Source organism: Triturus cristatus, chromosome 7 (genome assembly GCF_964204655.1).
Source record: "Triturus cristatus chromosome 7, aTriCri1.1, whole genome shotgun sequence".
Taxonomy (NCBI): Eukaryota; Metazoa; Chordata; class Amphibia; order Caudata; family Salamandridae; genus Triturus; species Triturus cristatus.
In genome coordinates, this window is record NC_140590.1 from 1,817,371,214 (window position 1) to 1,817,443,302 (window position 72,089).

Sequence of the window (72,089 nt, forward strand, 5' to 3'; positions counted from 1 at the left end):
CCAAAAGCAGAAATCGGTATTTAAGGAATCCTTAAATAGCGATTCTTTAAATAGGGATTCCTTAAATACCGATTCCTTAAATAGCTCTTGCATTTAAGGAATCCCAAAGTGAGATTCCTTAAATGCAATGCATCAAAGTTAAAAAATTAGCGATTTCGCTAATAAGGGGAGCAAATTACCATGAAGATGAACTGCATGGTAATTTGCAAAAACTTTGAAAAATGCACTTTTGTGCATTTTTCAAAGTGTCATGTTGCGCACACACATGCCCTTAGAGCATGTGTGTGTGCAACATATGTGCACATATCATTTTCAGGGGTGCAACAGGGTGTCCTTTTGACACCCTGGCACCCTTGAAAGTGCTCCAGCTATTAGCGATTCGGTAATACCGAATCGCTAATACAGAATGGCTTTACATTCATTCCTATGGGCCTCCAAGCCCATAGGAATGAATGGGTAGGTATTCCTTATTACCGATTCGGTATTACCGATTCGGTAATAAGGAATGTTAAGGAATCGCTATTTGAATAGCGATTCCTACATGCATAGCCTTTTGCTATTCCTTATTAGCGATTCCTTATTTTTCGCTAATAAGGAATCGCAAATGCTAATGTTGATGCATATGCCCCTATATCTTCATTTTTATGTGAAATCTTTACAGTTCACTACTAGTGACGTGTCTTAACTTTGCGCATGCTACCATATCTCAGTTTTTAAATTTACTGAAGGATCGCTGAATAAAATGTAATTTAATTTCCTTTAGGTAATTTTAGATCACACTCTCTACTCTACATACTATACACACACCCACATGCACCATAACGGCTGACGAGAAAAGATCTCCAACAAAGAGCCCTCTTGTGGGGCCCATGGGGTATCACAGCACCAGCCCCACAAGAAGCAATATGCCCAATGATGAAGCATGACACCCACATGGGTTTGTGAGGGCAACACTTCCAAATAAGGAAGACTCCTCCTAGAACCATATTTTCCAACCGAGCACTTCTTTACTCTCTTTCATAAACCTCTTGTATAACTTCCCAACTTAGGAACAAGTGTCCATTTTGATTATATGCTCACATTAAGTATCCATTTTAGCTTTGTTTTAACTTAGCATCATTTTCTAATGGTGGTACTACGCCGATTAGAACAAGATCATGTCCCTTGCCCAAACTCTCGATAGAACAATGGATTTTAGAATTAGAAAAAATGAAGCTGTCCCTGACCCAGATGCTATAATTGCTAATGAGAAATTTAACAAGTGGATAGAATGCTCTTTAGACCAGGTTCGCCCTCTAAAACTGACCCAGATGAAAATTGGAATTAACAGAATGGCATGGTACTCTCCAAAGCTTCGGGCATTAAAGCAAACTTGCAAGAAACTTGAAAGAACTTGGAGGAAGGACTTCTCCTCAAATAAGAAACTGAAACATAGGGAGGTTATTAAATAAGCAGAGATTAAATAAGCCCAGGATGCCTACTATGAAGAAAGAATTTCCTCGGCAGGTAATTCTGCGTGTGAGATTTTTCACATTACGAAAACTCTGCTCAGAGTCCCTCCACCCCCAGTGATCTTTGATACCTCAGGTTCACACTGTAATAAACTAGCAGACTTTTTCCTTAATAAAATTCAAGCCAGCTACACACCATTCCCCCTGGCAGATGGCCAAATATTGGATATTAGTCCCCAAAGCATGGAATCTTATCTGGAGGCAATCCCCCTAATGGACCCTGAGGTGCTTGAAAGCATCTCAGCACAGTGAGGAAATATGAATTTTGTGATCAGTTATGTCCCCTATCGTAGACCCCAACGGCTCCATGTGCATGCTATAAGTACATGTATGTTCCCTCCAGTTCCAGTTTCGAAGACGCAAATACATGTGCGTCCACCGTCAACATGTCCTCTTTCAGATCCACCATGAATGGGTCAGATATTCCATTCCTAAGTATGAAAGGCCACCGACTTTATGTGGTTCACTTTCCACATTTTACAGATTCAGGCGAGTAGGCCCTGAATTCTGCCATCAAACCTTTCCTGCTTTCTGTCTCTGGAAGCTCCAGCCCGAGCCTACATCTGTATCCATGAACTTTGTCCTACTCCCTGCGCGGCTAACGGTGCCTGATCCAGCCTGTTGCCTGCCAAAAAAACGGTATTTCACCTTCAAGATTATCTGCTTCGCTCCTCATCCGATGCATTCCTGTCTAGTAGTTTAGGTAAACATTCCTCCAAGCTACCGTGCAAAGAGGCCAGGCCTCACTGTCCTCGTGCAAGTAATTCATAGCCATGTTACCATGGAAGATTCCTGCCCCCTCTCATCGCATGTAGACACTTAGGCGCTTGTACACGCACTAACAGTCAGTATAGAATAGATTCCATCCGAGAGACCTTTCCTTTTGGATAAAACAGTTCTTTAAACATAAGATATTAGATATGATTTGGGATTAGGTTGACATGACCCCTCAGACTTCTGTCTCCACATGTAGAGCTAAATGTCAAGTCCCCTTCACCCTCTAGTTGCACGTCAATCACACGTCATGCGGCTGCGCACGCATCTCTGCCAAATATTTCTGCTGACATTGCAGGATTCTCTTATGGATCCACCCATTTGTGACATCATGTTTAATGACGTATTTTAGTTACACCCATGTTTACGCCTTTTTTTGGTCACGTATGCATATTTTATCTCTCTTATCAACTGTTACGCCTCCTGCATCTGTTACACTATAATGTAATTCTTATAAAAGTGATTACCTGTCAATAATGTATTGCCTTCCTTCCTGAGCCCTCATGGTGATGGAGTGTGAAGCCTGCAATTCGAATTGTATTTCCTTTGTAAAGGAATAAAAGCCTTTTAGAACCTCTAATACCACGGATTCTGCCTCTTATATTTACTGAGTTATTCTTACTAGATTTTACCTCATAAAAAAAATAGTACCGGTAATGAAATATTTACCACAGAAATTGGCGCCCGAACAGGGACACTTTCTCATCTCACGCGCCGGAGGTGCGTTGCAGGCCCGGTCTCCTGCCACAGCTGAACGGACAAAAACGCGTATCTGCAGGATTTCCTGTATCTCCCTCCGGCCAAGCGGGGGTGACTGAGGCTGCGATCAACACCCAGACGAGGCGGTGAGAAGTGCGAAGTATCCCGACCAGAGCCTAGCTGAGAGAGCAAGATCCGAGGTATACAGAGGCCCACCAGGTTCCGAAGTTCCGAGTCCAGTCGAGTCCAGTCCAGTCCGGTCCAGTTTCAGTTCAGTTCCGAGGCCTTCCGTTCCGCGCTACCCGGTGAGTACCATTGCCGGGGAGGCATTTAAACGTGCACATAGTCTGTGCCGGTCAAGACGGGTTTGGGTACACAAATCCGGTCTGCACTGTTTCAGCAGTGTATCTGTACTGTTTAGCAGTATATCTAGTATGTCTTGCATATAATTAAGTATTATTTAGTGTTAGTATTATGTCAGTCACGAGTTTCTTATTAGTTATCATCGTTCGTTAAACAGTCAAGTGTTTATGTTAATACGTTCTACATATTGTGGTGTGAATGATTGTTCATTATTGTGTTTACTGTATTAAGTGTGTTCTAATAATAAGATCTAAAAATGCCGCTCTTTTCGAAATTAAGACAGATCAAAACCAGAAAAGGGGTACTCGAAGAAGCTGTTCCCATCCCACCTAGGGACACTCCAGGGTACTTTATGTATCATAAGCATGGCCTAGATGCCGTGTTATTTCTTGATTTATGGGTGGACTACACCAAAGAGTTACCAGAGAGTCAGAGATGGCCCGCAGCGGGGACCTGGGATGCAGACTGCATCATGAGAGTAGAAGAAGAATTATGGAAAAAGAAAGCCAGACAGTCACAGAAAGATGCCATTGAATTATGGCGTAAAGAATCATATAGACGTACAGAAAAGGCGCTCAGACAGGAAGAGAAAGGTAGGGAGAATTCGAATAAAACCCGAGAAAATTTATTAATAGAGGAAGGTACCCGAGTAAAAACAGAACAAGTAGATAGACAAAGAAATACTCTTATGAATGGTATGTATCCTCTTCTGGCCGAAGGACTACCTAAGGCTACCCCGGAAATACCGAAAGACTTGACTCCTCCATTGCTCCCGATAAAAGCACATCCTAAAACAGCAAAAACAGCAAAGGATGTTTTCCTTTCCTCCTATTTAGATGACGTAGCTCCCGAGTATGCTAATACCATACCACACACACCGCTTGCCGATGGTGTTCAACACCAAGAGCATCCGTCTGTATCCCCGCAATCACAAACTCCTACACCAGTTCCCACAGGTCCGTCCGTTTCTACTGTTTTTCCCGCATCCACAATTTCTATCTTACGTCCAACGAATCCTTTCCTGCCCAGCACCTCAGATGGTGCTACAGGAGGTACGACAGACATGTTTGCCACCCCGCCGCGAAATAAACAGACCCTTAGAGATTTAGCACTCCAACGTACACCCCAACTAGTGACATCCGACATGTTTAAAGAACATCTTGTGGATTGTAGATACGATCCAGTGCCAGGTAAACAGGACAGATTGCTAATATCATCACTACGTATACGACGAGCTACATTATATCTAATGACGATACCAGGAATGGTTGAACACCTAGACAATATATATCATTTTGTCCAAACAGGGCGAGGTCCAGAAAGTATTAACGAAGCTATGGAATACCAGAAAGTGGATGTCCAAAGACAACTACTACGTTTTTTCATAAACTGTGTGAATAGGAACCAAGACAGACCTGGGGCAGATCATGATACCATGCAAAAACTTGCCAAATGGGGTCAGAACATATCAGAAGAGAAACATGATAAACAGGCGTGTATAATCGCCATGTATCGAAAGATCCGCAAGGAAGTAGAACGAATACATAAAGAAAGACGAGAAGCAGACAGAATTGAATCAGAGGAAGAGGAGGAGCAAGAATCAGAACAAATAGAAACGATAGCTTACGTAGGCAGAGGAAGACCCCATAATAATAATACTAGAGGCTTCAACGATCCGATATGTCCGATACGTCCAGAATGTAATAGACATTTTCAAACCCCTATGTTAAATACAAGGTCCCCTGAACACCTATTCCAAGCCGCTGATAAATTACTCCGAGATCGAAGGGGGTACCATATGCTCGATTCCATGGATGAACAAGAATTAGCCAGGTCAGCAGTACAATGGGCCGACTGTCCCGACAAATACAGTGAAGATGCACTAGCGCACACGTTTCTGAATCTTACCCCATACGAACAGCGTTTAGCTAGTATATACATGATTCAACACCTCCTTATATTATATAAAAACCAACACTCCGATCCAGGACCCTTACCTGACATATTGATAGAACTACTCACGAATAAATGGAGAGGGTCAGGTACTGATTTGATTAAAGAAATTCTAGAATTTCGAAACCAGTATACAACTTTCGTGTGCCCAGAACACGTTCCAGTTCCCATTATGGGAAGAAAAATGTATCACATAGATAGACAGAATCCGTTACGCGAAGTACACCCAATCAGAGGTGAAGGTAATAACTTTACACGCGTGTTTGTGTACACGCCTATAACTAAAATCGGATTATTAGAAATGAAGAAAGTAGTACCCAGCCATGATAAGGATCCAGCAGGTTTCCACCGTGAGATAAAAGACATGCTACTCATGGGAGAGTATACCTACCCCGACATTATGAAAATACTGAAAGTGTTAATGCCTGCCGGTGTTTACGAGAAACTCAAAGAAAAGGAATGGGAGGTGGGAGACCAAAAGATAGATTGGACAGCATTAGAAAACGAAGAAAAGGCCCGAGCTGCAGGAGCAGGGCTTGGGGAAAAGACTACAGCATTACCAGGATTATTAGTGCAGGTACTACCACGTTTATTAACTACGAAAAAGGAGGACTGGGGTGCAATCTCAGCCTGTAAACAAAAGCAAGATGAAGACACTAGTGATTTCTATTCCCGATTTGAAAAATGTTTTGGTATAAATAGTGGCATAAAAGCAAGTAGCGAGTCATATCCACATCTGTTTGTGACAAAATTAGTTGAAAATTCTCTGCCGCAAGTCAAGAATAGAGTATTGCAATTTGAGAGTACCTGGCAAGGTAACACCCCGTCACAGATGTTACAGATGTTACAATATCACCACAATAGAATTAGAGAAGAACAAGAACACGAACAAAGACGTATGAAAGATACCAAAATGAAAATGCTTGTTGCTCAGTCAGTTCCCGCTGATGGTCATCAAAAGGGTGATTCAACAGGTCCAGTTAAAGGGACATGTAACTATTGTAAACAACAAGGTCATTATATACACGATTGTCCAGTTCTGAAACATAATATTGCCACAGGCCGAACCCAAGAAAGACCACGTCCCCCTAGACAGGATCAGAATCAACAACAAATTCCTCAGCATGCACAACCTAGGTTAGCTCCGCAACAGGTACCTCCACAACAGACCATAGCACCACCACCAGCGCAGCCTATTGCTGCCACACAAGCGACAACGCAACAGATGTACCAGTATGCACAAGCAGATTATCCCGATTATCAGCGATACACATGAAATAGCCTAGAGAGGGAAGTTGGCTTACCCCTTATTGAGGTTCCTGTAGATCAAGAGGGACCATATGTACATAGTGAACTATTAGGGGAAGACAGAAAGTTTTTACTTGATACAGGGGCAAGCAGAACAACTATACGATGCAGTGAAGTTCCAGGGGCACCCCTCTCAGGCTCACAAAATATTTCCCTTGGATTCTCAGGAAAGCCTATCATTAATGAAGTAACACAGCCTCTTCCACTTACGGTTGGTCCATTGACACGTACTACAGATTTATTGCTTACTAAATCATGCCCAGAAAACCTGTTAGGTATAAAAACATTGAAAGCTCTAGGAGCTATAATATGTTGTTCCCCGGAAGGAGTACGATTATTTTTACGTGGTTTTAAAGGTCACTACGTGTCCAGAGACACGGATCACCGGCTGCAGAGTTTACCTACGCATTTATGGGCACAAGGCCCCACTGATGTTGGTTGCATGAACATTACACCATATCGAGTCACACTAAAAACAGGAGTAGTACTACCACGAATGCGACAATATAGGTTACCACCAGATGCTGTTGCGGCTTTGCTGCAAATCATTGACGAACTCATTGCACAAGGAGTGGTTGTAGAAACCGACTCCAATATATGCAATTCCCCGATAATTCCGAGTCTTAAAAGAACGGATCCAAAAGCACCACCAGTATATCGATTAGTTATTGACCTGCGCGAATTAAATAAATGTATTGTACCACAATACCCTGTGGTCCCAGATATCTCTTCATTACTAACTGCTATTGATTCAGAAGCAACGTTCTTCACTGTAATTGATCTTAAGAATGCTTTCTTTAGCGTCCCAATAGATCCGGAAAGTCAATATCTGTTCGGATTCAGTTTAAATGGACGAAGTTTTAAATTCACACGCGCACCTCAAGGCTTTACAGAAAGCCCCAGCATCTATAGCCAAGCACTCAAACGAGAACTTGACAGTATCCACATGCCAGTTAACACTGCCTTGCTTCAATATGTCGATGATCTGTTGATCACCGCCAGAAGCGAACATGAATGTGAAACAGCGTCACTGACGGTTTTAAAATTTCTGGCCGACAAGGGGCACAAGGTGTCCCCTTCTAAGCTGCAATTCTGTGTCCCGCGAGTTGTCTACCTTGGGCACTCGCTGTCCAAGGAGGGAAGACAGCTTACACCCGACCGCATCCAGTTAATTGCTAACATGCCACCACCCAAGACACAAAAAGGGGTGCGGGCTTTTATAGGCCTCACTTCATACTGTAGGCAGTGGATCCCTCAATATGCATTTCTAGCAAAGCCACTCATCCAGTTGACAACACATGAGGCAGCCACATCGACTGTTCTCCCTTGGACTCAAGAACATACACACGCCTTTGAAAGCTTAAAGAAAGCTTTATGTCAAGCACCTGTTTTAGCAACACCATGTTACAATAAACTGTTTACACTATTTGTTACAGAACGCGAAGGTACTGCCTTGTCAGTACTCACTCAGGAACAAGCAGGATCACACAAACCATGTGCTTATTTCTCTAGTACATTAGATCCAGTAGCTCAGGCTCTTCCTGCGTGCCTGAAATCAGTGGCAGCAACAGCTTTAGCAATCAGACAAAGCGATGCCACAGTGTTAGGACATCAATTGACAGTACAAGTACCACACGCAGTAGAGGTTCTCTTGAACCGCACACAAACACAACACTTGACTATAGCGAGACTCACCGGTTACGAATTGACATTGTTTCAACCACACATAGAAATCAGACGTTGTAATACGTTAAATCCTGCCCCACTGTTGCCAGTAAACGGAACAGATCCATTAGCACATGATTGTATTGAAGTCATTACTATCACGACAAAACCCAGACAAGACTTGACAGATATCCCTTTATCAGATCCAGACTTGACATTGTATGTAGATGGCTCATGTATGAGAACAAGTACAGGAGAGTTAGTGGCCTCTTACGCAGTCACAACAGACACTGAAGTCATTGAAACAAATTGTATTAACATTTTGTCAGCTCAAGCAGCAGAGCTCATCGCTCTGACACAAGCCTGTATTCAAGCTAAAAATAAGAAAGTCAACATATACACAGATTCACGTTATGCATTCGGAGTCGTCCATGACTTCGGCGTGCTATGGCGAGAGAGAGGTTATCTAACTTCTCACGGTGCCCACATCCAACACGGACCCCTCATTCAAGCCCTATTAGACGCGATTCATCTACCTACTGCAATATCGATTATGAAATGCAAAGCTCATACAAAAGTTACCGATATCATTTCTCAGGGTAATGACCTAGCTGACAGAACAGCTAAACAGACTGCTCAGAACCAGACTCATACAACTGACGCGACAAGGACAATAGTTCTGACACCAACACATTGCATGACAGTTAAGGATCCCGCCCTTGATATAATTGACATACAGACACATGCTACACCAGAAGAAATAAAGAAATGGACTGAATTAGGAGGGATCCAAACGGATCAAGGATGGATGACGAAGGAAAAATCTATATGGTTTCTTCCCGATTCCATGGTTCAAGTCATCATTAACACAATACATAGTCCAGCGCACCTAGGAGAAAAAGCTATGCTAGACAGTATTCAACACATTTGGTTCAACAAACACTTGCGAGCAGCAGCCAAACAGAAAGTGCGTACCTGTATGATATGTTGTCAGTTTAATCCAGGTAAAAGCATCCCCGTAGAGCAGGGTGGATTTCAACCTCCCGATCATGCTTTTGAAGTCCTCCAGATGGATTATATCCAGATGGAACGATGTCGAGGATTCAAATATGTTCTCGTAGTTGTCTGTGCTCTTTCCCGTTGGACAGAAGCCTACCCGGTTTCAGATTACACCGCCCCGACTACTGCCAAACAGTTAGTTCGAGAATTCTTCCCACGGTATGGTTTGCCACGTGTTGTCTACTCAGATAACGGCCAGCCATTCTCATCCGAACTAATGAAACACGTTTCACTTTTGTTAGGCTACCAATGGAAATTCCACTGTGTCCGACATCCCGAGGCAGCAGGTCTCGTGGAACGCCATAATCAAACTCTGAAAATTAGATTGTCCAAAATATGTAGAGAAAAAGGTGTCGATTGGATAGTAGCCTTACCAGTTGCACTCTTTTACATGAGAATGGTAGCACATTCTCGAACAGGGCTATCCCCGTACGAGGTGATCTTCGGTAGACCACCAAATATGTGGGGGACGCCTATACCTCGCAAAATCACTGATGTTGACTGTAATATGCTGACAGATTACCTGGCTTCCTTGATGTCTGCACTACAATCTTGTCATTCACAGGTAGCTGCAGCTTTTCCCGATAACACTGAGGTGAAGCCCCATGACGTGGTTCCAGGTGATATGGTCCTAGTGCGGAATTTCGACCGGAAGACCCAACTGGAGCCTAGGTGGAAATCGCCAAAGCTTGTTCTACTGGTAACAAGGACAGCCGTGAAGATCGAGGGACGTAAAGGGTGGTTGCACTCGAGTCATATCAAGAAATTTTATGGACTACCGTCCAGTGTGGACACTAAGCCCTGCATTTCCTCACAGACTGATTCAAAGCTCCCCTTGGTTGAACCCATGAAAACTGAACTTTATAAACTAAAATTAAGGTCTAGTAAGTCAGACAATTTGATTGTTTAAGTCCTCTCCAAGGTGAATCGGTTGAATTTGTCTCTGACATGTATCCTCTAGACCGGAATAGAGAAAGAAATCAACAGATGCAGCTTAAAAAACATGCGTATTGTAAATCACTTCGTAGTCACTGCACAGTAACATTATTAATTTTGTTTTCTCTAAGTCTTCTGATCATCATTTTTAGTATATTGCTGCATATGTATTACCCTATTTCTAAACGTGCTTACAATGTTACTGCTGAACATTCTTTTAGTGAATTACCTCCGCATGAGTTGTCCTATAGATTTGCGCTGCGCAACAACACTTTTATTAGTATGTTACATCATTCCCATCAGACAAGCAATGCTACAAATTGTTGGATATGTGGCCGACTCCCTCCCTATCAGAACTATAAGGGAGTTTTGCCCCTCTTTCCATATCCGTTCACACACAATGGCTCCTGTGGAGCATGGTTTAGTTTGATTAATTCCCTAGATTCAAATTCCGCAGTTTATCAAGACAACTGGGTATGGGGAAACCTGAACCTAGTTTTGCTTAAAGTCTGCTACCCTAACAAGGAGGGACTTCCCAAAAGAACAGGAACTGATCTAGAAAATGAAGTATGTGGATTAGGTAATTTTACACTTAACCTCATGATCCTGAATGTTGAATCCGAAGCCACGCCAATCTTGCCCGCTATGTCAGTGTTCCCAGTTAAAGGGGAATTATGTGTAAGAAAGAATGGTTCCATACACATGGGCCATAGTAAATGCACCACTGTAATAAAATTCAGTGATCAAGGCAAATCCACATTTAGAGCTTCTCGTCATTCCTACTTCATATGTGGCCAGACCGCATACATACGCCTACCTCTAGATTGGGATGGTACCTGTTACATAGCATTCCTTCTGCCACCTGTTTTCCAAGCTCCTCCTGATTATCACAGAAATACCCATTTAGTACACAATAGACAGCAGAGAGATCTCCCGATTGTCGATTACACTGAAACGGCATGGGAACAATACACAGATTTCAATAAAGGTTTCTTTCCCTATATAGGAACAGTCACTAATAGTAAACTGATACGTAGATTAACTAGAACCCTTGAAGCAGTAGTAAACGAGACTACGTCCGCCTTAGGCAATTTAACAGAAGAGCAGTCTGCTATGCGGATTGTTGTGCTTCAAAATCGTCTTGTCCTTGACGTCATTCTGGCCGATAGGGGCGGAGCTTGTAGGGTCATCGGATCAAGTTGCTGCATTTTCATACCAGAAAATTCGCCGTCAGTATATAAAGCCATTACCCGCCTTCATAAGATTATAAGCCAGATACACCAGAGTTCAGGCACCTGGACTTGGTCCGGTTGGTTCTGGGGCGTGTTATCAGCCTGGGGATGGAGGATCCTATCCTTCCTAGGTATTGGCTTTCTCATACTATTCAGTTGCTGCTTATGTCTACAATGTGGGCCAGCGATTTGTGGCCTGTGTGCCACATCGTGTATCCCACCTCCAAGTTTTCGTTCAAAACCTCGGAAGAAGAAAGAAGAACAAATGATGCTATATGAACAGATCGATGGATTGATGAAGATCGATATCTCCTGAGGGTCCGTAGGGGACAAGGAGGGAATGAGGAAATATGAATTTTGTGATCAGTTATGTCCCCTATCGTAGACCCCAACGGCTCCATGTGCATGCTATAAGTACATGTATGTTCCCTCCAGTTCCAGTTTCGAAGACGCAAATACATGTGCGTCCACCGTCAACATGTCCTCTTTCAGATCCACCATGAATGGGTCAGATATTCCATTCCTAAGTATTAAAGGCCACCAACTTTATGTGGTTCACTTTCCACATTTTACAGATTCAGGCGAGTAGGCCCTGAATTCTGCCATCAAACCTTTCCTGCTTTCTGTCTCTGGAAGCTCCAGCCCGAGCCTACATCTGTATCCATGAACTTTGTCCTACTCCCTGCGCGGCTAACGGTGCCTGATCCAGCCTGTTGCCTGCCAAAAAAACTGTATTTCACCTTCAAGATTATCTGCTTCGCTCCTCATCCGATGCATTCCTGTCTAGTAGTTTAGGTAAACATTCCTCCAAGCTACCGTGCAAAGAGGCCAGGCCTCACTGTCCTCGTGCAAGTAATTCATAGCCCTGTTACCTTGGAAGATTCCTGCCCCCTCTCATCGCATGTAGACACTTAGGCGCTTGTACACGCACTAACAGTCAGTATAGAATAGATTCCGTCCGAGAGACCTTTCCTTTTGGATAAAACAGTTCTTTAAACATAAGATATTAGATATGATTTGGGATTAGGTTGACATGACCCCTCAGACTTCTGTCTCCACATGTAGAGCTAAATGTCAAGTCCCCTTCACCCTCTAGTTGCACGTCAATCACACGTCATGCGGCTGCGCACGCATCTCTGCCAAATATTTCTGCTGACATTGCAGGATTCTCTTATGGATCCACCCATTTGTGACATCATGTTTAATGACGTATTTTAGTTACACCCATGTTTACGCCTTTTTTTGGTCACGTATGCATATTTTATCTCTCTTATCAACTGTTACGCCTCCTGCATCTGTTACACTATAATGTAATTCTTATAAAAGTGATTACCTGTCAATAATGTATTGCCTTCCTTCCTGAGCCCTCATGGTGATGGAGTGTGAAGCCTGCAATTCGAATTGTATTTCCTTTGTAAAGGAATAAAAGCCTTTTAGAACCTCTAATACCACGGATTCTGCCTCTTATATTTACTGAGTTATTCTTACTAGATTTTACCTCATAAAAAAAATAGTACCGGTAATGAAATATTTACCACAACAGGTGAACAGTGGGTCACCCAGAGACCCAGCACCTTTCAATATCCTGAAAGAAGTCACTGGAACTGTCTCAGTGCCTCACTTGCCTCCAGCGTGGTACCCCCTCCATGGAAGAAAGTGATGGTGAAGGCACTCCTAAATAAAACATAGCCTTGACCCTGATTCCCTGGGAAACTATCGCCCCCATCTCACTTCTCCCAGGGATCAGTGAAATAGCAGAGAAATATGTCAACCCAGTGCTTTTCTAGAGACTCATAATCTCCTCCACCCGGCACAGATGGGCTTCTGACCACTCCAAGGAACAGAAACGGCCCTGTTATCAGTAGTCGAAGAGACTGAAAAAAATCTTGGACGCCGGAGGTACCACTGTGGTCATCCTCTTGGACCTAAGTGCAGCCTTTGAAATGGTCAACCACCAAATTGTGGTCCATAGACTTATTAGACTGGGTGAGACCGGGGTCGCTTTGGCATGGCTGCAATTCTTTTTTGGATGATAGATTCTTCCAGGTCTTTGACTCCGATGTGGCATCAAAACAGGTGCCTCTCTGCTGCGGAGTTCCCCAGGAATCATCCTTGAGTTCCACCCTTTTTAACATTTATATAAGCCCTTTAGCAGAGATTTTGCTGCCTTTTGGGGTACATATAGTGACCTATGCAGATGACACGGAACTCGTGGTGGCACTCAACCATGCTGATAACTCCTCTCACAGCCTTCGTCCTTGCTTGGAAGAGGTAGCCCAATGGATGAATAATTCCTTTCTGAAATCAAATGGAGAAAAAACTGAGATGATGATTTTAGGGAACTCGTCCCTCTTTGATCACAATATAACGTGGCCGGCCGACCTCGGCCCCATTCTGGCCCCCAAGACCCAGATGAAAAGCCTGGGTATTTGGCTGGATCAAGATCTGACTTTCAAGGTCCAGGCAAGTAATATGGCGGCCTCCTGCTATGACATCTTAAAGATGCTTCGTAAAGTCCTCTTATTCCTCCCCTTCCAGGCAAGGAAGCTCATGGTCCAGGCGCTCATTCCATCACATCTGGACTACAGGAATGCCCTTTATTTAGGGGCCCCATGCACAACCTTCCCAAAACTCCAGACGGTGCTATACTGTGCAGCCAGCATTCTTCTAGAAATCTTGAAATGTCAATCTGCAAAACCAGCCCTGAACGCTCTTCACTGGCTCCCCATCAGGGAGAGAGTCAATTTCAAGGCTATGTGTATTGTTCACAAGACGTTAGCTGGAAAGGGTCCTTCCATTAATCATTTTATTTTTCGGCCCTACCGTGCTAACAGATGCCTCCACTCGGACGACCTGCATCTAGCCGCAGTTTCCAGGATTACAAAGATTAGAAGTGGGGGTCGTCTGTTCTCTTACAATGCCGCTAAGTTCTGGAATACTCTCCAACTTTATTTGCATAGGGAACCAAACTATCTTGCCTTTCTTAAATTGTTAAAACCTGACTCTTCCCCTTGTCCGGTTGGTTCTCCACTACCTGCCGCTGTCAGTGCTGGGATGCCCCCGGGTAGCCATGCACTTAATAAATGTATTTTTTATTTCACATGTTTTCCCTCCTACGAGAATATGCCATGCACACATTTATTTCTGATAGGCTTTGTTCCTCTCTCGTTTGCCCATTTAGTGCACAGGGTTTCACAATCAAGACCAAGATGCATCATTTTATTTTATTTTTGCTTGATGGAGACAAATCTTCTGTTTTAGACTAATTACAAATGCTGTACTGCTCCTCTGGAACAGTGATAAGCTTACTATTTTGGTTTTCAAATGAATTCCATGCTGAAGTCAGTAAGAGGTTCACTTCCCACCAGAATCAACATGGAAACGCTCCTGTGAGCTGTGACTGAGTTGCAGTTCTGCTGTCCCCATCCTTCATCCTGAGAAAGAAGATACCCATGCAGGCTTGCACACAGATGCTAGTTCATTTGTTAATTCATTGAGACCGGCTTCCTGGCATACAGCAGCAAGGTAGGGATTTAAGCCATTCCAATAGGTCTGGCAGACGGTTAATCCTGACATGCTCTCTTTAAAATAGAGAAATTAGTAATAGGTAGGTTGAATTGTTTGTTGTTTTTCGCCATTCTAATAATGCTTATAACAATGACGTGTCTTATCTTTCTGATAATCACATGTTTTTTTTACTCACAAAGATAAGAGCTTTTCAATAAACATTTTAAAATGCATTAACATATCTTCTTCTTTGTGAACACGATGGGTATGCAAAAGTGACAAATGAAAGGGTAGATCTGTTTCTACGATTTCCTTGGGATTCTGAGAATCCCCTTCGAGGGTACAAATAATATCTTTAACTCTGCAAGGTTAGGAGTTTACATATTGTACTGTGAGCAAGCCAAACAAACAAACATTTAATGTTTATTTAGTAAAACTCAGTCTCTGTATTATGAAGTTTTGTTGTTTCAAATACAAAGCCCTACTAGATTCACACGAACCGTATAACAATTTTACCTGTCTGCATGACAGTTCCGCTCTAGTTTTATCACAAGATGCACAATTTAGTGCTCATCCCAGCAACATTACTCAAATCAAGAGGGTATATAGCATTATTTGATGTCTGTAATATTAATTGTTCACAAAGCAACTTTTTGTAGACTATGTCTTAAAGTGAATAGTGTTGCTAGCTAAGAACTAAAGCTCAGATTTATCAAATATTAGCTTTTCCTTGGATTGCACAATGCAACACAAGGACAAGGCAAAAGCTTCAGTAATAGTTAGAAAATCCTTGCAATGGGTGATTTGCGCCACCTTGTGGAGCTTTGTAAATGCAGCGGCTTGTGCTATGTTACATTACATTTTAAGCTGGGGGGGCTCCATGGGTGTATGTTGAACCTGGCCCTCTCTGCAGGGTCACGCCGAAACTTTTTGCCTTCACCCCACCTATTTTTAATCAATTACATTTTGTTGGATTAAGGACTCAGTGTACTTTACCATTGCTAACCAGTGCTAAAGTGCTTTTGCTCTCCCCTTTAAACATGGCAAAATTGACTTACCGTTGATTGTCAAACTTAGTTTACTTATAAGTCCCTTGTAGTGTGGTGTACCATATACCCAAGGACTGTAAATTAAATACTACTAGTGAGCCTGCAGCACTAATCATGCCACCCACTTAAGTAGCCTCTTTAAAATGTCCCTGGTCTGCCATTGTAGTTTGAATGCTGTTTAGAGCTGCCAGTTTGAATTGGCAATATAACCTTGCCAAGCCTTTAGCCTCCCTTTTCTTGCATATACGTCACGGATAAGGTAGGCCATAGGTAGCCCACAGGTTATGATATGTTGTAATTAAAAGATTGAACATGCACTTTTAAGTTGAACATGTCCTGGTAGTGAAATACCCCTAAAAACATTTGAGGCCTACCTCCCCAATAGGATAACATTTAAGTGCTAACTTTTGATTGGGAACATGTAATTATTTGGTGTTTGAGAAATTGTAACTAAAAATCCTCTTTAATATTAAATTCAGATTTTAAGCTACAATTTTAAAAATGCTACATTTAGTAAGTCATCATTTCCCTGCCCTATTTGGTGCCTCGAAACTATTCCTGTGTCACATGACTGGGTGTAGTTGACAGCTGGACATTGTTTATTCCTCCCACACAAACAAACAGTGATTAGGTGTGCCTGGATGGGCCATTAACTGCAGGATTGGGGGTGGAGCTCCGCATCGCCCCACTTGCAATTGAACAGGCTGTGCCCTGCCCTCAGGACTTGTCAGCCCTGCATAGTTCATGCAACCAGGAGCCAGAGCAGGGGAAGCAGGAAACTTCAAATACTTCAATGGGAATTCTCTAGAAACTTCTCTTACTTCAAAAAAGGCATCAGGACTAAAATAGGATCCTCAGACCACTTTTCTGTTCACTTTCTGGAACTTTGAAAGGTCTGCTGCTGAGGCCGGTTGTGTGCTCCTCAAGATTAAGTCTGATTGGGTGCACCTGTAGGGAAAGCGTTGTTGCCTTGAGCCTGCTTTGAATCATCAGAAGTCTGCCCTGCTGCTTGAGCCCTGTTCACTGCTTGAACACAGGAGTGTCAGCAGGACTCCAGTGGCTAGAAGGCTGGCCTCTGGATTAGAGTTCAGGGGCGTAAAAGGTTGAACCACCTTGATCCCACACCTGGACCCAGCCTGGATGAGTCCTAACTCCCCAAGTGGTGTCCCTCCAGTCCTAGACACTTGGTTATGGGGTTAACGATGCCTAGATAGCCAAAATTCAAAACTTGGGACTTATTACATTTTTGGCTAAATACTGCTCTGAGAAACAAGAAGAGACCCGGACTGAAATTCTCATTTATGCGCCCAAGGTGGATCACTTGTCTGCCTAACTTTGCAGCAGTTCTCACTGCATTCTTCTCGACAGCATAAAATTCTGTTCAGCGGTTCTTCTCTAAAGGGGTATCCAGCCTTGTGGCACTTTTGTCGGCTACTGGCTCCAGCCTCATTCCGCTGGAGATTTTTGACTTCCAAAAAAGACTAAGGGGCATATTTACTAGGAAGTGGCAGAGCATGGCATTAGCAACCTTGGCTTAACACCTCACTCCTCCACTTCCAAAATGCAGGGCTGCACCATATTTATAAGAATACGGTGCAGCCCTCTGTTTCTCCCTGCAAAGGCCCTCATTTTAGCTGCCAAGCGCCAACGCAGACAGCCTTGCACCATAGTGCAAGGGTGCCAGCATTGTAAGGGAAGATTGTTTATGTGCAGACGGGAGTACCTTCCTGCACATAAACAATCTGAAATGGCATTTTGAAATGTTAATGTGTGCTGCATTAGGCAGAACGTCATTTTTTTATTGATTGTTTATGTGCAGGAGAGGTCACCTTCCTGCACATAAACAATCAATGGCCTTTTTATATGTTTGCTGCACAACGCAGCCCACATAGAAGCAGCAAAAACTAAGAGAAATTAAGCATTTCTACTTGTGCGCCTGTTTAAGACCAGGTTTTCCCTGGTCTTAATTTTGGTGCTGTCCCATATTTATGCAGCCCTTGTGGCATGGGGCAGCATCAAAATCAATGGGTGTTGCGGGGGAACACCCACCACAACACCCATAGCCCGCCCCTTTCACGCTATATATAGCATGAAAGGAAGCGTTATTTACAAGGCAGCGTTAAGCCACGGTAAGTGGAATAATGCTGCCTTGTAAATAGGGCGAAGCCCATATCATCACAAGAAAGTCACTAAAAGTTATATTCCTGTGGTGATAGGGGCTTGTCTGAATGTAGAAATCTTCCCAGCAACTTAAACTAGCGGCTTCACTACAATAATGCCTCCTCCTCCTCAGACACCGCTTGCAGCGTTTCCCCTCTGAACTTCTACTTTCCCAGAGACTTTTTTAAAAACAATTCTACTAAGTCCGAAGGTAAGTACCGACCACACCCAATCCACTCCTTGAGTCCAACTAGCGATCCATCAGTGTCAGCTATATTTTTTTTACTTTGGCCCGGTATTGAGCAACTAGATGTCCATAGTTGAAGTTTTGATTTTATGGATGATAGTTTTAACCTTACATTTTAAAAATCCATTACTCTTGTTTCTACTGATTAGATCTTTGACATTTTGGTGTCAAATAATTTATTGAAAAGTATTTTATTTTTCAAATAGGTGTGGAATATTTCTTATACTGTGTGTTCACTTTATTAATGTTTGTCTGTGCATAAATTCCTTACACATTGTTTCCAAGTTAAGCCAGACTGCTTTTTTAACAAGCTACCTGAGGGTTAAGCAAAGGTTAAATTAGTGACTTTTGAAGTTTAACCTGACACGGATTGTGACTGATGCTTCAGCAGGGTTAACACCCCACTCAACCAATAACCCAATTTCTCACAGTGGACCATGGGCATTCGCATGCATCCTCTCATGGACTTTTTTGTACTCCTAGATTTACTAAAGCTAGTACACCTGAGAATAAGTCAAAATGCTAAGCCTTCCCCAGTGAGTTGTAACAAGGAGAAATATCTTTATTTCACCTTGTTGCTTCATCTTCCATGCGTGATGTATATTGCATCAAACATAGAAAGAGGAAAACGCCTCTAGGGATTGCTGACCCTTCCTGCACAAACTATGGTGCAAGGGTGCCTGCCTTGGCGCTAGGCAGCACAGAGTGCACCAGGATAAAAGAGAGCAGACGTTCTCCATATCTGTGTAAATATGGAGCCTTTCTGCGCTGTCCCTTTCACAAAACACAGTGCAGCAATTTTGCTGCATGAACTATTACTTAATTATGTTTTTTATGTTTTTATTAATTCAATATTGCTTCACCATTGCATACTTTAAATGGTTATGTGTGTTTCATATTTTATGAATACCTCTGTTTGCGTTTGCACATGTTTTATAGCTTATGCATTATTCAAAATAAACAATTATGAATAGAAATTACTGTTTGCAGCAATTGGCATGTGGGCATTCCTAACTTCGACTATTCATCATTTACACCGCCCTTCCTCCACAGCTGCCCCATTTCATAAGTGATACATGTAGACACTCATGACAAAAAGTACTTTGCATGTTGCCACTTTTGGACACTAGCTTGCATTGTTTAAAGGAAAACTATAAATCTCAGAATGTAATCTGCTGTTGGATGCATATTCCGACTAGACAGAAAGTGTCACCCAGGATTCAGGACGAATAGAGAGCTATGCTCTGTTGTTGTGAGGAACCTTTGAAGGTTATCTGGTAGAACTATTGTATTGCATAATTGTTAGTACTACTGCAATTGCAATTCTGTATACATGTTTTGGTTTGTGCTGGAAAAGCTGCGGCAATGCTCAGTACCCGGCAATCCATGGTAAATCATTATGGAATTAGGGGCACACATTTACACTTAAAAGGGCTGCCTCTGTTTATTCTTTCATTGCATAATAATTCTACACTAAATTAGCTGCATTGCTTGAAAACACTCAACTACAATTTCTTACCAGAAAACCTTCTTGAGTGAGAATGAGTTTCTGGTTATAAAATAAATGTATGGTTTCACACCCCTTACAGTAGAGAGGCACGTCTCTCATCTTGTTTAGTTTAAGGGATAGCTCAGTGGCTTAGATGCATGCTGCGGAGATATACAAATAAATAGTCATTAATGGGTCTTGTTTTGGAATAATCAAGGGTCTGGTGTGTGATGGTCATTCTTGGCATCTTGTGAAGATTTGTAGTCACTGTACAGACCATTCCATAAAGCTACTCATCCTTGGGACATTATTGTCAATATTGACATAAATGTGACTATCACTGGTTTAATGGTGGGTGATGTTTGGAGAACACCTGTGCATTTACTACTAATAAAAACCTAATTGTTTGTGATGAAAACAGTATTTTTCAAGAAAAAAGTGACTGGGAATAAAATGATCCCAAAGCATATTAGATGCTGATATTTCAGTAATATTTCAAGCTACAGCCACAGGAGTAATGTTTCTCCTTAGATACAGATGGTACCTTGATGTAGGGCTTTATTTTCCAAGATTCAAAAGGGGACCTTCATCTTTATCGGTAATGCTCTCTATGTCTGAGACCTTAGGTTGTATACTTTATGTAAGGTTTACGGGGTCTATATCCTTCAGGATTGACTTTTATCATTTTGTTTTGTTAAACAAATTTTTATTGCCTTTTATATGTCATGTAACATACCCCTTGGGGGTGTCAATATACCGTAGACAGGACAAAGAATAAACATATCTGAACACTGCCTTCGTCGTTACCCTAGCCTGGCCCTTTTTGTACACGGTAACTATAATGATCACATTGCTGTCTCCTTGCAGTACACCATATATTAAAGATATACCCCCCTCCCCTTCACCTAACAATAAGGCAACAAATCAAAACTTCCCCCGTCCCCCCTCCCCGCACTGTTGTCTTCCCTTGATTATTGTTCAGCTCTCTTAGTAGGCTCCCTGACACATGAGGCGTGGGTAGTGGTGCTGTGCCGGGACCTCCTGTTGTGACCCTCTTCCTCTCCCGTGTGTGTCGATGCCGTCAATGCCGCTCTCCTGTCTTTACGGAGTTATTCCTCCCTAATCTGAACCCTGGGGGTGCTCTACATGGGGAAGCCTCTCTGGGGTGGAAGCCTCTGAGTCCCTGCCAAGTCTTGTTAAATCCGCCGTCAGCCCCTCCCATGCCTGGGGTCGTTCCAGTCTGCCCACTCCCCGCTGTGCATTTCGAAGTAGGACCCTGCCGTCGCAACACGCCCACTTCACCAGCTCACGTTTCCATCTGAGGATATTGCCCCCCCCCCAGTTTCTTCCAGCTACTGGTTATTTCTTGTTTCAACAGATTAAATGCCAGATCCTGGAGCCTAGCTGTGGTTTTGGTTTTAGCAGAGTGTGGAAATAAGTGGAGCAGTACGTGGGCAGGCGTGCAGGGGACCACCCTCTCCTTCACCCTCGCTGTCACTTGTGTCACTTCCTGCCAGTAATGAATTAAGGAGGCACAGCTCCACACCATATGTCTAAAAGTTGCCCCCTGCTCTAGACACCTCGGGCATCTAGCGTCCGCGCCGTCAAAATAGCGGTTGATACGTTCTGGGGTTAAGTAAGCTTGGTGGAGTATATAGAAGCTGATCAGGCTAAACCGGGCATTCCGAGATACTTTGGCAGTTCATTCTAAAACATTGTCCCAGTCCTTGTCGTCTAGTGGCCTGCCAATATCGTCCCCCCATTTGTGTCTTAGTCTGTCCAGCGGTTGTGTGGAGTCCCGTCCTATGGCTCTATAGAGCCAAGACTTTTCTCATGCCATATTTGTAAGTATTTGGGGTTTTTGTTTTAATATTTTACCTTATAAAACATTAATTGTATCTGATGATTAATGTATTGTGTATTTTATTATGTGCTTTTATGGTAAAATTCTGACCGAATAAAGATTATTCACTGTCACTGATAAATGTAAGGCGTTTTCTGTCTGAACATGTAATATTTGTGCAACCATTAATACTAGCACTGCTTGAGCCCATCTATCTTTGTTGTTTATGGGCTTACACAGTTAAATCTATGTGTCATTTAATCTTTTCACATTGCCCTTTCCAGATAGATTGTTAGTCATAAAACACTTGAATCAAATGGAAAAGCAAAATTAAGGAATTTGAGGACCTAAACAACTATGCCTTATTCATTTTGAAAACAATCTAGATATTTGAAATAGAGAATCTGGATATTTTAAATGCATGTAAGTCCTATAACTTAAAAAAAAATATTGCGTCAAAAAAAACTTTATGTGTAAACTGTGCAGTAAAATATTGCATTTGCCCCATTTTTCAGAATTTTCTCATTGAAGACTTTCCAAAGAACTTCCTGAAGGTGGTAAAACTCACTCACATTACTTACTTGGACTTTACGTTTTAATGTGAGTAGTTATGTCCAATCACATTCATAGCTCACCAGCTGCCAGCGAAGAGGGTTTTTCAAATTTCAGGGTCACATCATTCAGAGTGAGAGTAGTTCTAGATCATTCCTAAGTGTAAATTCTAAATCTTGAAATTATGATTTAACACAGTATGATGGCTTTTATAAATTGACTAAAACCATGCAGTTCCAAGTTGAAACAAAATGTTGAAATTACAATTTTGAGCAGATATTTTAAAGAGAATTATATGGGGTGAATCTTTAATTTTACAGCCATCTGTAGTGAGATTTTTCTCTTGACTATCAGTATTACCCCAGAAAAAACAAGATCCTCAGTTGACAATTTTTTATTTGATAAAGTGTAAAAACTAATCAAATCAGTATAAACACACTGCAAATTAAGAACAATGCTCAGCCCAACATGATATTTACATTCCAACTCTTAATGTGTTATACAGATGAACCGCAATTGTTGAACAGCTGATCTAACTTGTCCTCTGATCTTTCTCAGGGCACATTTTACTTCTCTGTTTCTGAGACTATAAATGATGGGGTTCAACATTGGAATAACGATGTTGTACAAAACAGCCACCACTTTGTCTTTCTCCTGAGATTCCATGGAGGCAGGACCAATGTAGGTGCATATCATAAGTCCACAGAATAAACACACAATTATAAGATGGGAAGAACATGTGGAGAATGCTCGCTTCCTTCCTTCGTGAGAATGAATTTTGAGAATGGTTGATATTATATAAACATACGAAGTGCAAATTAACATGAATGGGCAGAGCCCACAGATCAATGTCACTAGAAAGATGACAATCACAAGAGTGTCTGTGCTGCTACAGGAGAGCTGCATGAGCGGCTTCACGTCACACATTAAGTGGTTGATCACATTGGAGCCACAGAAATAGAGCCTAGATACCAAAACAGTAAGTGGCATGGCATTCAAGAAGCCGGCAGTCCACGATACTCCTGACAGCAAGACACAGAGCCTCATATTCATGATGATGGTGTAATGCAAGGGCCTGCAGATTGCCACATAGCGGTCAAATGCCATGAACGCGAGAGTAGCGAATTCTGTAATTGCAATTATGCAAAAAAAATAGTTCTGTGCCATACATCCTGCAAATGATATAGCTTTATGCTGTGATCCATGTATTTCCAACAGTTTGGGAAGAGTAACAGAAGTGTAACACATATCTATGATGGACAGATTGCAGAGGAAGGCATACATGGGTGTATGCAGGTGAAAATCACAGCATACCAATGTGATAATCAAAGTGTTTCCTATTAGAGTTATGAGGTAGATAAGTGAGAAAATTATGGAAAAAGGAAATTGCAATTTGGGATTATCAGACAGACCCAAAATTATAAATTGTGGAGCTATTGTCCTATTCATTCTTTCCAAATTCCCAGCTAATGTTAATCTGTTGGAAAAGGAAATATTGGATTAAGTCAAAACCATAAACAGTATAAGTAAGATATCATATCAGAAATTGATTCAGGTTGATCACTCCTTGAATGGATGGTCTGTTCCTTTTCCTCCCACTGCAATAAAATAAATCAAGTGATTACACAGAGGACCTTGCACACAGACTCGCTTGAAGTAATTGAAATATTTTCTTTACTGAATCAATGTGCATTTTTCTACTTTTTAGTCACAGGTTGAACTGAAAAACCTATTCAATAATGTTAACAATACATTATATTTCAATGAAACATCAACACATGGCAAGGCTCAACTTCCTAGAGTTGTGTGTAATATTGAAACTTCTTGAGACAGAGCGGCAACTTCAATTTCTGGAAGTGTTATTTGCTCTGGGGATAACCACATTGATGAGCCTTTAAACATCATCATCAGACATTACAGTTGAACATTTGGAAGGAGATGCAATGAGTTAGTCACAGCTGACCTGGAATATACTAATGCAACACCAGTAAATCTCACTTTTGGCACTGGTTGGACAGCGCTTGATGCTATTCTGAACCAAGGTCTCTGTTGCCTTACCCTTTCTCTCAGTTTTCCCAGGGTTCCTAAATGAGGTATTAATATGTGGCTTGTTGGAACATGTGGATGAGTTGGATTGTCATTTGTAGTCCTGTCATATTTTTATATCTTTCAGAAGGCCTGACAATATTTTGATCTTTGAATCAAAATTCTGGAAGAAGATTGGTCAATGAGGGTCACTGTAAATAAAAAAATGTTATTCCTTGCAGAGTGTGAAATTAACTGCTTATTCCCTGGGCCGGACTGGGAATAGCAACCAGCCCTGGCAGATTGCTGCTTGACTGGCCCCGGGAGCTGTGGGGGGGGGTTGCTAGTAAGATGCACCACTCCCACTTTTGTTACAGGGGGCTGATATTGCAAAACTGGCACCCAGTGACAAAACTGGCCCACATGGCCAGAAAACCAACATCCACCCCTCCGGCCCACCGGGACACACCCGGTTCCCGCTATGGCCAGTCTGGCCCAGCTTATTCCTAGTGAGGTAGTATGTTCTGTTGAAAAATAAATATTGGAAGGAACTTCTTAATTCTGGCTTTAGCAGCTTTTCAAATCATAAGGGGATGTGTTTATTAAAAGGTCACACCTCTCAGGGCCTCAAGCAAAGATGCTGCCTGCATTGTTGGTGGTGAAGGATTGTCTGCAGTGTAGGCATGAGAACTTGCCATGGGTGGTGTTCAGAGTAGATCTTTGGCAGTCAACATTTCTTCCTGTGTTGAGTGTGTGGAGTGTGGCAGAGCTGTAGCAGTAGAGGTCCCTAGGTCCAAGGTTCATGGCACTGGCCGCAGTGGGTGGCAGACGGGTGCAGACGGGCTTGCCTTAGGAGCGCCTTTGGTCCACCTTCGGTACGCCATCTGTCCGAGGCCTGCACCCTACCCAGCAGCTCTGCCGTGCTCTGCTCCACCGCAAAACATCTCCTCCCTCTCAAGCAGGGTTTGAGTCCTCTCTGAGCCGTGCCCATCCTGTTGGTAATTGTGTACTGTTGCTACCATCTGTAATTGTAACTATATCCCTCTTCTTTGCCCCAACCTGCGCCTTCCATGCTGCATTTACCCCTGTTGGCTGTCACCTAGCCCTACTGTTTTAATTCTTTAGTTGTATTTATTCATTGTTTGTTGCCCTTCCCGCCGCTGCCTCTGTTTCCGTGACCCCTCCCCCTGACCGCCCCGCTCCAGCCTCCCACCTGCAGGCCCCTCCCCTACTTAATAGCGGCTGCTGCGGGGGAGCGTTTGCAAGACACCTGATCTTCCTCCCGAGGCCTGCACCCTCCCCAACAGCTCCGCAGTGCTCTGCTCCACTGTAGGACATCTCCTCCCCCTCGAGCAGGGTTCAAGTCTGCGCTGAGCTGTGCCCAGCCTGTTGGTAATTGTGTACTGTTGCTGACATCCGTAATTATAAGTGTATCCTCACTCCTGCTACTGTTTTTCTTGCATTGCCCCCTCTTGTTGTCACCTGTGTCTACTTGTGCCCATTGTGCCTCGTGCCAAGCCTGTGGTTAATTCTGCATTATCCTCTCTCCGCTTTGTTTTTTTCCCCTCTTCTTTGCCCCCACCTGTGCCTTCCGTGCTGCATTGTGCCCCTGTTGATTGTCACCTACCCCTACTGTTTTAGTTAGTTTGTTGTTTTCATTCACTGTTTGTTGCCGTTCCCACTGCTGCCTCTGTCCCAGTGACCCCTCCCCCTGACCAACCCCGCCTCCCACCTGCACAGCCCTCCCCTACTTAATGGCGGCCACATGCAGCGGGCGCACCGCTGGCACACCGAAGGCGTGCCGAAGGCAAGCCCATCTGCGCCCGTCCACGACCCGACCGTGGCCAGCACCACAAACCTTGGACCTAGGGGCCTCCACCGCTAAGCTCTGCTGCACTCAACACTGGAAGAAACACTGACTGCCAAAGATCTACTCTGAACACCACCCATGGCCAGTTCTCCTGCCTACACTGCAGACAAGCCTTCACCACCAACGATGCCCTAACCGCCGCTGCAGCCTCACCAGACGCCTGCACTCCAGAAGCACTGACATGCATCCTCCTCAATGTGTGCTCCCTACACAGACACACCGTAGAGATCTGGGACCTGCTCGACACTCTCGCCCGACGTTGCTTTCTTCACTGAAACATAGACCAACACCACATCCGCCCCCGACATCACCACCGCCATCCCCGAAGGATACAAGATCCAGAGAAAGGACCACCCCCACTGCCCGGGAGGAGGACTCGCCACCGCACACAAGAGGTCCCTCCGATTCTCCACCTCCAGCACAAGCAACCCACTCTCCAAAACAGAACACCTCCACTTCCAGATACAGACCAGCCCCAAGACCACCCTGTGTGGCATCCTCGCCTACAGACCACCTGGACCGCGCACCCTCTCCGCAACCACCATCGCTGACCTCATAGCCCCCCACGCCATCACCTCAATGGACTACATTCTCATTGGGGACCTGAATTTCCCCCTCGACAACCGCATCAACCCCGACTCCGCCGCCCTCCTCAACAACCTCGCAATCCTCGGACTGAAGCTGCTCATCACCTCCCCCACCCACAGAGTTGGACACACCCTCAACCCCATCTTCGCAGGAGGGACTAACATCCCCTTCAGCCACACCAAGCAGCCCCTCTGGACAGACCACTACTGCGTACTCTTCACCTTCAACACCACCACTGCACTTTAACCCACCCCACACCCCCTACGAAGGAACTGGAGGAAGATGACAGAGCAATACCTCAGCTCCACCCTCCTCCGTGACCATCCCCAGCCATGACAGACGCCAACTTAGCAGCCAAATGACTCCACCACTGGATCTTCAATTGCGCAGACACGATCGCACCCCTGCACCACCTCAGTAAACAAAGCCCCCTGAAGGCGCCTGGTTCACCACCGACATCCAAGAAGCCAGGCGCTCCTGTAGATGTCTTTAGAAAATCTGGCAAAACAGGAAAACCACTGAAGACCGGAACAACTATAGGAACACCCTGAAGGAATACCACCAGTTCATAAGATTCACAAAGCGAACCTTCATCAAGAACAAAATCCACACCAACACTACCAATGCCAAAGAACACTTTAATGTCATACAGCAGCTCACTAAACCCCTCAGTGAAGCCACGGACATCACACCTTCCCAGGACCTCTGCAACAAGCTCAGCCAATACTTCCACCATAAAATCAAGGCCCTCTACGAGAACTTCAGCGAACAGACCCCAGACACAACCCCCCTCCCCACCACTGACAAACAGCCATCCATCACCACCTGGAACCCTGCCACCACTGAAGACACTGCCATGACCATGGAGAACACCCACTCAGGAGCTCCCATAGGTCCCTGCCCACTGCACATCTACTACTGAGCCACCACCGCCATAGCACCTGAGCTAATACGAACCATTAACTCCTCCTTCCAATCCAGCATCTTTCCCAATGACTGGAAGTGGGCAGATGTCAAACCCCTCCTCAAGAAGCCCTCGGCCGACCCGACGGATCTGAAAAACTACCGGCCCATCTCTTTTCTCCCCTTTGCTGCCAAAGTCATGGAGAGACTCGTAAATGCCCAGCTGACCACCTTCATCGAAGAGAAAGCCATCATAGACACCTCCCCTGTACAAAAGTATTGGTCAAAGCATATTTAGAAAGCCCATTGGTACAGGAAGGGCCAACATCTGTTAATGTTAATGTTAATGTTAAAATGGTACTTGTAGAGCGCACGGCTACTCAAAAGAGTGTCCCGGCGCTTTTATTTAAGGTGAACTACAAAATGGGGACACAGCATATTAAAAAAGAAAAAGAATAAGTAACACATTCAAAAGGAGGAGCAACCATCAAAGCAGGACCTACTGAGTAAACAGCCAGGATTTAAGATCCTTTCTAAAGGCAAGTAAGCTAGTGGCTCCCCGCAATGTGAGAGGCAAAGAGTTCCACAACTGTGGTGCCAATAGACCAAAGGAACGACCTCCCAAGCGCACTCTCCTAACTCGCGGGACGGAGGCTAAAAACAGATGTTCTGATCTCAGAGAACGCGCCGGTCGATAGTAAGCAATTCTCTTTTGGAGATACTTTGCTCCCGTCGCATGGAGAGCCTTAAATGTCAAAGTCAAAGCCTTAAAGGCAATCCGCTTGCGGATTGGAAGCCAGTGCAGGGTCTGGAGTAAGCCCGCAGCACTGACACGTCTGTTCAGGCCAAAAATCGCTCTCGCCGCAGCATTCTGCACAATTTGAAGCCGCTGTAGCAGGTAATCTGGCAGGCCCAGGTACAGAACGTTGGAATAATCTAACCTGGAACCTATCAGAGCCTGCACAGTCAGCCTCCTGTGCTCCTCCGATAAAAGGGGAAGAAACCTCCGTAGCATCTTCAGGAGGCCGAAGCAGATGCCCGACACCCCCAAGATCTGCGACTTCATAGTCAGCCCATTGTCCATCTTAACCCCCAAGTTCTTAGCCAAATGGGATGAGCATATAGGGGGGAACATATTGGCAGGCCACCAAGCCTGCCAGTCTGGCTCCGTATCGCACCCAAAGAAAAGTACCTCGGACTTATCGGAATTGCACTTGAGGCTGTTCAGTTGGAACCATTGAAACACAGCCCCAAGGCAATCCCGGATACTCTTCCCATCAAAGTCTCCTCCTCTCTTACACGAGAAGAGGAGCTGGGTGTCGTCTGCATAGGATACGATCCGGGCCCCAAACGACTCCGCCAACGCCGCCAGAGGGGTCATGAAGATATTAAAAAGGGTCGGGCTCAAGATAGAGCCCTGAGGGACCCCGACTCCCAGAGGTGGCATCTCGGCGGAATCAGGCGAGGCCCAGACCGTTTGCCGGCGGCCCGTTAGGAAGGAAGAAAACCAACTAAGCACCGTCCCCCGCAGTCCAATCTCATAGAGTCTTAAGAGAAGACCCTCATGGGGGACGGTGTCAAAGGCCGCCGACAGATCCAGCATCACCAGCATGACTTTGCCCCCAGTGTCCAGAACCCCTTTAATGGTTTCTGAGACCTCGAGGAGCGCAGTCTCCGTGCTAAGATTTGGACGAAAACCCGACTGAGTGGCGTGCAAGATCTCATTCGACTCTAGAAAGTTGGACAGCACCGTCTGCACGTGCTTTTCGACAACTTTCGTAAGAGCCGGCAGCAGGGAGATAGGCCTATAGTTGACTGGGGCATTTGGATCCAGACCAGGCTTTTTGAGCAGCGGGATGACCATTGCTTGCTTCCAAGCCTGCGGAACCACTCCCTGACTCAGCGAGAGATTCAGTAACGGGTTAGCCAATGGGTTGACCACCTCGGCCAGTTTTGCCAAGATCTTAGCAGGGCATGGATCCAGGGGCGAGCCCGATTTCAAACTACCCAGAAGTGCTAAAGAGGCGGGCGCAGGTAAGGGTGGAAATATGTCCAGCGTCAAACCTGGCAGAGCAGAGGACGCTCGAATAGCCCCAGAATTAATTCGCTCCACGGGAACAGCTAATTGGAAAGAATCCTGTATGTGTTGGATCTTGCTAGTAAAGAAACCAGCGAGATCAGAGGCCCAAGAATCAGAGGGTCTCTCTTCAGAGATGTTAGTCCGTGGGGAAATAAATTCTTTAACTATGGAAAAGATCTCCTTACAGGAGTTTGAGGCAGCCTCTACCCTCTCTGCCAGGTAGGCTTTCTTGCTCAGGCGGATATCTCGATGGTACTCCTTAACCAAGCTCTTATAGATCAGCTTAGCATCCGAGTCATATTTTACTCGCCAGGCTCTTTCTGCTACCTTGCATTGCTGCCGCCTAGCCGACAATGCATCTTATATTTTTACTGTGAGAAATTCACGTCACAGATTTTTTCTAATTAGAATTTGTCTGAATGAATTCTAAACTGTTCCCATTAGCAGGCTTTTACTAACTTTTCCCTAATGGTGTTTGATATGATGTTTTTATCTTTTTTATCTTTTTATTCATATGTGTATTAGGTACAGATGTTTTTTACTGTACTATTATGATCTTATATCGTAAGCATTGAATAAAGTAAATTGACTGACTAACTGACCCCTCCCAATCAGGATTCTGCAGCAACCACAGCCCTCCTCACTGCCACCGACGACATCCAAATGCTACTCAACCAGACCCACACAGCTGCCCTCATCCTTCTAGACCTATCTGCAGCTTTCAACACCGTCTTGCATTGCACCCTTGCAGCCAGATTCCACGACGCTGGGATACGAGGATCCGCCCTCAACTGGATCGGATCCTTTCTCTCCGGCAGAACACGGAGAGTCACACTCCCACCCTTCCTTTATGAAACCACCGAGATCAGCTGCGGAGTACCTCTAGAATCCTCGCTCAGCCCCATGCTCTTCAACATTTACATGGCCCCCCATGCCGCCATCGTCAGACAACATGGGCTCAGCATAGTATCCTGTGCAGACAACATCCAGCTCATCCTCTCCCTCATGAAGAACCCCGAAAACACCAGACTATGCTTGCAGGAAGGAATGAAGGACGGTGCAGCCTGGATGAACGACAGCTGCCTCAAGCTCAACTCAGAGAAGACAGAGACTCTTGTCCTGGGCCTCTCCACCTCCACCTGGGACAACCCTTGGTGGCCCTTGGGAGCCCTCACACCCCAGCAGACCACGTGCAAAACCTCGGCATCATCCTTGACTCCTCCCTTACCATGACCCGCCTGGTCAACGTCGTTGCCTCCACCAGTTTCAACTGCCTCCGCATACTCCGCACGACCTTTAAATCGATCCCACCTGAATGCAGAAAGACAGTCACCCACGCATTCATAACAAGCAGAAAGGACTAGGGCAACGCCCTCCATGCCGGAATCAACAGAACTCTCCTACACAAACTCCAAACCATACAGAACGCTGCAGCCAGACTCATCCACGGAACCCCACGGTATAAACACATGACCCAACACTTACGAGACCTCCATTGGCTGCCCATCGAGAAGAGAGTAACCTTCAAACTACTCACCCATGCCTACAAATCCCTACACAACATCAGACCCAAATACCTCAAGGAGAGAGTCTCCTTCCACGTACCCAAAAGGAACCTCCGCTCCGCTGACCTCGCCCTCGCAGAAGCCCCTTGCATCTGCAGAAAAACAGAGCAGGCGGAAGAGCCTTTTCCTACATCACAGCCAAGCCTGGAACGAGCTCCTGGTTCACATCAGACGCTCTCCTACCCTGCATACTTTCAGGAAGGACCTCAAGACCTGACTCTTCCACTGAACCGGAGCTGCACCCCCCCCCCCCCAGCACCTTGAGACCCTCACGGGTGAGTAGCATGCTTTAGAAAACCCCTGATTGATTGATTGATTGATTGATTGATTGATTGATTGATTGATTTTATGAACGGAAGAGAGATGCAAAGTGTCACTTTTACTAAGATATGGCACTCTTAAGCTCTGTCCCCGAACTGGTGCACTTGAGGTTGCCTAACACCAACACAGGCACTCTTGTAACACAGTGCAAGGGTGCCCATTATGGGCAGGATTGTTTTTTTGCAAGAAGGGATACTCCTTGCACAAAAAATATTCAAAGAGGCATTTCCCTCTTCGGAGAAATAATCATACCTCTATTCCTTACACCTCTCCATGGTAGGTGTACCGATCACACACATTTCCAGCTTTGCAATCCTTAGTAAGCCTGGAGATTCGTGAAATCCATGGGTGGATGCACAGGAATGCCCATGGTCTACCCATGGAAGACCTACCACTGAGAAATGTGAAGCAACGCAGCAGAATCCACTGCATTGGGTTTCACTTCTTCACAGAACCATGCAAGGCCACATAAATCAGGCCTTGCATTGCTTAGTAGATCCCAAATAAGTGCTGCCCTGTGTAGCCTTGCACGATGCAAAGGCTTAGACATGGGTCAAGATTTCTTTAATTTTTGTTTTAATTAACTGAGGCATCCAACCCCTAAATTAGATCTCATGAAACCAGTAAAGACACTCAGAACCAGATTCATCAGACATTCACGCATCGCAACACAGAAAGACACCTTGCTGTGCTGCGCTGTGCAGTGTGGAAGGGAGAGGGCAGAAATGCATCATCTTTAAAATGAAATGGTGCATTCCAGTCCTCTCCTTGAACTGGTGCAAAATGTGCGGCCTTGAGCACATGCAGGCACCCTTGCACCATGGTGTAAGGGTGCCTGCATTATATCCAGGATTGTTCTTGTGCAGGAAAGAACACCTTCCTGCACACAAACTATTCCCCGAGGCTTCTTCCTCTTTCTATGTTTCTGCAGAAAGATGAAAAAACGTGGAGAAATAAAAATATTTCTCCTTGTTACACCTCCTCCGGGAAGGTGTAGCATTTTGATGCATTCCCAAGTACACCGCTCATGGTACATCTGTGGATGCACCAAAACCCAAGGGCGGATGCCTTGGAACACCCTCACGCCACACATTGAACGCTTCCCTGGAGCAGAGTAACGCAAGGCAGTGAGTTGTGCTGCCGTGTGTTCCTCCAGATTTACCAAGCACCACAGGGCCATGCAAGGTGGGTTGCTTGACAAATCTGACTTTCACGTTGCCTTTGCGTTACCCTCCGTGAAGCAATGGAGATGCAACACTATGTTAAATATGGCCCTCAGTGTATTCAAGTATTCCTCAATGACATCCTCTTACATGGGTGGATTCTAGGCACATAACATATTTGAAGTGCAAGTAGTGCTTGATCGTTTCCTATCTTATATCTATTTTTTTAATACCAATGCTATTGCGATTGTCTGATTGATTGATTTATGTTCACCATATTCTTACATAGGTGCAAGTAATAAGGCTCATTGTCTCATTGTTTCAGTGATTATGCTGGCACACATCAATGCCTAACATCAAAACATCTGCATTGGCTTCCAATTTTCATATTAAGCATCCAGAAAACCAACCCTACCCCTGAAAGCAACAGCAGAAGCAGGCAAGACACATAAAACAATCAATGAAAAGAGGGCACAAAAGAAAGGTTGATGATCTATCTCATGATGGCACACTTGCCAAAGTTAGAGCTATTCGCTAGACCATGGCATACTCTTCAAATCCTTCAACATTGAATAAAAGGTTGCATGCACCTATACATCCCTGATGGCTCAAATCTTCCAACAATCTTAGGGTTTAGGGTTACACATCAGTTTTCACATTTATGAAGACATTTACGGGGCAGAATCAAGTCAAACACATTTAAGGGTTTGTAATCCTAACCCCTCTCATGAATAGTGTCATTGTAGCAAAACATATTCCAAACCTAGCAAAGTTTCCCCAAACCAAATGCAATTTCTTTTTAAATTCTAGTCCTACTACAACAGTAGTGAATGGCTACTTAAATGATTTATTAGCTTTTGGACACTTTCCTCTTTGAGAATTGTGTAGGAAGGCCTCATTGTATGCGGGGGGTGGTTCAGGGGACCAACAGCGGCTGTCTAGAAAAATATATATTTATATTTGGGAGTGAGAACAGAACTGCTGTTCTTTGCAGCCCTCTGTCCCTGTGTTTCCAGCCAATCACAATGGGTCACAAATAGCAGTTTCTTAATTAGTAAATGCCACCCACTGTGACTGGAAGATTTGTAATGAGGTTTATTAATACATAGGTTACATTGCAAAGTTTTTACAGTTTGCAAAATGTTGGTGTTAGGTATAGAACATTGGAATCCACTATTTATCAACATTGTTTTAGCACATTGAGCACTAAATGTCCTGATGAAACTACCAATTTATGTGGGCAGTGATACAAGTTGATTGCAAATGTATTCAACTGGAGGCAGAACACTGGCTTTGACCTTGAAATGGGGATACTTTTCATAGAAAAACTCAGGCTGCTGTCTGAATGTCAGCTACATGTTCTCTGGGACGTCTGTCTCTCTAAGCAGTTGTGCACTGATAGCTAAATCCGTTGCTGCTGTCGGTGACATGTTAGTGGTCGGCAACAATGGGCTGTGCCAGTTTTGAGGCGCTGTCTCAAGGGGAATCTGTTAGGACTTTGCTCCAGAGGGTCCTCAGAAGTGCTCCTATTCTGCTTTTGCAAAGACCCAAGAATCCCAATTATGAAATGTGGAGTCTGAGATTGGCCCGGGACACTCTAATGCGCCTGCGCGGTGTCCTTGTGCCCTATAGATATGGTGTACAGCACTCAGCAGCAGAGAGAAGAAACAGGCCTGTGATGTGCTTCTTAAGGAGCATTCCCCTCCCACTTCTAGTGTAATTGAATTAATTTGAATACGTTACACATGGACCCCGCATCACAGTTCCCAGGCACTCATGAACATTTGCATTCAGTTTCCTCTTCCATCTACAACTGCACCATGTTGAAATAAAAGGATGCCCCATGTCTATGCCCAGTGAGACATTAGTGCACACTTTCTCTTCCTACAATATTTGACATGGGGAGCTATATTGCTTGATAATGTTTAGAACAATATAGCTCAATATAAAGAATCTATTCCAGATGCTACTTTTGTGCTATTTATTCTTTTTTATCCATGCAGCTTGTACAATTTGGTGTGTTTATTAGTCAGTAAAAACCATAAACATGTACATGCTAAAATACAATATATGCTAAAATACAATATGCAATAATCTAAACAACGCCAATGATATTTAAAAGATATAACACATTATTATTAAAAAGAGCAGGAACTATTGATACCACGCATGAGGTGCCAGGTGCATATTATATCCTGAGGGTACAACCTTCCATGTGGCCCACCTTAACCTACCTGGATGCTGCCCATGGGCTTTGGGATGACTACACTTTAAACAAGCATTGGCATAGCCAATAGGTCTTGCCTTTGGGACCTTATAAGTGTTTAGTTATCCAACACAATATCCTTGGTGCAACAACATCAAGTGTTGCGTGGCTAAACACTTATAAGGTCCCAAAGGCGAGACCTATTGGCAATGCCAATGCTTGTTTGTCTTGTCATAGATTTGTTTGCAAAACTTTGTTAGAAAAGCTGCCGAGCCATTAACCATGGCTAAAAAACAAAAATAGTTATATTAACTCCTGGACTTAGCAAACACAACAAAGCAATAATGCATTCCAATATAGGATATATGGTTTCAAAAACGTACTAGCATAGGCTGAAGATCCCATTTTCAGCGCTTTTTTTTTTTACTCTGGTACAGGACTTTCCGACGTATGGGGCCTATGATCCCATACTTGTTAGTGAGCGCGTATGCATGGGTCCAATTAAAAAACTAAATTGAAAAACCACCCACAGTGACTATCTTTAAGTTCACAGTAAGGCGGTTTAAGCATACCTGTAACACGTTCAGCTCCAATGATTGAAAAGATGAATTCTCTCTCGATCCACCCACACATTGCTGACAGAAAAAAAAAACTGATTAAAAACAATCACACCACAGGACCCGTACCCCCAACGCCGATCGAGTAATAAGTAAAGTATGGGCTTCATATGTAAATAGTCACAAAACCACAATACTTAGACATCATAAAACCTTAAGCGTTGGGGGGAGGGCAAGGGGGAGCTAGGCATGTTGCGACGGTCATAGCATAAATTCCTGAGAAAAATGACCGTCTGTAGGAGATCAGTGTCGATTGGGGTATTCACCGGCTGTACAGCAGGGGGGCCATGCCCATCTATAAATAAATAATCACACACATAACTAGAATTATCCTTTCTACGACGTTACATGTCCTCCTCACTCCCTCTCACAGACCACAACTACTTTTTCTCCCCCCCCCCCCTTAAAACCTTAGCCTGATAGGGTGAGGAGGGAGACCACGCCATGGCCTTCGCCAACACTTCCGACAGAACTAGGAAACAGTATAGGAGAGGAGTTGGTTTAACTGCTAGGGCCCTCGACCTCGAATGTGGGGAACTGGGTTCAAGTCGGCAATGACGCTGAACATCCTGTGATTCTGGGCAAATCGCTTAATCTCCCCGTGCCTAACAAAAATAAATGTGTTCTCATATAATGCAACTGGTGATATGTAAAGCGCTCTGATACTCGATTCGGGTTAAGCTATATAAAACACTGTAAATAAATTTAAAAAAGTATAGTGATCTGCAAACACTGTACTTCCTTCCGCTTAATTCAGTTCAAGCCAACAGTATAAATAAAGTCACCCAACTTTTCCCAAATTCTCACTGCTGTTAAGCGTTGTGCCCAATGATAAAAGAATATGACGCTACACTCGCAGACCCATGAGGGGAACTGGGCGCGTCCAACGGTTCCACACGTACAGCTGGTAGACCGCTGAGGGTTTCGTACAACACTACTTACTCGTGTGTGAGGCTGAACACGGACCAGAAGAAGGATGGCACTGTGTGCTGCCACATACGGATTTCGGACAGGCCACGCAGACCCACATCCATCCTATCGCTCTTTGGGAAACGAAAGAGAATTAGCGCACGCCTTGCGCGGCAGCAGGAGAGGGGGCCTGCGCGATTCCCTTGCGGGAGCATGCGACCATTTGGTGCCACTATATGGCACCGCGCGCTCCCGCAACGAAATCGCCAGACGTGCATGCGTTGCCATTGCAAGCAATGCAACGCGTGCACGTTTTTGCCCCCAAAGCTGTGCCGATGGCATTAGGTCTCTCTCCTATGCAGCACATGCGTGCTGCGTAGGCGAGACCTAAAAAGGAGAAAGATAAAAAGTATTTGATTCGTAGTCCTTGCCCGGGGTAGCTACCACACAAAAAGTGCCAGAGTGCATATTAAATCCTGGTGGTAAAGCCACAGTCAACTGGCAGGATAGTGGTTAAGCAGCAAAAGCAGTGAAGAGACACTTCCTCAGCCCCCAGCCCTGAGCTTAAAGTGCTAACTAAACACTGCCCATGAGCTTTTGAGCACCTATGCATCCTAAAAGCCATTCCGGTCATGGCCCAGAGTAACTACCACATACTAAGTGCTGAGGTGCATGCTAAACCCTAGTGGTACCCAATATCAGCAAGGCGGGATAAGGATTCGAAAAAGAAAGAGAGGGAGATTACTCAGCCCACAGCAGCCCACCTTGATCTCAGAAAAAGTTACACAATCATTGCTAGTAGACTCTGAAACATAATTTTAAGAGTCAGCCTTAGGCTTGCTTAAGGTGGGCTTTTGGCCTTGACAAGGTCTTCAAAGACGCCCATGAACTTCACTAATCGAATGCTGAGCATCATGTCCCGTGGGTTCATTCTCCCTCGCAGCCGATCGCCACATCCTAATTCCTAATGCGTTAAACTTGTTTCTCAGCAGGGTTCTCCGCTGTGCACGCTGGCTGCAATGGACATGCAGCAAGGGCTCCTGGGCCTAGTGGCACAGACGGCACCTCATCTCGACTGAATAAGCCAAAGATAATGAATCAATGATCAGTGTAGTCGCCCCTCTATTATATAGAAAGAATGCTCTATCCTTTGTCCTTCCTTCCTTCCCCCTACTATTTTGGCTTAAGGTCTGAGGTGGGGAGCTCTCCCAATCTCATTTGCAATAGGTTTAGTTTCACCTGAAGGGAAAAGTTGTCATCCCCACCGCTTTGTGATCTGAATGGAGAGTCACTCTGGGTCACTTTCACAAAATCAACACAGGTCGCTGACCACTGCGATTGATGTGGTGGACCCCATATGCTCCTCTCCTCTATCGTCCTCCTTCTCGGACAGCAGCCCTGTACCATCCTAGTGCCAAAACTGGAAATCAACAGATTCTCCCTCCATGAAGCCATGACCCTCTGCTCCCAAGGACACCGCGTACCTCCCTTGAAAGGTCAGTGGGCGGATCACCACATCTCTGAGAGACACTGCAAGAGAACTCACAGGTTAGTAGTAATGAAATTATAATGCTCTTATATATATATTTCTAATAACCTTCCAGTATCGAGAACACTGGGTTTTAAAAGGAAAAACAACTGTTGGTGAATCACTCCAGTGTTTAACAAAACTCATAACCCACCACTGAGATGTACCACATTTCCAGTGGGTCACTTGCAGCAGAGGTGTAACGCAGGCCCTTGCAGCCCCTGCAGCACAGGGGGGGGGGGGGCAACCATCGGGGGCCGCAAGATTTCAAGGGGGTCCCATTCAGCCCAAGGTCGATGAATATCTGTGAGATATGGTAGACTCAGGAGCCCCTCATCACATTCCGTAGGGGAACCCCATCTTTTTGCATCATGCCATGCATGTGCAGGACTGTCAGCCGCCATTACACATGTTAAAAGTGGTTGCGTTCCCAAAATGAACATCTGACTGGCGAACTGCTGACAAACACCACCATTAAATATAAAGAAGTGCAAAGCTCTGTGTCTTTACTCGTCCGTGCTACGGCAATAAAGCAGGACCAGGGCTCAAAGTGCATTAAAAAAAGTATGGGAACTGTGATGTTGCATGCAACTGGGCAGGGTGAGTTAAAGTGGCGGTGGTCAAAGGTGTGGCTACCAATACAAAATATTCTGTAACTGTTTTCGGGTTGTTACTTTCAGGTAACAACATAAAATAACGCACAACTTAAATGAAAATGTAATGCAAGGTATGTTAATCAGTGGGAAATGCACCCTCATACATTAAGAAAGCTCTATTGGATAATGCACTGCACCAGAGAGCCACGGAATTCAATCCTGGTTGGTGCAGTGGAAAATAGTGACTTGCGCAAGTTTAGTGCCACGAGCTCCCAGTCTGTGACAGAAAGCACTGTGAACATGTAAGTCCTCCTTTTCAACATGCATTGCACACAGTATAAGATAGGCTGCTACAACATGTGTAAAAAGGTTTCAGATGAAAAGGTGCTTTCAAAATATAGATTTTAGTAATATCCAGATTGTGCATAGTGGCATTTTTTTAGCACTTCACAGCTTAGCTGGTGGCGCCCTTACAATATATCTCAAAAAGAATAAATGTGAGTCATCAGAATGTAAATATGTTTTATAACTGTCATTTAAAATCACATACTTCACAGCTTAGCTGGTACCTTCCTAAGAATATCTCTCAGATAGAATAAATGTGTTCCATCAGGAAGTTTGAAGTGAGTCCATCAATGAAAGCTAATAAAGGCTTCCAAGCACCTTTCCATTTGCAGACTGACGAGTCGCGCATATTTACATTTCTTTCATGGAAGCAGGCATCCGGGCAAGAAGGCTTGTTTAGCTGTCTGCCCCTCCCTGGTTTTCACAGCACAAGAGACTCTCTGTCTAAGCATTTTAGGTCCCGGAATTAATCGTCTGGGATGGTCATCTTTTCACAAAAAGTTGGAGAACTGATTTTAAAAATTAAAAAAAGTATGGGCACGTTGTCCCCCTCAGATTCCCCCCACTTCGACCACTGAGTGAGACGCAGTGCAGCTGAACAGGAAAACGGACAAGAACTTCACTCCACAGGCGACTACAAAGAAGGGAGCCACCATACAGTCGCAATGGAAAAAACACTGGCTAAGATGTGTCGGAACTGGCTAAGATGTGCCGGAGGTGAACTTGTGTGCTTCTACACGTACAATGCAAGGACAGCCCACAAGAATTTCAAAGTAGCTGACGCTGCCTCTGGTATGAAGTTAAAAGAGGAAGATAGAAAAGTGCATTTCACTTTTAAAGGACACCAATCCGTAACTTAACAAAACTGCAACTTATAATTACAGGAACTTAAACTTTCTTCTGAAAATGAAGCAGAACTTTGCAAAGATTTTTGCACTTAAACGTGGGTCAAGGCTTTTACAAAACCCTGTTCCTATTGGTGAAAGGGCATTACAAGCATATTGGGGCGAATTTACAAGCCCCTTGCGACATTTTTACGACACCGTTGCATCACTTCTGTGAGGCAGCAGCGTTGTAAACAATGCGCCACTATGCGACAGATTTACAACGTGACGCATCTAGTGAGATGCGCCACGTTGTAAAGCCCTGCGCTAAATTATACCTGCGTCAGGTATAATGTATGCAGGGTGGGTGGTCTGTTGCAAGGAAGTGCCATAAAAGTTACGCAGTGAAATCTATAAGATTTCACGGAGTCACTTTTACCTCCCCGCTGTGTCAAAACCTTACGCCTGCTTGAAGCAGGTGTAAGGAGTGACGCAGCATGTTAGGTATAGGGCGCCCCTGAGCATTACTGGAGTTGCGTCACGCTTGCAATACGAGTACAGCAATGCGCTGCCCTTCCGACATAAGATGCGACACGCATCTGATTATCCTTGTGCCACGGTGCGTCGCATTGTAAGTGTGACACATCCGTGGTGGAGCAAGTGTATTCCTGCGTGTCGCATCATTACTGGCGCACCCCTGCTAATATGCAGGGATGCGCCAGTCCTTGTAAATCCGCCCCATAGAATATAACATTGTGGTGCAGTAGCCACCCACTAAGGGGGGCCCCCCTCCCTAAACCTACCCGCAATGGACGGGTACCCATCTATAGCTCTATCTGTGCCCATCTTGCTCTGGCTGGACACAAGCCTCCATCTGTTCCTTCTGCCCCTTCAGGCAGGCGCACTTTAGGGATTCGGACAAAATATGGGAAACACACAAATATCGTGGGACAGGATACTGCGTCAAACATACTGAGGAGCAGAATGTCACGTCGGCGCTGTGTGATCGTGATGTTCTTGCTGATCGGGAGCGAGTGCGATGCTTGTCCAGTGAACCCCTGAAGGATGCTCTTTGAGGGAGGAGGGCAGTTACCAAGGGAGTCGCACTCCAAGTTGCTACAAAGCTCACATGTATTCTCTTTTCACGGGCCAGAGCCTCTGACCGACACTCTGAGAGTCAAAGAGCACCTCGCGGCCTACATGTACCTCATGCAGAGATGAGTGTGCGACCTGAGGCCAGGGGTGAATCCTGGATGGGCTGTCTCTGCCTTTTATCCTCCTGTGGTCGATAACATGACTCCTTGGAAATGAGTAGGGCAGGCTGTCGTTTGTTATCGCAAGTCTGAGGAGTTGGCTCTGACAAAGACCTTCCTGTTAAGGACCTTGGCAGAGGTCATGGCAGACCCCAGTGCAGTGTTCAAGGGGGGCTGTGGGGTTTGGTAACTCTGGTCGTCTCTGCGCCCCGATCCGGGCCCTCTGTAGCAGCCAACAGCTTGAAGCATCAGAGGATGTGTCGTGCTACCATGGCACCTGCGTTAGTTAGCACGTTCATGACAATTGTTGCGGTAGGAACATGCCTGAACCGGATTCCCGGCATGTTTCATGTTTACTGCATCCCTTCTATGCCCCTAAGAACCTCCTGTGCTCGTGCTGTGTGACAGATCAGTTACTATTGTATTTCTAAAGCGCTCACTGCCCCTGGCGAGGCGTCTAAGCACATCACTCTCAGCTGGTCTTTGCCTCTCCACCGCCATGCACTACATGCGTGTAACATTTATGGCCGGGCAGTTGTAATGCAGAAGGCTGTGTGGATCAGGTGTGAATTAACAACAGGGTTTGGACAACAAGCCACCCCAAAGCCGCAATCATTTTACAACCAATCACCTACCTGCAGGGAAGCAACGGGGATTATTTCCACCTGTTCAGCACAGGTTCACGCATAGATGGCCACTAGCCTTACACAAGAAAAGGAGACATGATTCGGAGTATAGATGCAAACAAGGATGATGACCATTAGTTTAAGGAGATAAGAACAGTTTAGAAATATCGATTGATCAGTGATCGATCAATGAGGCAGTGACTCTGCGGTCACTGCTGGAACAGGGGCTGGTCCATGTCTGCAGGAAGCATCTGTGAGCATGCATGAAGGTGCCTGGACTTTATCTTGCCTGAAGGCCATTTGGGATGTGGTCCCTGGGGCTCCATAATGAGCTCATGCGGTGAGGTTCCACAGGTGCAATGATGATGCAATTAGATGTTGTATTGTGTTTACTGTGAAACGTCCCTCCAAATCCCTGAAATGACAAACAGAGCTTGGGCGTTGCTATGTGACAAGTAAATGAAATGAGTTTATGTTGCCTTCTATCAATATTTGGGTTCTATTTCAATCCTCCCACTTTTATTTGTCCCTAAAATATAACAAACATATGATGTAATATTGCTCAGTGCATGTCATGCTATGTGTTTGCAGTATTAGCGTTTATATGATATCCCTTTAAATGGTTTAAACTCAAAATAAAGATACATTGAATTAAATGATTGAATTTCAATTCAAGGTTTTTTATGCAACCCAAGGAATCAACAAATATGATGGATTGGCACATGGCCGAGAGCTGCCAGTATCCCCAATTTCACCAAAATTGTTAAACCATTTTCAGCAGAAAAAATCAAGGTAACCTTGGATAGATGGAAGAAAGGCAAAGCCACAGCAGCCATGGGCCACACATGGAGCTTCGCCAAAGGAACTTCCCTGAAATGTGGTGCACGCAAGGATTGGTGGAGCGTGAGCGGTGGGGATCCAATAGAACGCTAGGGAGCACGCGATGGTGTTACTGTGGTTTCAATCGACAGGTGGAGGTTGATTCCTCCACAGCGGTGGGAGTTGTGTTTGCGCTCTGCCCTCATGAGCTGCTATTATGTACTTATCGGAAATAAACCTCTTTATCTACAAAGAGCGTGCAGCGCCATCTTGACTATATGAAAACGAGTCAAGTCCATTCTGTGGAGGGAAACAGCTCCAGCTAGATTTGCAGATGTTTTGTCACCAGCATCTTGTAACAAGGTAAACTAACAGAAAATCCTAGTTCATATTGGGTATGGGTGGAGTTTGCGGAGTCTCACTACGTGGAATTCTGCGGACTAGCAAAAAAACTCTGCCACGCTACGCGGAGTTCCACATTTGGGTGGAGTTTGCCGGCATGCCCATTCCCGTTGTGTTGTGAACACGGAGGGCATCCGCAGGATCCAAAATATTGCGGGAACAGCACTACGTGGTCATGAAGTGTGCTTGTGTTCTAAATCACAAGCAAACAGCACCACGCGGTTCGGATGGGCGCCAGCATACTGTTTTTCTACTCTCTGTTATGGTGCTGGGCCTAATTTTCAATCTCTTGTTAATCTTTGTTATCTTCCTCCTCTATTACTTTTCTACCCCTAAATGTAACTTTTTACAATAATGTGTGTTTGTGTATTTTACGTTTTTGTTAAAACCTTTTTGTGTTTTCATGACATTTTTAATTTATTTCACCTACTTTCCTTATTTCTTTTATATTTCCTTTCTCTTCTTAGATTATTATTTCCCCACCCAGCTCCATGGCAAAGGGGCATCTTCCATGCGCGGGATGCCGGCGCCCAGGTGTGCAGCCCCGGGCAATCTTTTGAGAGGAGGAGGTGGCAGCAATAGTGTTTTTTGTGCAGCGCCACCTCACCTCTCTGCTGGCAGCAGGCCCAGTAGCGACTACTGCCTGTGGGAGCGTCGGCAGTGATGGGGGATGGGACGCCGTTGTGTGCGGTGCACCAGCAAGGTCCGGAGCACCGCCCAGCAGCTGACGCACTGCTGGATCGACATTCTTGACCAGGAGCAGGACCTGTTCGACCTGCTAGGCGTCTTGCTTCCGGGGCTCAGTGAGTATTAATTATTTGATGTGTTTGTATTATACAAAGCTAAAAAAATAAATTAGAATAGTATGCTGCTCACACTCATAGGTAAGTTATCTTTAGTAAAGTTTACACTGGTATATTATTCTGTGGTCCAGTTTCTAGTTTCTGCTAGGCAGGTGCCGCTACCTAATTGCATTCATCAGGCGCTCGGTTTGGATGATTAATTAAGAAGCCATTGCAAACGGTTTCTTCTGTCACTTTAGTAAGTTACTGAGTAGAGCAGTCTCTCTGTGACTTTGTTTACGTAGCTCATACAGTCCCAGGTTATTTAATTGATGATGTGAAGTATGCATCTCTGCATTGCAAAAAAGCGAAACTGAGTTGGCTCATCAAGGGTGCTGAGACATGTGAATAGAACAAAATCAACATTCATTAACTGAAATACATTAGTTTCAAATGTGGTTTTTGTTAAATAAATTTGGAATATGAATTTAATGACAGTCCATAGACTTGAGTCGAAAGAAACTAGTAGGACTATAGGTGATCTGTTTTAGCTACTTTCTTTCATCAGCACCCTAGGGGAAACAGAGGGACTATTCCGTGGGTCCGAGGCAAGCTGGTAAGCGGGTGCCGAATACTTGCGCCGCTGCTGAGGGCTCTGCAGATCCCAGTAAGTCCTATTATGATTGCTGTGGACTTCTTAGGGTAGAACTATAGGATCTTGTGGTATTTATTTGTCTATTGGAATGTTGGTGCTATCTATCATGATTCGTGAAGATTCAGATAGCAGACCAAGTAAGCTATTATTATATTAAATTAAAAAAATCACCATGTCTGTTGAGAAGGCTTTCCTTTTCCTGCTCATGCCTAGCTCTAACACAGTTCAGTTCACGAGACAATGGCCATGATCATCATGAACCACACATCCCCAGTTGTAGTGTGCTGCAGACCCATTCATTTATTGCTACAGTACACCACCCCTTTCCAATGACAGTGCAGCACACTGGAAATAAGTATGAGGTCTCACTCACATTGCATTTGCCACTCAACACCATAGGTATTTCAGTGACTGCTATTCCACGCCTGGCTTTTCTAAATTTGTGAACCAGCCAATCAAATGCCCAGAGTGATATTTGGAAGATACGTGCCAACTGAACTGTAGTGCTGCATTGTTGTTGCATTTGGGGTTGAGTATCCGGGATCTAAATTATGTCTAATGTTTTCTATTCTAGCAACACAGATCATCGATGATGCCGCCTTCTGTGCCGCTGCAAGAGGAGATGACGATGGCTCAGTGGCAGGGGCAGAAGCAGCAGCAGGAATGAGCACTGGTAGGTCACATATTTCTTGCAATTGCTAGGCTCACTAGCTATCGCCATGGCGTCACTCGTATTCATCACCAAAAATGACTGTGAGGTGAATCCCCCCCAGCTTTACCAGCCACAGCAGCGGTTGAGTTATCATGGACTCTCCAACCTGCAATGGAGCAAAATCTCGCATAATGAGCTTTGATGGCAGAGGCATACATTTAAGAATGGAAGGTAGCTTAAAAGAAAGGAAATGGTTTATGAGTGAAAAGGTGGGTGGCCATTCTTGGCATGTGCCACATTTAATCATGCAATACCCATGTGAAGTGATTCCAGAACATATTTCATGGTTTCCCATAACAGTTTATTTTACACTTGTTCAGATTTTTCCCTTTTGAATTGAACAGTGACTGAACAAGCCAAAGATAATGAATCAATGATCAGTGTAGTGGCCCCTCTATTATATAGAAAGAATGATCTATCCTACCTGTCTAATTCCTCTACCCTAACCCCAAGCAGTAGAGAAAATCAAGTTACTTGTCCTTGGTTCTTGCCCAGCAGATGCATTGATTGGAAAACATGGTGGCGGGCGTGGCCACAGAGTAAAGTGGGAGTAAGTGCATAATTTGACATCAAGGTTGGCATATGGGATTCACAGAGACAAATATGTCAAATAAAATCTATATAATCCTTTCCTTTACCTGTAGTGCAGTCCATTAGATTCAGTTTCTTCAACGCCTACTTTACGGCAGACAGGATGATATATTAATATCTGAATTTCATACATGAGTTGTGTGACTGACATAGTATCGTATTTATTATTCATCAACCTCTTTGGGGACTGGGTATAAAGAGAAGGGCATTTAGCGAAGAGCAGGGCCATTGGAATTAGATGATTGTTAACTACAGCTGCAGCAACTAGCAAACAAGAAGAGGTACTGGCTAGCAATAAGCATGACTTCATTAGTTTAGCACTAAGGGTGGGCGTAGTGGGCGTAGTGGGGCTACGTGAAGCAGCACGTAGTGTGCCCAAATCTACGCACACTACGCGCTTCGCGTAGCCCCACTACGCGCCACCCGCCACCCACCCACCCTACTTTTAAAAGATAAAATGAATTTGTAATAAGCAAATTAAAGGCACTTACCTGACGCGCGGCGTCTCCCGGGGCTCCCTCTTCCTGTTTTTCAATTTTCCTGACAAATGCTCATGCGCGGACGCCCGCGCATGCGCATTTCTTGCGAGAAATGCGCATGCGCAGGCGTCCGCGCATGCTCATTTGTCAGGAAAATTGAAAAACAGGAAGAGGGAGCCCCGGGAGACGCCGCGCGTCAGGTAAGTGCCTAATTTGCTTTATTACAAATTTATTTTACCTTTTAAAAGTACGGCGGGCGGGAGGCGGGTGGTGGGCGGCAGGCAGCTACGCTTTGCCCACGTAGTGTACGTAGGCGCTGCCTGCTTCGCCTACTTCAAAAACTACGAAGCAGGCAGCGCTACGTACACTACGTGGACGAAGCGTAGTGTCGCGCCCAGGGTTAGTTAGCACCACACCCAAATTGTACTCCATAATAGTGCAGAATGCCATACTCATCAATGAGAAGTCATTTATGTTTCAACTCAAAGTGTCTGGCTCTGTTTATAGTTACTTGAAAAGCCTTTGCTGGAAAAAAAATAATCCAATCACTTTTTTTTAATCCAGTGATGTTAATCTCTGCCATTCAGCCCGTTACTTTTCTGCCACCCAGTCACTGCTTTCTTATGTTTGGCAACATGTATGGGTAAAAGAAAACATACAATTGGCCTTTTGATTCTCCTAATCATAATCATCACATCAAATAAATTCCATTATCCCTAGGGGACCATCAATGTATTGCTACTGTGCCACGCTGTTATGTGAAACAATTGTTTGCAGAGAGCATTATTCACAATTTGTCTTCTTTGTTTTTCTCTATACAGCTAACAACCGGCAGGCAGAAGAGAGCAGCCTATTCATGGAAGCAGAGGCTGAATCGTATCCAGCAGGAATACAGGTGGCTGGTGGTTCCTGGAAGAGGAGGAGTGGGATATCAATGCACAGCTCCCGGGCCCCAGTACAGCTGGTCACCCTCAGCCTCCAGGCTCCCGGTTATCCCATCTCCGGCGCCGCCACCGGGGAACAACCTTTACAACGCAACTTTTACAACGCACTACCATTACAACGAAACTATTACAACGCAAATGCTGTGACAACGCATGCCATTACAACGCAAGTCTTTACATCGACTTGCACTAGATGGCGTGCTAACATTAAAAATAGTGTAGTTTACTATCCAAACACCTTCCCTACTGCAACGTGGACTGGAGTTAGAATAGTAAAATACCCTTTTTTAATGTTAGCACGCCATCTACTGCAAGTCGATGGAAAGACTTGCGTTGTAAAGACTTGCGTTGTCACAGCATTTGCGTTGTAAAAAATTTGTTGTAACAGCATGCGTTGTAAAAGCATGCGTTGTAACGTCATACATCCGCCACCACCAGCCAACTGCTGCCTACCCCCACCAGAATGGCAACAGGACATTGCTGCATTGCATTTTGCAGCAGCTGGACACTATTGAGGGCCGGCTCAACTCATTGGAGCAGAGCATGGATCAGCTCAGGACTGACATCCATAATGCCTTCTTTTAACCCTTTTTTAGGATTTTGTTTTGGTGGGAGGGATTTGTTGTTTGTTGGGGCTGGGTGGAGAGGGTGGGAAGGGAGTTGGAAGTGGAACTTGAGTGATTTTCTTGAACATTTTAAGTTTTGGGGCTTGGGTCAGTTTTGTTTGGGAGAGGGGTGGGCATGTTGTTTGGGTGGAGAGGGTGGGTTACTTTGTAAATAAATAAGGGTGCACTGCTGTCTTCAAGTAGTTTTACGCAGCCTGTTTATGTGCTTGTAACTTACGACTAGAAATAGCATAGCACCTGCTTATAGATTCTAGGTTTATACTTCTCTAACTGTCTTGGCCATTATGGCGAATGCTCCCACGATGAGGTGACATAGGCTATATTGTGTAGAGGGTCCGAGCTATCTAGATAAAAAACAGTAGCATTTAATGTATTTCTTATTAAGTTAAATTACATCCATACAAGTTGTCTGTCTTACCTGAATATACGTGAAGCACTAACAGGGGAGGCATCACAATGTCACAAGTGAGGTCCCACTTTCAGTTCCACTCAGGTAAGCTCCAACTGTAGGATTTTTCTGAATTATTGATTGATGATTATCCATCATAGGCGCCTAAATGGAAGTAGAGGGTTATATATTTATCAATTATCAAAGATTTCAAACAATTGACACCACCTCAGTACTACCTGATGATGATGATGACACAATGAGAAGGCCCGATTGTGCTAAAATAGATAGCAATACTCATAAGTTTTGTCTAATGTGGAGCTAGCAGTATTATTTGTGAAATCCTCAAGTTATAAAAAATGGACTCAATATCTGGAATCGACAAGCTTAGGTTAGGCGTGTATGGTTAGGCAACACAAGGCCTTCATGATGATGATGCTGATGACTGATGTTCTTCATTCTATAGCTAAAAATCTATGGGTCATTTTTTATGTGTGGGTTGGTGATGGGCTGTGAGGGCTACTGCTTATAAGTTTCTATTGTAAGTAGGTGTTGCTTTCACCACATGTGTCCTACCAAGTGTGTGATCCATTGATAGTGTAATTTAAGCCGCACCTCAATAAATCACACAGCTCAGGGGACGAGGGTCAGGGGTTTGATGGATGGATGGGTTACATTACACATGGACAAAATTCATCTGAGCAATGAGCAGCACATCATTCATCATCAATCTGTTGCTAGAAGGATACAAAGGAATGAGTATGACAGAGTACAAATAAATGCGTTGCAAACAGTTCTTCTGCCCCCAAGACCCAATTTACCATATATATAAATGTTCTGTATTCTAGATTAGGGAGTGAATTCACCCCCCCACTTCTCTTAGTTACTATGATTGTTAAAAGAAAAATGATACTGTATTGCAAAATTAGGTGGTGCATCTGCATTCTCCTCGGGAATTTCCACTCTTTGTGCCCTCTCTGCACTGGTCCAAAATGGAAGGAGAAACTGTATTTTAGAGCCATGGAGAATGACAGAAGGAAGGTAAGCTTCATGAGGATTGTATCAATATGAGATGACTCAGAGGCAGTGCAAAAATACAAGTGGGGGGACTCAGAGTTTCACTTTTGTCAACACACACACACACAGAGCAGCATTAAACAAACGCACCTCTCTCTTTTCCAAATAGCTAGTAGTACTAGGCCTCAGACTCTTGGTTTACCTTTGAACTGAATTTGATACTCGATACCTTCTTGTTTCTTGTTGTTGATTAAGTAGTGCTGCAGATCCCAGTCCCAGTCCCACCCTGAGTTCTTCCCTGATACTTCTTCAGTCCTGAGTGACTCCGAGTGCCCCGTACCAGACCAGTCATCAACATCATCATGAATTGCGAGGACCTGAGCAAGATAGACTTGGAGTGCAGTGCACTGCTGTTGAAGAACAAGCAGAGAATCAAACAGAATTGCAGTATTTTGTGTAGGTTTTTGTTTGATAACTAAAGTGACTGTTCTGCTGTCAGAAGAACCAGAAAAAAAGGAGAACACCCCTGCAATATATTAAATCTGGCTAAGTATGAAAGGGCTGATCATCACGTACAGGGAAAAAAAATCAGCCATCACTCAAGCCCCAAATAATGCAAATCAATAATCATCTCAAGAAATGTCCAATATTACATTTCAACACATACCCTACCTGAGTGTCTTCCACCACATGAATAACTTCTAAACTTAAATCATCACTCACGTAATCAGTCACTAGCCGTTGCAATAGTTGAAGTTTACTCATCCAATCCATGGCAAGCACAGCTAATTCAGGTATTGGGTATTCAATCATCTTTGATAAAGGTAACACATTGGAATTTGGTATTGTCAGGTAGTCCTGTTCATAAAAAATGGTTTTATGGGGCAGCCGTCTTAGTACTAAGTGATGCAAAATGGGATAGGCATTAGGCAATAGGCATGCGAGGGAGGCAGGCGTTTTCCCAAATGTCATTAAGGAATTGTGAAGGCTTCTTTAATGCGCACTAGTCCAATGGCAATATATATGTGAAGAATAAAAAAATGCGGGGCAGCTGAATTCCGACACAAAAATAATAATGTTCCCCCAGCTAATTTTTTAAAACTTTTTTTGCAAAGAAAGAACTAAGTTCAATGTGAAAATTGTAAAAGTTCTATGCGGGAACAGACATACTGTCTGGGAAGTAGAGATCGTCCTCAACCTCAGCTGGTTCACCCAGAAGTTGGTCAGCTAACACATCTGATTCGATTTTGGACCAATCACCCTCTTCCTCCTACTGTGCTGCACCTTCAGGAACAGTGTAATTGTGTGATTTAAAATGTTGGTTCATTTTGATCATAGTCAATCGCTCCACATTTTGATGCAAGATACTGCTCCTTCTCACTGTGATGACCGAAATCAGCTGCTCTGAACACACGTTCAGCAAACACACTGGTGAAAGAACAAGCCAGATACTTTATTGCCTGCCTGCTGAGCTCTGGCCATTGGCACACCTTCCCACACAATAAATCAATGGATTTTGATCCACATAGGATCTCTTTTGGATCATGCAGATAGTCCTGGATCATCCTGTGGATGGTCATTGTTGCTGCTGCTTGCTCTACCTGTTTTGCCATCGCCTCTGCACTGGACTTGAACCTTGCCACTTGAAACCAATACAATGCAGAGGTTGGGTCCAGTCCTTCTTTTGCTGTTGTTGCCGGTGTTCTGGCTGATGATGTTGTTGGCTGCTATGAGACAAGACTGCCCTCTCTGGAAATTCAAGGCGGCACACCAGAACTGCGGGTTGGGACTCGAAGTTCCAGTTGTTTCTCTTCCAAGTTGTCGGCTTTCTCTACATTCCACCTCTTTAATTTTAAAATATCCCCTTCAGAAAAAGGGATGAAAGTGGGCTGAATCTTTTTGTACCATGGATCAAGTAGTGTGGCACATATGTACTCTTTATACTCAATGATTTCATGTTGCAGCCTTAAATTAGAAGCCAAGCGCAGGACTAAACTCTCAACCAAGGCATGTGCTTCTGTGTTATCATTCACACCTGCAGGGGTAAAACCTTTCAGATGCCTTCATTACCTGGTCATGTAGCAGATGCAGCAACAGGATAGCTTGGCTCATCGTACTGTCCTCCATTCTAACTTCCAGAGTGAAAACCTCAAAAGAGAGTAGCGTCTGTGTCAGGCATTCCACTAGGCCCCATTTGTCTGCATCCATGGTCATAGCTTTACCAACTGCATCCCCTCTTCTTTGATTGACATAGACATTGATCTGTTTGTACTGCTCAAACAGATTTTGCAGCATGTAAAAGGTGGAGTTCCAACATGTTGGAACCTCCTGTATCAGGTCTTTAACTAGTGCTCTACTATTGTGTTCTCATGTAATGCAACTGGTGCTATGTAAAGCGCTCTGATACCCAATACGGGTCAAGTTCACACTATGTTGTTGTGTTTCGATTTAGATGCCCGTATATAGGTTTCCCTGAATCATGTCCTTTATAGGCACAACTCGCTTTGCCCTTATTTAGGCATAGAATCCCAGTTCTTATTTAGGCATTAGCCATGCTAACCAAATACAGGCATGGTCACCTACATCCGTCCATCCCACGTCACTACGAGTTCTTAGAAACCAGACCCTTAAGCCGATACTCGATAACTTCTTGTTTCTTGTTGTTGATTAGGTAGTGCTGCAGATCCCAGTCCCAGTCCCACCCTGAGTTCTTCCCTCGTTCCTTTTCAGTCCTGAGTGACTCAGAGTGATCCCGTACCAGACGAGTCATCAACATCATCATGAATTGTGAGGACCTGAGCAAGATAGACGTGGAGTGCAGTGCAGTGCTGTTGAAGAGCAAGTAGAGAATGAAACAGAATTGCAGTATTTTGTGTAGGCTTTTGTTTGATAACTAAAGTGACTGTTCTGGTGTCAGAAGAACCAAAACAAAAAGAGAACACCCCTGCAATTTCTTAAATCTGGCTAAGTATGAAAGGGCTGATCATCACGTACAGGGAAAAAAAACGGCCATCACTCAAGCTTCAAACAATGCGAATCAATAATTATCTCAAGAAATGTCCAATATTACATTTCATGAATCACCTCTCAACTTAAATCATCACTCACATGATCAGTCAAAAGCCGTTGTAATAGTTGAAGTTACCTCATCAAATCCATGGCAAGCATAGCTAATTCAGGTATTAGGTATTCAATCATCTTTGATGCAGGTAACACATTGGAATTTGGTATTGTCAGGCAGTCCTGTTCATAAAAAATGGTTTCATGCGGCAGCCGTCCTAGTAATAAGTGATGCAAAATGGGATAGGCATTGGGCAATAGGCATGCGAGGGAGGCAGGCATTTTCCCAAATGTCAAGAAGGAATTTTGAAAGCTTCTTTAATGCGCACTAGTGCAATGGCAATATATATGTGAATAATAAAACAATGTCGGACAGCTTAAATCAGACACAAAAATAATAATGTTCATCTAGCTAATTTAAAAAAAAAAAATTGCAACAAAAGAACCAAGTTCAATGTTAAAATTGTAAAATTTCTATGGGGGCACTGACATGCTGTCTGGGAAGTAGAGATTGTCCTCAACCTCAGCTGGTTCACCCAGAAGTTGGTAAGCTAACACATCTGATTCGATTTTCGACCAATCACACTCTTCCTCCTCCTGTGCTGCAGCTTCAGGAACAGTGTAATTGTGTGGTATAAAATGATGCTTCATTTAGATCATAGTCAATCGCTCCACATTTTGATGCGAGAGACTGGTCCTTCTCACTGTGATGACCACATAAGCTGCTCTGAACACACGTTCAGCAAACACACTGGCGAAAGAACAAGCCAGATACTTTATTGCCTGCCTGCTGAGCTCTGGCCATTGGCACATCTTCCCATTCAATAAATCAATGGATTTTGATCCACATAGATCTCTTTTGGATCATTCAGATAGTCCTGGAACATCCTGTGGATGGTCAATGGTGCTGCTGCTTGATCTACCTGTTTTGCCATCGCCTCTGCACTGGACTTGAACCCTGCCAATTGAAATAAATACAATGCAGAGGTTGGGTATAGTCCTTCTTTTGCTGTTGTTGCTGGTGTTCTGGTTGATGATGTTGTTGGATGCTGTGAGACAAGAATGCCCTCTCTGGAAATTAAAGGCGGCACACCAGAACTGCAGGGTGAAACTCGACGTTCCAGTCATTTCTCTTCCAAGTTTTTGGCTGGCTCTACATTCCACCTCTTTAATTTTAAAATATCCCCTTCAGAAAAAGGGATGAAAGTGGGCATAATTCTTTTGTAGATAAAGTAGTGTGGCACATATGTACTCTTTGGACTCAATGATTTCATTTTGCAGCCTTAAATTAGAAGCCAAGCGCAGGACTAAGCTCTCAACCAAGGCATGTGCTTCTGTGTTATCATTCACACCTGCAGGGGTGAAAGCTTTCAGATGCCTTCATTACCTGGTCATGTAGGAGATGCAGCAACAGGATAGCTTGGCTCATCGTACTGTCCTCCATGCTAACTTCCAGAGTGAAAACCTCAAAAGGGAGTAGCATCTGTGTCAGGCATTTCACTAGGCCCCATTTGTCTGCATCCATGGTCATAGCTTTACCAACTGCATCCCCTCCTCTTTGAATGACATGGTCATTGATCTCTTTGTACTGCTCAAACTGATGTTGCAGCATGTAAAAGGTGGAGTTCCAACATTTTGGCACCTCCTGTATCAGGTCTTTAACTGGTGCTCTATTATTTTGTTCTCATGTAATGCAACTGGTGCTATGTAAAGTGCTCTGATACCCAATTCGGGTCAAGTTCACGCTATGTTGTGTTTTGATTTAGATACCCGTATATAGGTTTCCCTGAATCGTTCTTATATAGGCACAACTCGCTTTGCCCTTATTTAGGCATAGAATCCCAGTCCTTATTTAGGCATCAGCCATGCTAACCAAATACAGGCATGGTCACCTCCATCCGTCCATCCCACGTCACAACGAGTTCTTAGAAACCCGACCCTTAAGCCGAACAGGACTTTCCCTAGCTAGGATTATTGATTTCTCCAAGAACTCATCTATTATGCATGAACTACTATTCCTTGGGGGTTCATCCATGGCGTCTTCCTCTACCCAACTTTACGTCAATGCTAGCATTCCTAAGCACTCTCCAGGTATAAATATACCTTCCCTTACCATGGCAAACCACGGCACGACTCAGCACGACTTGACTGCACGGTTCGCCACGGTAAGTTCGGCAGAGACCATATCCCGGCCTGACGCACTGACCAGACGCTGTCATCCCTGCTCGCAGAATATCCAGCTTCCAATGTTCTAACTCCCTTCGTGGGGTGTTAGAGTTTGAGAGCCGGAAAGAGATTCCCACCTCTCTCATTCTAAAGGTATGGATCTGACAAGAACCTAGAGGGACTCTTGGCATACTAAACTTAGTATATACCATACTATAGAAAACAGCACCTACTTCTTACCTCGTACTACACTTAGGTTAGGTACACTGGGGTAGAACTATTTAGAAGCATCAGACGAGTATTCACTTTTTAGCCTGTGTTATTTATGTATGTATATATGATTATATGTCATAGCTAAAAGACAATGCTATTGCAGTATTATTTCTTCTTACTGCTTATGCTATGCATATTATATCTTGCTTAATGTCTAACGATTGTAACAGCTCATATCTCTTACACAAGAAACAAGATTGTTCAATAAATCCTTTTATTGAAATGCCCGTCTATTTATTTCTGTGTAACTCTGAAGAAACTAAGCATGCACGATTGACTGAGTGAAACTGTTATCTATTGTTTCCACGATTATGAGACGCGTTCTGATTCTAAGGCAAACAATGTTGTCTTTATGCGGTTGTCAGAAACTAATCCATTCTTGTTCATTCGAGAAGTTTCTAGTGACCTCTGAGTTAGCTGGCACACACAAGTAATTAATTTTAATGTACTCGATAGGGGCATACTGACCTCAGTCCTATGCCACAACTATAGTGTATATTATTCCAATGCGCAGAGCCTATAAGGGAAATAGGAACTACACTACAATGTAAAACTCTGTAAAAAAAAAAAATTGCTGAATAATCCGCATCTGCTTCCGGGCTTTAAAAGAATGCCTGAAATGGGTGCAGATTCTACTGTAGGTGGTCAGTATGTCATGGCCTTGACTATGTTACTGCCATTGTCTGTGGTAACAAATCCAATTCTAAGACCTCTGGGTCGCAGACATTCTTACACCTTGCTGTTAAATTCCTTTGAGATGTTTATAGCTGTATATGATTTCTCCATGGCGAACATCGCCACTATTGCATGCCACCGAATGCTCTTAATACTTTCTTCAGTGCCAAGCCCTACAAAAAATATTCAGTGAGCAGTGATGCACATGTAATCAGCCACCTGACAACTAGTCAACATGTCTGTCATCAGGTGGATAGTGTGAACAACACTTTGCTGCAAAGCTTGTCCAACCAACTGTAACACATAGTTAAGCAGTGCTGGAACTGCCACTCTGGGAAAATAGGTCCTGTTTGGTACCTTCCATTTTGGGCAGTTTAAAAAAATCCTATTTCTCCCACAAATGAAAGAGAGGAGGTGCAGTGCTAACATTTTTGCCAGTGTTCCATTGTACAAACATGCAGTTGGGTGGTTTCACTCGTAGGGTCCCTCCTGCCTAAACATGCCCTTAATACTAGCCTGGATTTTCTTCTTTTCTTGAGTCACGGACACAGGTGTCTTTTGAGAAGTAGATGCTAGTGATAGACTCAATGTTGTTCATGGTGGTGGGGCAGTCACTGTATGCTGTGGTCCCTCCATCTCACTGTGAGTCTTCTTGTGCCATTGTTAAGTCTCTGAGGTGGGTGAATCTGCTGGCACACTAGTGTGAACAGGGCTGCTTTGCATGAAGATGTCACCCTCTTCTTCCTCTTCATGTCCTTCCACTGTGATTGGACTTGTAGCTGATGTTCCCCGGCTCTCCCCACCAACATGACCATGATCTGCAATTTTATAAGATGCTCCTCACACTTGATTGTGTGGTGTTTTTTCATATTAGTCATCTGGCCTCCAGTACCATAATGTGTCCCAGGCTTACCTTGTGAACTTTTGTGTGGCAAATGGTGCATACTGCAATGTGCTCCCCCTCTTTGCCAACTGTAAAAAAGTCGCAAACTAGGGAGGAATACTTTTTTTACCATGCCTGAAGACAAACTGGAGTTGGGTGGGCATGTCATCGATTTCCTCTCTGCTTCTCCTGAGGCAGGAGTTGGTGCAGATCTCAGCTGGGGCTTTGCAAATATGTGCACTTGTGGCTGTGCTACCTGTGCCACATCCCTCGGACCTGAATGAATGGCAATGTCCGAGTCCTCTGTGTCACCTTCCACCATGACTACCTCGTCCTTGTCATGCTACTCTTCATCCTCCTCCATAAGTCTTTCTGGAATTTATCTTTTCCCGTGCCTCTCCTGTTATCTCCTGGTCTTACTCAGGATCCACTCCATGTCCCTATCATTATCATCATCAGAAGTAGTGCATGGAGAAGATGATGCTCTAGTACCCTTCCTTTTCCTTGCTGGAGATCCGTGAGCCAATGATTCTAAAAGAGGAGGTTCAACTTCTTATTCTGAAGGAAGCTCATCCTCCTGTTCTGCTTTCACATCACACAAATGCATTGCTGGCTGCGGCTTCTGTCCACTTTGCTGTGTTTCCTGAAGCGATTGTGTATTACTTTGCAAAAGGGACAAATCCAATTCAACATCGTTACTCGTCTGCATTGACATAATTGCACTGGCTGCCTCACTGACAGACATGGGCCTGGGCTTAGGTTGGGGACAGGGCTGTACTGGGAATGCACCCCAGCCCTGGCAATTGAGTCGGAAATGCCGCTGTGAGGGGGGGACAGGGGTGCACGTGGAAAACACTTCAGCTGCTTTTGTTATAGGGGCTGATAAAACCCCGGTAACAAAAGAGGTCCCCAGGGGTCCAAAACCAGCCCCCATCCTGGCGGCCCACCAGGGAATTGCCTGGTGCCTTCTACAGTCAATCCAGCCCTTTTTGGGGAGGTGGTGCTGTTGATGCAGGAGTGCTGCTCTCAGCTTGCTTGCCAGAGGACGGTACGGCAGGTACAACTTTCCTGAAAAATGTTGTGGTCAGCATGCCATGGGTGGAAATCTGCTTCTTGTGCTTCCCACTAGCCACTTTCTTTGCAGCACCTTTCTTTGGGGCCATATTGAAACTGTCAGTTGGCACTGCCACTTAGCTTCACAACAAGCTGAAGAGATGACAGTGTTGCGTAGACATTTACCCGTCTCGACATGCAGAGGCCTTCTGTCTTGCAGTACTGTGGGTGATGTCTCCTCCCTTGTGAACCTAAAAGCAAACAGGCATGAAATACATCAGTGAAACATGGCATTGTTGCAGTTCAAATAGTAGTACAAACAAACAAAATAATTTAGTGTGGCTACTTAAGCTATTATAAATAATTAACAATAATATAAAGTCTTCATTTGTAAAATGGAATACTACAACTACATAAACTTTCATGGTGACTGTACACTCAGGAAGGATTAGAAAGAGCAACAGCAGCTGTAACTGTTTGCTTTATGTGCAATGCATCACATGGGATGTGGCACACATAGAGGTACAGCTGATACATGACAATCAAATCCTTACACAATGATTGCTGTTGTCCACCTATAGCAGACATGGGGTTAATTCATTGATGCAAGATGGTAAAAAAATAATCTATAAAAAAATAATAATAAGAAAAAACATTTTTTAAACTAAAATTGAAAAAAAAATACAAAAATGATAAGTAAGCGACATTTTCCTCAAGCATATCATTTGTTTTAATTTATTAATCTGCTATTTCATTGTTCAACCATCAATGCAACCATATGGCAAAGGGCCACACTGGCTGGACACACAAAATGGCTGCCTGCCATTGCCACATTGTCATCAACAACAACAACACAGATCAAATAGGCATTGGGAATAGGGGCAAAGAGAAAAAGAGATACAGGTCTATGGCAAAAGAACACTGGCTACTTTTTCAAAATGGCCATTGACAGACCACATGGTGAACCAGCAAGCCAGTAGGCATGTCCGCAACATAATCATAGATGAACAACACATGCACGCCTACGGCAAAAGCACACTGGATGCCTGCCTCCGCAAAATGGCCACCAGCCACATGGTTATACAGCAAGCAAGGAGACCCGGGGAACAAAGAGAAGATATGCAGGCCTATGGGGAAAGCAGTAGCACACTGGCTGGCTACACAAAATGGCCACCAGTGAAATGGTCGGAACAACAACCGGCAAGGAGGCATGGTCACAAAAAGGGAAGACATGCAGGCTAATGGCAAAATCATACTACCCGCTATGCAAATTGGCCTCCACATGGTCAAAACAGCAACAACCAGCAAGGGGGCATGGCCAAAAACAAATAAGAAATGGTGGCCTTTGAGGAAGGTACACTGGCTGGCTACACGAAATGGCTGCCAACCACATTGGCCACTCACAACAACAAAAAGCAGGAGGCCTGGAACTCAAAGAACATGTGCAAGCCTAGGATGTACAACAACTATACTATGAAAAATGGCCCCTGGAAACATGATTCTTAAACAACAAAAGTAAATAGTGGCCTATGCCAAACACACATACACACACACACACAGTGGCCAGACAAACGAGGCATGGCAACACAGAGAACACAGCATTAATTCAGAAATACCAAAAACTAAACACATTTCCCCAAAGGCATTTCCCCACCTAAACACTGTTTGCAGAGGGAAAAAAAAGTGAAAAACCCCCCCAAAAAATTGTATTTGAATCCAATGCCATCCATGGCCAAAATGTTGTTTCCATTCTACAGACACCTCAGAAACAGTTGTTTCATGCACCCTTGAAAAGTACAGGGCCTACTGACTGATTGGCTCACTGGCAGACTATGCCACACAGTAAATTAAATCAATCAAAATTGCGAACTTATTAAAAAACATGGAGAAGAAAATGTACTTAACTGTGCATAATTTTTCCTTTAAAAAAAACTGTAGGCCACCTACCACAATAAAATTTAAAATTAAATAAATGTACAAATAAATCCAGGTGCGTGCCCCCAGTCAAACAAACAACACACTTATATACCAGTTTTTCAGCTCACTTGTAATATCCCCAAAACAAAGTCCTTAGCTCCTAGGGTATATATGCAGCAGACAAAGAAAGTGATCTTTCTACCTCCAAATCCCAATGAAAAGTGACCAGGAGAGGGACAAAGCACTGGGAGGAGCATGCTTGACAGGAACAGGAAGTTGGAGTCTCTGGGGCACTTCCTTCTGCCTTGAAAAAACAGATTTTTCAAAAAATGGCTTCTCACACAAAAAACCCCTCAAACAGCCAGTTTGAAAAGAAAATCCACTCCAAATACCTCTCAGCTGCATTTTCAAGCAGAAAAGCTGCGATCGCAATCGGCTCTAAGAATGCTAAATTGGTGTCATTGTGGCCGGAAGCCGTCAAGTAAGCGCGAAGTCTTGCAAGCGGCCTGAACATCTTGGCTCTCACGGTTGAGTGCCAGAAGAGCCTGGTGGGTTAGCTCTGCCCATCTCCGATTCTGTTATGAGGCAGTTCTCTTAGACACTGATACAGATCAGGGTATCAGAAATATGCCCACTACCACAGATAGAGTAATTTCACAGTTACACGCACATACATTCATCATACACTAGGGCCCATTTCACTAACATACGCTCCAATACTCTACCAGCAGCAAACCTGTGGGAAGAAAAACTCCTAAAGCACCCTGCATCTATATCTAGGCGATAGGACCAGTTTAGTGGTTGCCTAACATAATATAAACAATCTATAAACAATAGTCATAAAGTATTCAATAAACGACAAGAAAAGAAACAACCAACACCATGTTTAAAAGTTATATTGCTTTATCTAAAATTAGTCAGAGTAAAAAAGAATAAATCATTTCTCATAATTACCTATTCTAACTAGTGTCAGAACGGGTCAGGACCAGTCTCTCAAAAGTCTTTTCAGGATAAAGTCCTCAGCATCAGTCCTCAGCAACGCAAGTTCACGCAGCAAGGCGACGAAAGAAAGTGTGGGGAGAGCCCTCCCTAAGCTAACATTTTTATAATGCAAAATACAATGAAAACCCACATGAATTCAAAAAAAATAAAATTGTAGCACTGAGCAGAACGAAAAGGAAGGGATGTAACTTTGCAACATCTTGAAATCTCCGCTCAGGAAAAGTCATAATACATAAACCACGGAACAGGAACCAAGAATTCGAAACTATTAAAGTATCCATCTTGTTCACTTCCCTCGGCAAACCGGCTTTAGCACAATGTTCTTTCAGAAGCCCTTTGTTCACCAAGGACAACTCATTTCTTTTGGAGATCCTCCAAACTTGCTGATGTCCTCCCGGAAATTTCCATATAAGGACCACGGTCAGTTGTCTGTAACCGAAATCCAGCAGGGGTCTCCCTTGTCACATCACAGATTTTGCCGGCACCACAACTCAGCCAGGCTTCAAATTATTCTCAGTTATTTCATGAAGGCCTCCATAGGCCACAATAGACCATCTTTAATTAAAGAGACAAAATAAAGATTACTACATCATAATGATTAGACAGTGTTAACCCCACTAACACCCTTATGTGTATGCATTTATCTAGCTTTGCGACATATAGAGCATTAATTCAGACAGCGTTTTGTGCTCAAAATAAATAGCACATAGCAACGTTTAAACATGAAAACTTGCACGTTATTGTGAATACATAAACAGCACACACATGCTAACCCTCGTGTAACCTTCTCTTGTGTTAGGACAAACAGGTTGATTAGTGAAACACACTTGCACAAGACAAATAATTAATTGTTAATTATTAATAAATTAATAAAACGCATAGACATGCCAGAGCTTCAAAAGCCCCAGAATTTTCTAACAGAAAACTCCGCTCCAGCAATCCCCCCTTTGGTGATTTTATCACCAAATAAACCCAAAAAAAAAATTAGTGAAATTTTAGTCCCATTTTAGGAGAAATCAGAAATGTCTTTTCCCCTTACACAACATTAAACACCAGTCACTCTTTCATCATCTCTCTTAGTCTCTAAATAAACACTCTCCCTCAATTCTTCTAATTCAATCTCTTCTGGTTCTCTTTTCGAATTTTTCGAATTCTTAATTTTCTTTTCATTTTTCAATTTCTCTTTCCCTCTCCTGTTTTTACAACACACACACACTAATCTCAGTATCAGCAAAGCAACAATTATACAAGACAAGGGAAACAATATTCTACCTACGATAGTACTACCTATTTTTGCAATAAAATCCTTAACAGCTATCATCTTATTAGCTAGTTTAGTCCATAAACTCCCAGTTTCAAGTGGTACTAAATCTTCATGCAAATCAGTAATATTTTTGATATAGACCTTCAGGTCTCTGCTTTCATCAGGAATGTAAGTGCAACAATGTTGAACTTTCAAAATTCCACAAACTCCACCCTCCTTAGCCAAAAGAATATCAAGGGCAAGTCGATTTTGCATAGACATGGCACATACGGCACTTAACTCCGTATTTACCAAAAGAAATCCTCCTGCGGTATTTGTCGATAAACGATCAACCACTGTGGACAATTTCCGAATTCCATAAGCATTTAAAGAAATTCCCACTGCTGGAATCAAAACCCCAAAAATATCACCCACAATTTCAGACCAAGTTTCTCTCTTAAAACGTTTTAATAGGTTAATATCTTCTACATCACTTATTTTATCTGTATGAAAAATCTTAGGAAAAACCAAACCCACATAACATGTGCCATACCAATGGTCAGGCAACTTGTAATAAGCCTTGTTCCCACACACATAGTACACTCCTGGAAAAATAGTATCTTCTCCACCTCTGAAACCCCAACCAGTCGCAACGAAGTATGTATCATGGCACTCACTAGTCCCTACAAAATATGTATCATATTGGGATTTCCTTCTGGTAATGCATAGTTTACCCTTCTGCGGTGCATCTAGAGCCAAAGTTGGACTAGCCCCATTTCTCAACTCTTTTCCCATCTCAATGTCCCAAATTGTCTCACTCACTTCATATTTTCCCCCTTTCTCGTGCATGTTCACTCTCCTTTCCTCTACCATATCCAGGAAAGCTTTCTCCTCTTCTTTCAAACTGCAAGTTAAATTGTTCTTAAAAATGTAATCTAATGTTAGTCCTTTTTCTTCAATAAAAATCTCACCAAAAGTGTTAGCTTCTTTAGCTGGATTCAGCTCTTTGTTCATTGGCAAGTGCCCAAAAATACTATCTCTGTTAGACATGTTATAATCTATTTTCCCTAACAAATAGAAAACACTACTTAAAATACTACAAGAAATACCATATGTAGCTGGTAAATGGTGATAAGTAACACCTTCTGAAACGGATGCAGGTAACTGCATGCAGACATAGCAATCCCTCACTTCCATTGTCTTCACATATTCATATAACAGTTTTGAAAAAACATTACTAGAAAAATTATTAATTGACTTATCCTTGTGTATGTAACTATTTCTAATTGGAACTACTTTTTGTGAATTCTTCTCTATATTAGTCATGTTTTCTGTATCCATCCCAAATTCAACCTTAAATGTAACTAATAAAACTAAAACACCCCATAGAAGCATTAATATTCCAGTACAACAGCAGCACATCTTGCACCATCTTTTAAAGAAGGCACATCTATTTTGATTATTCTCTTTGTTAGCCATTCTGCTTTAACTTCTACTACTCCACTACTGTAATTAGAACTTTTCAAATCTCCAACGTTTGTTCCAAACTTTTCAGCTTCTTCAAAGATCCTTCTGTTCACTTAGTCCAAGTGAATCCTTTTTTACTCAGTTTGGATACTCATCATTTTTTACTCCAATCTCTTCAACATCAAATTGTATCAGATCTTCAACGTCGGAATCCTCAGTACTCGACTCTTCTCCAATGTCAGTCAAGAGTACTTTCAAAATTTCACCAGTATCTTCCTCAACCACTTTTCTCAAGACCACTTCCGGATTATCTCGAGTCACTGTTTCTTCTTTTCCTTCTTCAGACAGTGTCACATAAGACCATTCCGGTGATCTGTACTTTTGGTTGGGTCTTTTAACTCTTTTTATTTCTACTGGTTCTTTTGTTCTTTTTGATTCTTCTTCTTCAGCCTTTGAAGTTTGACTGGATACCTCATTCACTTGTTCAGCTTCCGATGTATTTGCTTTTATTATCCTGTATCTCAGTCTTTTCACTCTGTTGTTAGGCCAACGATCTCCTTTCACAACCTTTTTCGGCTTTTCTTTAACGCTCTTTTCTCCAATCGAAGTTCTCTTTCTCAGAACTCGACCTTCTGTTTGTTCATTCTCATCATCCGATTCTGTTTCAATTGCCTCTTGCTTTCGTTTCTTAGCAGTTTTCTTTTCTTTCACAGATTCTTTCACCACTATTTGAGACTTCCCTACTTCTGTCCCTCCTCGGGTCTCCGACACGCAATCTTCTTGCTGTCTATTTGTCCCTTTACCTAGCTCCTCATCAATGTTCCCTACACCTCCTCGGGGTTCTTCCGCAATCTGTCCCTCTCTATCTTCTTCTGACCCTGTTTCTTCAAGAATAATCTCAAGTGGCTCTTCAATCTCCTCCTCCTCTGATTCAGGAGTAGTCTCAATGTGTTTTCTCTTTTCTTTTCTTTTTCCTCCACTGCTATTCGAAACTTCAGGCTCTTTCACAGAATCAGAATCTGATCTTCCCTCTGATACTCGCAGTGAATCTCTTGAAGCTTTCTCTGCTTCTTTTCTCACTGATTCTGTATCTTCAGGATCTTCACCATCACTGGAATCTGACTCTTCATAATACTCTTCACCAGTTCCCTCTCTCGGACTTGGAATTCTCAGAGTATGACTTGCATGTACCCAGTGTCTTACTCCAGCACACTTTACTGCAGTCGTTGTAGTCAGAATAACTTGTCTTGGCCTTCCCCACCTTGGAATCAAGCAATTTCTTCTTCTGTGCACCTTAATCCTCACCCAGTCACCTGGACTCAGATCATGGGCTTGCTTCTTCTCAAGTGTGGTAGCTTCTTCTCCAACCTGGTGAAACACAGAATGAACTGCGTCAGCCAGGCCTTTACAGTAATCCAAAATCATGTCATCAGTTATTGTCATCAACTTATTCACAGGCACAAATGCATGGCGCATTGCACGTCCCATAATGATTTCATGCGGACTCAATCCTGTAGTTCTGTCTGGAGTAGATCTCATAGTCATCAAGACTAGAGGCAGAACATCTGGCCATTTCATGCCAGTGGCTAAGCACATTTTTCCAATTCTGTTTTTGATTGTGCCATTAATCTGCTCAACCACACCAGAAGCCTCTGGTCGGTATGCACAATGTAGCTTCTGCTGTATTTTTAATGCTTCACAAATCAAACCAATGAGTTCATTTTGAAAATGTCTACCTCTGTCAGATTCAACTGTGACTGGAAACCCAAACCTAGGAATCAACTCCCTCAACAGTAATTTTGCCACTGTTAATCCATCATTCCTCCTTGTCGGGTAAGCTTCCACCCACCTTGAAAACAAACAGACTACCACTAGGACATACCTCAGTCTGTTCACTTGGGGCATTTCAATGAAATCAATTTGCATCCTTGTGAAAGGACCTCCTTCTCTGCCAATTGTCCCTAAACTCACCACTGTCTTTTTCCCAGTGTTAAACTGCTGACAAATTAAACACCTTTGACAGATGCTTTCCGCAATTGTCCTAAACTTTGCATTGTACCAGGTCTGTTTAAAGGACCTAATCATCGCGTCCCTCCCCAGATGTCCCTGGCCATGATACATCCTTGCCATTGACGACAAAATTGAGTTTGGCATCACTGGTCTGCCATCTCTGTAGACCCAAACATGGTCTGTTTCTCTTGGAGCACATCCTGCCTTAACCCAATCTCGTTTCTCTTCTTCTCCTGCCTCATCTTGTAACTGTTTCACTTCATCCCACATTTCTAGGACATTAGTAAACATCACAGAAGGGAAAAACATTTCCTTTTTTTCTCTTTCCCTGTTAATTGATTGGTTTAGTTTCGCACAATACTGTGCCACATCGTTAGCATATCTATTGCCAACAGTGATAAAATCCTCTCCTGAAACATGTGCTGCACATTTTACAACTGCTAACTCCTTAGGCAGCTGTATCGCCTCAAGCAATTTTCCAATCAGCTCAGCATTCTTTATCGGAGTTCCACCCGATGTCAAGAAACCTCTTTGTAGCCACAGTTGGCCAAAGTCATGCACTACTCCAAATCCATACTGACTATCAGTCAACACGGTTGTTCTCAAATCTTTCCCAATCTCACAAGCTCTTGTCAATGCCACTAGTTCAGCAACTTGCGCAGATTTCACTCCTTTCAATGGTGATGCTTCCATAACCTCTGAAACTTTGCACACTGCATATGCTGCACATAGCACTCCATTATCATTTCTCAGGCATGATCCATCCACAAACAGCACATGATCATTCTCAGGCAAGGGAACATCCTTGATATCTGGTCTTGGTTTCGTACAGTACTCAAGCACATCCAAACAATCATGATCATCTTCCATCTTTATACCCACATTCTCAATATCCGGCAAAAGTGTCGCTGGATTCACATTTGTACATCTTTCAAGAGTCACATTTGATGCTCCCAGAATCACCTTCTCATACTTAGTCAACCGACTATTTGACATATGCTGAGTTCTGCTTCTTGTCAAAAGAATCGCCACATTGTGAGGTACGAATACCCTTACAGGATACCCCATTATGATTCCCTCACTCTGTTCCAGGCTTCTGCATGTTGCAGCCACAGATTTTAGACAACCTGGTAAACCCACAGCTACAGGATCAAGTGTCGATGAGAAGTACGCAATAGGCCTTCTCAATTGTCCATGTTTCTGGATTAACACTGAAAGTGCACATCCATTTCTCTCACTGCAGTACAGTTCAAACTCTTTTTCATAGTCTGGCATACCCAGAGCTGGAGCTTCACACATTTTTGTTTTGAGCTCTTCAAATGCTGCCAATTGTTCTGCATCTAGATCCAATGGATCTGTCATGTCACTTTTTGTCAATTTAATCAATGGCTTTGCTATCAGGGAAAAATTAATTATCCACTGACGACAATATCCCACCATACCCAGGAACATTCTCACTTCTCTCTGAGTTTTTGGAGCTTTCATTTCTCTGATTATTTTGATCCTGTCAGTAGTCACTTTTCTCAGACCTTTCTCAATATTATGTCCAAGATAATGCACCTCTTTCTTGCAAAATTGTAATTTGGCTGGGGATACCTTTAACCCTCCATCTGCCAGATGATTCAGTAAAGCTATGGTATCCACTTCACAAGCTTCACGTGTCTTTGATGCCACCAGTAGGTCATCAATGTATTGTACTAGCACTGAGCTTTCAGGCATGATCAGACTTTCCAACGATCTTTTCAATAACTGATTGAATATCGAAGGACTCTCCATATACCCCTGTGGGATTCGACACCATGCTAAAATACGCTGGCCAAACCTAAATGCAAAAATTGGCTGGCTGTCATGATGCAATGGAATTGAAAAGAATGCATGACACAAATCAATCACTGTATACCACTCAGCATCATGTGGAATTTGATACAGAATCACCGATGGATTTGGCACGATGGGACAACATGCCACCACAATCTGATTAACCTTTCTCAGGTCCTGCACGATCCTGAACTTGCCATTAGGTTTTTTCAGTCCCATTATCGGTGAATTACACGGACTACTCAGTAGTTCTCTTAGGACTCCTTGCTGAATCATTTTCTCAATTATAGGAGTTATCCCTTCAATTATCTCTGGTGTCATTTTGTACTGAGGAATGTTAGGATATGCAATTCCCTCTTTCACTGCAATTTTCACTGGATCTATATTATTCATCAATCCCACATCCTCTCCTGTAAAATCCCAAACTGCTTTTTTCACTGTGTCTCTCAGCACCTGAGGCAGATCCTCCGGATTGAACACTGGAAATGCACCAATTAATTCATTTTCTCTATTTTCTAGAGTCATGCGGTAGAAAACATCATCATCTGGTGTCTCAAAAGCTATTCCATCTGGTGTACAGAAAATTGTGCAGTTCATCTTGCATAATAAATCCCTACCTAACAGGTTCACTGGGCTTGTGTCACAGACAATAAATCTGTGCATGTCTGAAAATTTCCCTATCTGTACTTTCACTGGTTCAGTAAGACGTGTTCTGATTTGTGTATTGGCTACACCAACTACTTGGATTGCTTCATCCGAGAGAGGAAGATTTCTAACATCTGTTGACCTGACAGTTGATCTTGTCGCACCTGTGTCTACTAAAATAGTAACACCCTCTTCATTAATTTTCCCATCCACAAATGGTCCTGCCTGGTCTATTTCTAGAGTTGCACCAAGTATGCACTCTTCTTCCTCTCCTCGGCACCGTCAATAATCACCTTCAGACTCACTCCCTTCACTCTTTAACAAGTACTGTTGTACCTTGTTAGTACGTCTTGGTTTGTTTACCTGCTCATCATTGAAGAATCCCGAATCCTGACTGTACTTTTGTACCCCTCTATTCTGCGGTAAAGGTGGTTTTGGCTCTTGAATCTGCTGCTGTCTCACAACTTTCTGCTGTTGTTGCTGTTGCTGCTTGTTATTCCCTTCATTCTGCACCTGTTGATTTAAGGATTTACCCTCATTTAATGGTGGATTAGGACATTCCGATCTCCAATGTCCCAGTTGGCCACAGTTGTGACACGGGAACTTTTTCTTTGCTTCCTCAAGACTTCCTCTTCCTTTACCTGCAAATCTTGGTCTATTTCCTGTATTATTCCCTGGATTATTTGCCTGTTCCACTAACTGTGCTTCCTGTCTTTCTGCAACTTTCACCTGTGCCCACATTGCTTTTTCCTTCAGCTTTCTTTGTTTTGCTTCAATTTCATCACTGAAATATTTTGCATGTCTCAGAATCTCATCTACTTTCTTACTCTGCCAATCCACTGTGTGTTCACGAATTCTCTCACTAATTTCAGGTCTAAGACCATATACAAATCTGTATACAAAATGACTCAAATCCTTGTCACCCAGATGTTCATCTCCACTGAATTGTTTAAAAGCCAGTATCAGCCTTTCGTAAAAAGCATGAACTGATTCTTTTGCTTCCTGTTGTGTTCGATCTATTTTAACCCAGTCTGTCTCTTTTGGAGGAACTTTACTCTTCAGATATACCATCACCTGATCGTACTTCCTCATCACTTCTGGATCTGGTGCCCCTGTTCTCGGATCTCTTGGATATTCCTCACTAGGCCAACTCACAACTATTTTACACTCAGTCCACAAGTCTGCTGGAACAATTATATCAAACAGACTATTCAGGTCAACCCACAGCACTTTTGACAATTTCACAAACCTATCTACCTGCCTATACCACTCGACGGGCTTTTCTCTCAATCGAGGGAAATCATTCGTAAATGATAAAATATCCTGTCTGGTCCATGGAACATGTACATATCCTCCTCCAGGTATTTCTCTCATAGGAAACTGCTCCACTGGTTTCTCTTTTTCTCTCACTGGAAATGCTGAGTAAGTTGTTCTATCTTCAGATTCATCCCTTTTCTTATACCACCTATCCTTCCACTTTTCCACATCACCCCATCTACGCAATAATGCCACCATTTCTTTAATTTGTCCTGTTCTACCAGAATTATTCAAATTCTCTATGTCCTTCTCTGTGAAATCCATCCTGTACGTTTTCTGTAAAGCCTTTACTTTATCAATGTCAACTCCTTGCTCATTTGCTATCGCTCTCAGTCTATCATGTGTATTTCTTGCCCTCCATGTTATGCTCTTGCACATGAACAATAATTCACCATCATGATGACTTTTCAGGATTTCTGTCGGAACCGTTCCTGTCACAAGCTCTTCTAATTCTATACGTAATTTAACCACATCAACAACTTGTGAATCTTTATCCTTCTTCTGAAGAACCTTCATCCAGTCATTTAGGTCATCCACTGTTATTTCCGCAGTTTTTCTCGCTGAAACTATTTTTCTCTGCGGTTCTAAAATTGGCATCCCTAAACTACCAGAATCACTAACATTCATGAATTCATTACCTGTGTCATGTCTTGTTTGTCTCAGGTCATTTCTCCCTGATCTTTTACCTGAATCTCCTGAAGGACCAGCTGTATTATTCGCAATATATGGAACTACCAGCCCATTTTCACTTACTCTCTGTCCGTCAAACATAGGAATTACCGGACCTATAGTAACAGGCACTGTAACAGCTTCCATATTCATCGTTAACTCTCTAATTTTCTCAGTCAGTTCTGTTGTCGTCTTCGCTAATTGTCTGGCATTTCTGGCATTTTCCTCTCTGAAAGAACTATTATTTCTTGATTCAGATGTCATTTTTTCTTTCTCAACTGTATCTCTTATCGGAGAAACAACTGGTGTACTCTCTTCCGATTCTGATCTATATGGAGGTGGTCTCTTGTACATCATATCATTCAAGACCTCATCTTCAAACTCTCCATATCTTCTCCTATCTGTCTCAGAAACCCCTTCTTCTGAAGGAGCCGAAGCTTCAACTGTTCTCATAGGATATAATCCATCTGACATGGTAGCATCTCGCCATCTTTTCATTCGATCCTGATGTGTCTCCCGATCATGTCTCCTCCCAAACATATACCTGTACTGACCTCCAGTTCTCTGTCTTTCTCGATTTAATACTTCTTCTTCCCATTCCACTAAAGCCTCGAACTGTGTAGGTCTCGGCTTCGGGTCCAGATGTGCCATCTTTTCCCGTAAATTTCTCAACACGGCCAGATTAAATGAACCATGTTCTGGGAATGCTAAAACACCATCTTCTTTAGTATAGCCAACCCAATTCTGCAACCATATACAGGTATGTAATCCATATTTCGCAACCATAAAAGATGCAGGTGTTTTCGCTGGAGGTAGCAACTCACCCTCTCTTGTCTTAACCTCTTTATCCTTACTAAACCATTTCTTAACCTTTCCAAAGAAGGTCTTTTTCTTTTTCTCCTCTTGATAATACATCTTAGCTAACACTTATTAAACTCTCTACTTTTTAGGTTGAAAAACTCAATTCTCGCAACGCACCAGTCCTGGAGCGTCTACGTCACTAAGCAGCTCTTCCAATCCCTGCGCGACTCACACTAACGCACCAATCCTAGCGCGAACCCTATTCTGAGTCACTATCCAATCAGTGCGCGAACCTTCTGACGTCAGTAACCGCTGCAGTCTCTGTCTCCTGTCTCTGTCACTCGTCTACCCTCCTTTACAAAAACTCTCAGTAGACTTCGTGTGTCAAAATTTCTACAAAATCTATTAGTTACAACATGAAAACATCTCCATTGTCTGCTTCACTAACCACAGAATAGTAAAAAGAGAGTCTATTTCTCAAGAGTCAACAATTTTACATACATCTCATAACTGTTTCCTCTAGGACGTATCCAAAAGAGTCTTACAATCAATAAATGTATATGCATTCACGCACATTCATACGAGAAAAAATATAGTACATGCACACAGAATCCTGTTTCTTGAGAACAACGCACAATCTGCCTCTGTACAGAATTATATCTCTCAACAACTAAGCAGCTTACCTCTGCTCAGTTCTGAAAACAAGCTCAGAGAATACCTATTACTCCTCCCGCAATAAGCTTTAACGGCAATCCTTACGGATCCCTGGGACTTAAAACCAGAGTTTCACAGATAACCTTCACTACGATACACACTCCTTATATACCAGAAATTTTCTAATAGTAACATACAATGTCACTGATTCCGAACCCAGACAATGTGAACGCGCAACTTCAATTGTCACACGTAATTCCTTACAATCCCGTCTTTCCCGAGAGCAGCATATACACCTTCCTCTGCCCTACTACGGAACTGCTTCCACAGCTTCCAAGTTCCAGAAGCACTACATTTAACTCAACATAACGACTCCAACATTTAGTATTAGTACATATACCAAAAACATCAGAATAGATCAATAATCAATAAGCTAATTTACAAGCAATCTTATCTTATCAGATCAAGACAACCATCTAAACCATCCTCTGCTACCAGAGAAATTGATACAGATCAGGGTATCAGAAATATGCCCACTACCACAGATAGAGTAATTTCACAGTTACACGCACATACATTCATCATACACTAGGGCCCATTTCACTAACATACGCTCCAATACTCTACCAGCAGCAAACCTGTGGGAAGAAAAACTCCTAAAGCACCCTGCATCTATATCTAGGCGATAGGACCAGTTTAGTGGTTGCCTAACATAATATAAACAATCTATAAACAATAGTCATAAAGTATTCAATAAACGACAAGAAAAGAAACAACCAACACCATGTTTAAAAGTTATATTGCTTTATCTAAAATTAGTCAGAGTAAAAAAGAATAAATCATTTCTCATAATTACCTATTCTAACTAGTGTCAGAACGGGTCAGGACCAGTCTCTCAAAAGTCTTTTCAGGATAAAGTCCTCAGCATCAGTCCTCAGCAACGCAAGTTCACGCAGCAAGGCGACGAAAGAAAGTGTGGGGAGAGCCCTCCCTAAGCTAACATTTTTATAATGCAAAATACAATGAAAACCCACATGAATTCAAAAAAAATAAAATTGTAGCACTGAGCAGAACGAAAAGGAAGGGATGTAACTTTGCAACATCTTGAAATCTCCGCTCAGGAAAAGTCATAATACATAAACCACGGAACAGGAACCAAGAATTTGAAACTATTAAAGTATCCATCTTGTTCACTTCCCTCGGCAAACCGGCTTTAGCACAATGTTCTTTCAGAAGCCCTTTGTTCACCAAGGAC

The 72,089-nt window shown here is 43.5% G+C and overlaps 1 protein-coding gene across 1 annotated transcript; it reads right to left on the reverse strand.

The window, feature by feature from the left end:
* Window positions 1-22,836: 22,836 nt before the first annotated feature.
* Window positions 22,837-41,986, reverse strand: LOC146813257 (olfactory receptor 1E16-like). The gene is made up of 2 exons (XM_085615344.1): window positions 41,776-41,986; window positions 22,837-23,945 (listed from the first exon to the last, which is right to left on the reverse strand). The coding sequence occupies exon 2, from the start codon at window positions 23,794-23,796 to the stop codon at window positions 22,837-22,839; it is 960 nt and encodes a 319-aa protein (XP_085471470.1). The 5' UTR covers window positions 23,797-23,945; window positions 41,776-41,986.
* Between the last annotated feature and the right edge of the window lie 30,103 nt (window positions 41,987-72,089).

Coding starts and splice junctions, on each gene's coding strand:
- LOC146813257 (XM_085615344.1), bottom strand. CDS start 23,796: ATGAATAGGACAATAGCTCCACAATTTATAATTTTGGGTCTGTCTGAT.